Source organism: Vipera berus (genome assembly GCF_964194415.1).
Source record: "Vipera berus genome assembly, chromosome: 2".
In the NCBI taxonomy this organism is placed as follows: Eukaryota; Metazoa; Chordata; class Lepidosauria; order Squamata; family Viperidae; genus Vipera; species Vipera berus.
Window position 1 is genome coordinate 59,340,060 of NC_138203.1, and position 67,518 is coordinate 59,407,577.

The 67,518-nt window shown below is 38.5% G+C and overlaps 1 protein-coding gene across 2 annotated transcripts; it reads right to left on the minus strand.

Annotated features, from left to right (window-relative positions):
- Positions 1–2,907: 2,907 nt before the first annotated feature.
- SYK (spleen associated tyrosine kinase) lies at positions 2,908–51,879 on the minus strand. Of its 2 annotated transcripts, XM_081315737.1 has the most exons (14): positions 51,747–51,879; positions 35,745–36,202; positions 33,329–33,489; positions 27,566–27,704; positions 26,086–26,173; positions 25,064–25,104; positions 22,884–22,952; positions 13,640–13,724; positions 11,982–12,159; positions 8,985–9,194; positions 6,247–6,433; positions 4,672–4,812; positions 4,132–4,244; positions 2,908–3,555 (listed from the first exon to the last, which is right to left on the minus strand). In XM_081315737.1, the coding sequence occupies exons 2-14, from the start codon at positions 36,150–36,152 to the stop codon at positions 3,483–3,485; spliced, it is 1,893 nt and encodes a 630-aa protein (XP_081171863.1). In that variant the 5' UTR covers positions 36,153–36,202; positions 51,747–51,879; the 3' UTR covers positions 2,908–3,482. The 2 variants fall into 2 exon arrangements, with proteins under 2 accessions (XP_081171863.1, XP_081171864.1); XM_081315738.1 differs by lacking the exon at positions 8,985–9,194.
- Between the last annotated feature and the right edge of the window lie 15,639 nt (positions 51,880–67,518).

Below are 67,518 nucleotides of genomic sequence, written 5' to 3' on the forward strand. Positions count from 1 at the left end.
GAAAAAGATGGCCCTTCCCTACTACCTAATTCAAGTGGCTTTCTGTGTTTGAGTCAGCAGAAATCTATCTTGGCATAAAATGTATTGTCCCATCACCTTTCCTATTCCTGGATCTGGAGAACCCTCACAATTTGTTAAGCTCTTGATGAAATTGCTGGGTCTGGAGCAACTATGCCCAGTGGTTTCCAGGGCTTTTTTGTCATAGAACGCTCAGAACAGAGTTCCGGCACCTTTTTTGGATGGAACCTTGTAGAGTAGGCAAGGCGGGTTGTATGACATGTGTGAGTTCCGGCACCTTTTTCTTTTACAAAAAAGCACTTTCTGCCAAAGGCTAAGAAAAGAGAATGGTGACAGATCCCTGGGAACTGAAGGGAAAGGTGTGTAACTCCAGAACCTGAAGCTAATCCAACTCTTGAGAAGTCACCTGACTGTGCTGCTGACAGAATAGTCCATGAAGGATCTAAGATTATACAGACTTTGGGATGACTAGGGCAGAGGTCCCCAACCTTTTTGACACCTGAGACGGTTTCATGGGAGACAGGTTTTCCATGGACTGGGGGTGGGGTGGGGGCAAGGGAAGATTTCAGAATGATTCAAGTGCATTACATTTATTGTAAATTTTCTAAATAAATAATCCACTTTATTTCTAGTATTGTATTAGATTAGACCGCTTCTAAAAAAGTGGGAAGGAAAAGAGACAATCCTAAACTCAACCTTCCAGCAAAACAAACCAAAGACCCAGCACACTGAGGAAGTGCTGAAAAAAAGCATGAGAGCGAAAGAGAGAGAGTGAGAGTGAGAGCGAGAGCGAGAGCGAGAGCGAGAGCGAGAGAGAGAGAGAGAGAGAGAGAGAGAGAGAGAGAGAGAGCAAACCAACACAGCACCATGCAAGCCCAGCAGCCTTAGAAAAGATGCAAATGAGAGAGGGATTCCCTTGGAGACACAGTGCTTAAGGGGAAATGTAGCTTCTCCCTCCCCCATTGTAAGCTGGGTAGGAATGCGGTTGCCTTGCAAACTTTAAGAACTTCACGAAGAAAGGAGGGACACACCCACACCCACACCCACACAAATACACCAAATGAAACCTTGAAAAGCAGGCAGGATGTTGCCAAAACACGAGACACCTGGAGCATCAAAATAAAAGCAAAAAACTCCAGTTGAAGTGCAGCAGAGCCCAGCGGTCTTAGAAAAGGTACAGACAAGAGAGAGAATCCCTTGGAGATGCAGCGCTTAAGGTGAAAGGTGGCTTCTCCCTGCCCCTATTTGCACCCTGAGAAAGACACCCTCACACACACACACCTTGGGGAGGGCTCCCCCTCCAACGAGGCTTTGGGGGAGCCCCCAGTTGCAAGGTTGTCTGGCACACGTTTGTCTTGCAAACTTGGAGAGTTGCACAAAGGGAACGCGAGCCCAGCTGGGGTGCCGGGAGGGGGGAGGAGGAAAGTGAGAAAGAAGAGGAGGAGGAAGAAGTAGCAGAAGGAAGAGGGAGCAAGACCAGGAAGAGGAGGAGGAGGCAGAAGAAGAGGTAGCAGAAGAAACAGGAGGAGGGAGAGGAGGAAGGATACAGAGCTCAGATGTTACAAACCAGTTGCAAGTGCAGCCATCGGAGGATCTTGCACTGAGCAAGATGGCTTCCGCCCTGCCACTCTCCCACCCCTGCCCAGACCCCTGCAGACTTGCTGCATTCATGGAAGTGAAAGACGTGCTGTCAGCGCACCTCCAGCTGCGCGGCCCAGTTCCTAAGTGGCCGTGGCCCAATACCGGTCCATGGACCCAGGGTCGGGGACCCCTGGACTAGAGGGTTCCTCTCCCTGTAAGATACAAAACATAATGGATAAGAACAACCTAAGCCTGTCTCATCAATGGGCTGGGGACAAGACAAAGACATCACAGGAACACATATATAAAGAAGTTGCTAGAATATGTTTGTATTATGGTTAGATGCAAGTGGGTAAGGATATTTCAGAGGAGAACATTTGAGGACAACAATGATCAGAATAGTTAAAACAATGGTCCTTCCAATCATATACTGTATATTGATACTGAGAAAGAATGAGGGAATCAAGTTCAGATGATGGATCTAAAGACAGTAAGAATACCATGCAAAAAATGATTATTCAGTCCTGAGCCAAACAAAGGCTCACTGCCTTTTGAGCATAGAATAAAAAATATGACTTTGTTTGTCAAGATGGAGAAAAATAAGAAAGGGTTAAGACAGAGGAAAGACAGGTTAAAGCAGAAGGAGAGGATAAAAGAAAAATTTGCATGATTATCCCAGGAAGAGTTATGAGTTATTGTTGGAAATAAATGGAGATACTGAGCAGTACTCCAGGAGACAAGCCTGACTCATTAAACAATTAAGGTTTTAATATAAAGGTAAAGGTAAAGGTTCCCCCGCACATGCGTGCTAGTCGTTTCCGACTCTAGGGGCCGGTGCTCATCTCCGTTTCAAAGCCGAAGAGCCAGCGCTTGTCCGAGGACGTCTCCGTGGTCATGTGGCTGGCATGACTAGACGCCAAAGGCGCACGGAACGCTGTTACCTTCCCACTGGAGTGGTCCCTATTTTTCTACTTGCATTTTTACGTGCTTTCGAACTGCTAGGTTGGCAGAAGCTGGGACGAGTAACAGGCGCTCACTCTGCTACGCGGCACTCGGGATTCGACCCGCCAAACTGCCGACCTTCTGATCGACAAGCTCAGCGTCCTAACCCACTGAGCCACCGCGTCCCCCATAAGGTTTTAATATAGAGTAACCTAAATAAATGGTGTTCCCAGAGCCCATCAGAGTTTTGATTATATGATACCAAAGACTGAGGTTAAGCGCTGATGTTAATTCATCTATACTTTAATTTTTTTTTACTTTTATTATTTAATAAGTGAAACCTTAAAGATTAAAACAATAATAGGGATCTGTTGTTACTGTATGAAATAATTTGCCAATTTTGTTAATAGATGTTTATATTTTACAAAATAATAAATACTAATGGGGAATATTTGACAGAAGTGAGGATATAGCTTTTGTTTTGCATATATATATGTCATATGTTTTAAAGCTATGATCTGTTATTTCTAACTTTATTAGCTCATTTCTAATTTAAAAAACAGTCTCTGCTTTGAGTTTTCAAAAGTGAAAGTATCCGATTCTCTTAACAGCAATAATGATGAATACAAACATTCTTTTGATATCATAAAAGATGGTACATTTGAACAGCAAGACAGAAAGCAACCTAACAAAATCCATTTTTTAAAATAGACTAAGCATATATAACTAATTCCAGATCCTTGAACATCAAAATAGCTCAATTTGAAAATATTAGTGTAGCTACTAGCAACTTTTTTTTTAAAGTAGCAACGTAATTCTATAGCAATGGTCTTTTCACAATGATTCTTCTGGAGTGCATTTTGGTACTTCTGCAACGTATTTGAAGAATCAAATTTTGTATCTGCCTCTTGGGATGTCTTCATTGCAATTCCACAATAGATTTATTGAGCAATGTCATAGTAGTAGTTGCGCAGCTTTAATTCAACAGTAAAAAATGATGGCCGATCATCAACACTGGAAGAAGAAAGAAAAATATTTTTGTAGCCAAGCAGACTCTTTATTATTTGTCTGGCAATTTACAGTCAATATATTATCTCTTTAACAACAACATTTACCAGCACTTTCTCTTGCTTCAGGACAGCTTATTGTGTAACTGCTATCCTTATCAGATAACTTAATAGTGGTTTCTCAGCACTTAGCAAGAAACAGCCAGCAAAATACTGCATTACAAAATGACATTTTGGAAACACAGGAAAGGATCACAAATCTAGGCAAAGTCGTGATCTGTATTTTTCTTTCATCTTCTTACTTATCAATACTATCAGATAGTTCCAAAAGAAGGGTATCTCTTGGGTGAAGGTTGAAACAGAGAAGGAGTCAAAAAGTCAGGATGGTGGTCATAACCAAAAGATCAAATCTTGGTATTTATGTTGTGATCAATGAAAAATGGGGTGTATCCCTTCTCATCTGCTAAAGAATTCCAAACTCAGGTAGCAAGGAATGCCCGTATATGCTGGTTTTGATGGAACATTTAACTATGGTCAATGAGCTGGTTAAGCTTCAAGAAACTATTGATATGAGAATACTTACCTATATGTCCAACACAATTTCATTAATTCATAGATATCAGATGAGCAACCCACTGGACATTCCAGTCGTTCTCCTCTTTCAATCATCTGTGCAACATCAATTCCTTTCATACCCTACAACCAACGACACAGAAAACTGAGACGTTGGTTTCAACTGAAATAAGAATATCACAATTTCTGAAATATTTTCTCACAAAGAAGTATTGTAATGCAGGGCTTTTCAACCAGTGGTACCGGTACCACCTGTGGTACATTGGCACCTGGCAGGTGGTATGCGACCATCCTAGAAAAGTGGTAGCGGGGGAGGGGAGTGAGCTGAACCAGTGGCAGCACCGCACAAGCCTAAGCGAGAGATGGCTGGAGCTAGGCAATTGGTGGTACTCGGATGTTGCCATATCCTAAAAGTGGTACAATGGGTGAAAAGGTTGAAAAGCCCTGTTGTAATGGACATTTGAATAGCATCTACATCTTGGTTTATTTTTAAATCTATGATTTGGAATTAAAAAGGAAAGTTTAATAATGGCAAATAAAGTTTATTTACCTTATATGGCTTTTGCCCATAGGAAAATGTCTCCCACATTAACACACCAAAACTCCAAACATCACTCTTGCTAGAAAATTTGAAGAAGTTCATGCATTCTGGAGCATACCATTTAACTGGCCATTTGCCATGATGTTCTGCCTGTAATGACACCCAAAATTAAAGAAAACAGTAAAACACATTGGTGTATTATATCTATCAAGCACAATCTATAGAAGAATCAGAAAACATATTACATTTTAATTGTTCAATGAACCACAATTTGTTGTTGCAACCCAGAGGTTTTACAGAATTTATTTATAAAATAGATTTATTATGCAATAAAACAGTAACAGTAATTAATAAAGAAAAAAATAAATTATATAATATCAGGTTAATAAAAGGTAAAGGTAAAGGTTCCCCCGCACATGTGTGCTAGTCGTTTCCAACTCTAGGGGCCGGTGCTCATCTCCGTTTCAAAGCCGAAGAGCCAGCGCTTGTCCGAGGACATCTCCGTGGTCATGTGGCCGGCATGACTAGAAGCCAAAGGCGCACGGAACGCTGTTACCTTCCCACCGTAGTGGTCCCTATTTTTCTACTTGCATTTTTACGTGCTTTCGAACTGCTAGGTTGGCAGAAGCTGGGACGAGTAACAGGCGCTCACTCTGTTACGCGGCACTCGGGATTCGACCCGCCAAACTGCTGACCTTCAGATCGACAAGCTCAGCGTCCTAACCCACTGAGCCACCGCGTCCCTCTGAGCCACCGCGTCCCTATCAGGTTAATACTCATTAGCAAAATTGTTATAAGAACAAAACCATCATCAGTTAATGGTACTATAGAAGAAATGTTTATAATATTCAGTTGCTGTTCAAGCAAAACTTGCCAATCTCCACATCTTCTCTGTGTTCAATAAGAATTCAATCTTATCTGAATCTGGCTAGAATACTTTGCTTTTTAGAAGACGTTCTAATTATTTGGTATGGGTAGCTGAGGAAGTTGGGCAATACTGTATAGTAGATAGTAGGAATAGCCTATAAAATGCTTTTTTAAAAAGGGGTAGACTCGCTGGGAGTGTGAATGTTTTAGGCCAGGGGTCTTCAAACTTGGCCCTTTTATGACTTGTGGACTTCAACTCCCAGAATTCCTCAGCCAGGCATGCTCACTACCTGATATTTCTAGAATATATTTCTAGGACCATGAGTGAATGAGGTGGATTTCACAGGAAGCATCTGGCCCATCCCTAACTATAAAGAAACTGATGCCATTAGAAACAATACTAGAATTCGTCCAGTGAATTCTAGATCCTTGATTTACTCAGCTTATATAAATTTTAAGTAATGTTTAAGCAATGGCTTTTGTGATGTCCTGATAAATGTTTTCCCCAACAAGTCATATACATTTAACAAATAAGCATAATTTCACTGGGCTTTAAAAAACTTAAATACAGGAAGAAATGTTCTATTCAATTCTTTTCTCCCAACAAATTTGTGCAAGGCATAAAGTTGAACAAGAGCTGAATTATAGTGACATCACAGTTCACATTGACATTTGATGATAAAAATCTTAAAACATGTTAAAGGATGGAAAAATTACCTTGTAGTAATCATTAGAACCAAGAGCTTTTGAAAGTCCAAAGTCACTGATTTTGGCATAATGTTGTGTAACCAGAAGCACATTTCTTGCAGCTAAATCTCTGTGTACAAAATTATTTTCTTCCAAATATTTCATTCCCATGGAAACTTGATGCACCAGCTCTATTAGGTTCTTTTCTGTGACATCTCTGCAAAATCAAACCTGACTTTTAGAAACCTATTTCTTTTTACATTCTTCATTCCTTATCCCCACCCAGTAGAGAGCAGATACTAATGATACTGTCAAGATTAAAAACTTGGCAGCTACATGCCTGGACTTTATTTGGATACTCAAGCTGGAGGTTGACAGATACATTGAATAAATATTCCAACTTAATTGCTTAATAAGGACTAATTAATAGTCCTTATGCATTCATTCTTTTTCATACATTATTGCTAATTTTTTATTATATCCATGTAGCATCCACATAGTTTAGAACAGAGGTGGAATACTTTCCTCCCAGTCTTGTACTGTCTCAGAAACCTTCAGAAATTGTCAATGGATTGTAAATTCTAATGTGACAATTATGATTTGACAGGTGATTATTATTTATACAGGAAATAAATATACTAGTTGAATTAATCTTTTAAACAAATCTTTTAAATTCAAATAAAATTAGTATTTTCTTCTCTTTGGTCATTTCTTTGTCCTGATCTTAACAAATGTTTGGAATGTGCCCTGAAAAGCTTGACTTAGTTGGTTTACAAGCAAATGCCAACCATTAAATAGAGATTTTCTGGAAAGTAGACTTTGCAGAGATCAAAGGTTCACCTAAACCAGGAGTGGGGAACAAAGGCCCTTTTATGACTTGTGGATTTCAACTATACTGGCTTGTCCTAGCAAGAATATATACTCAATCAATATCACAATTAAAAGGTAAAGGTTCCCCCGCACATGCGTGCTAGTCGTTTCCAACTCTAGGGGCCGGTGCTCATCTCCGTTTCAAAGCCGAAGAGCCAGCGCTTGTCCAAGGACATCTCCGTGGTCATGTGGCCGGCATGACTGGATGCCAAAGGCGCACGGAACGCTGTTACCTTCCCACCGTAGTGGTCCCTATTTTTCTACTTGCATTTTTTACGTGCTTTCGAACTGCTAGGTTGGCAGAAGCTGGGACGAGTAACAGGCGCTCACTCTGTTACGCGGCACTCGGGATTTGACCTGCCAAACTGCCGACCATTTGATTGACAAACGCAGCGTCCTAACCCATGTTGATGATGTAGACTGGGGTGGGGAACTAGGCCCAATATTCTTCAATATTTTCATAAATGACTTAGATGAGGGAATTGAAGGGGAACTCATCAAATTTGCAGATGACACCAAACTGGCAGAAGTAGCCAACATCCCAGAAGATAAACTCAGAATCCAAAAAGATCTTAACAAACCTGAATAATGGGTTCTGTCCAACAAAATGAGTTTCAATGTGGAGAAATGCAAAGTTTTACATTTAGGCAAGAAAAATCAAAGGTACAAGTACAGACTGGGCAAGACCTGGCTTAAAAACAGTAACTGTGAAATGGACCTTGGAGTCCTAGTGGATGATTACTGAACCATGCAGCAGCAGCCAAAAAATACAATCCTGGGTTGTATAAACAGAGGCATAGAATCAAGATCATGCAAAGTATTAGTATCGCTTTATAAAACCCTAGTAAGACCACACCTGGAATATTGCAGTCAATTTTGTTCACCATATCACAAAAAAGATGTTGAGAGTTTGGAAAAAATTCAGAGAAGAGCAATTAAGATGATCAAAGGCCAGGAGACTAAAACATACCAAGAATGGCTGCAGGACTTGGCTTTGGCTAGTCTAAAGAAAAGAAGATACAGGGGACACATGATAGCAGTATTCCAGTATTTGAGGGGCTGCCACAAGGACAAGGGGGTCACGTTATTCTCCAAAGCACCAGAGGGCAGGACAAGAACAATGGTTGGAAACTGAAAAAAGAGAGAAGCAACCTAGAATTAAGGAGAAACTTCCTGACAGTGAGGACAATTAACCAATGGAACAGAAATTGTGGGTGCTCAATCACTGGAGATTTTTAAGAAGAGGCTAGACAGTCACTTGTCTAAGATGGTATAAGTTCTCCTGCTTAAGCAGGGAGCTGGACTTGAAGACTTCCAAGGTCCCTTCCAGCTCTATTCTATTCTATCTGTGGACTTCAACTCCCAGAATTCCTGAGTCAGCATGGCTGGCTCAGGAATTCTGGGAGTTGAAGTCCACAAGTCATAAAGGGGCCATCGTTCCCCACATCTGGCCTAAACAGACTAAATCATTTACATTTGTGACATTTCTATATTGCAGTGACTTCCATGCTTTGCAAATGTACTTGTGGAATACTAAATTCAGCAAAAATCGCAACCATGCACTCAGGTAAGCAGGGATGGCAAGCCAAAATATATATCCTTTATATGAATATATGTATATTTGTATTCAGTAAATTCACTTGTAGTAAAATTCAGTGGTCTGTCACAAAGCTGTATATATGCCTTCAATGTAAATTGAAGAATAAAATGTTAATTTTGAAAATGTCACTGTTATGGAAAAGTTTATTTCTGAAGTATTCAAAATTTCAATTTCCAGATATTACAAAAACTGTTATTTTCATATAACTTGCACTTTCCAATGAGCAGCGATCATTACAATTATCAATTTATATTCCATCCATTATTGGTCAAAACTTGCCAACTTACTGTCAACTCACCCGTGTTTTAACAAATATTTATTCAAGGGGCCAAGTTCAGCCATTTCCATTACCAACATCCAAGATTCAGCTTCACATATCCCAATCATTCGGACAATATATGGGTTATCAAGTTGTTGCATTACATTTGCTTCTCTTAGGAGTTCATCTTTTATTGCTGGATCATTACTTTCATTTTTGAGAATTTTCACAGCCACAGTTTTCTTTCCTCTATAACAGAAATTCCAAGAAAACAGAATTATGTTAAGTTTAGGAGAAGGGCAGATGGCTGGAAATGAGGTGGCCTATTTCTATCCTAAAATAAATTTTGCTGGCCAGCAGTAGTTCACTTGCTTTGCTCTGTTGACATTTTCCAAACAGAATCAGCCTTAATTTCAAATCTGTAGATACCATTTTAATATTTTAAGATCATAGGCCATTACTGTGGCTTTATCAGAAGTTCCCATTCTTTAATCTATGTTTGAAATATTCCAGAAGAGTCCACTTTCAAATTTTTCTTGTACTTTTGATAGAGATACAGTATGCTATAGGTGTTATTTCTATAATGGATTCCATCACACAAGAAAGCAACTCAGGTGCCTTTGAGGCAGCCAAAGCACCTCGTCCATACTGATCCCTCAAAACATGCTTAAATTGAAGACACATCCACTGTTGCAAACTGGGAAGCCAAAATTCAATTTGAAGTTGGAGAAAATCCTTAAACTAGCCATTATATCATGATCCATCTTGTATCTTAGCTTTCCAATTAAGTTATTTATCATCAATTTTCAAAATAGAATTTCCCCAAAGAGGTAGATGTTCATGAGTCCCTATCACAACTCAATTTACATCCTAAAATGGCTCATAGATTTCTCACCACTACTTTTCCTAGAAATCTTTTCTGCCACATGTTTCAAGAGCTTGCCATAGAAAATAGCACAAAGGGAATAGATAATAATTGCCAAACTTAACCCATGAAAGCTAATATTTGATTATATGTTCATTTAACGAAGACATGCTAATAAAAACCACAATAACAACAACTTTATTGTCACTTTGAATGTACACCAATCGGCATACATCAAAATGAATATGGTAATGTGATCATTTAGTATCTTTTGTGATAGTGTATTAATGTATATTAATAGATATATGGGTACATTTTCAAATGTTAAAAATATGTTAATATAATGTTGAAGTTTTGGAATTTATCAAGAATTGTGGTTGTATTGAGCATGGGGTGGTGGTGGGTTGCAAAACAATTACGTTTAAAAAAATGGAAGATATCAAGGGATGGTTGTCAGAAATGTATGACCAATCTTTTTTGAAAAAATGCAAAACAGATTATTTTCTAGCAATCAAAGGATGCAGTAATATATGTTACTATAGCACAGATTCTATGATATGTTACAATAACGTCTTGTAATATTCCTGTTATAGTAGTGAATTCATTCAATGTCTATTGATAAGTATAATATATTAGATTTTTCTTTTCTTTCTTAGTTTGTACTTTTGATTTTTTAAAATTAAAGATTGTTTTGTTACAAAAAATAAATAATAATAATAAAATATAAGTTGCACATATAACATTTTTCCCAACAGAAAGGGCAAAGAAAACATTTTTGTTAATTATATACTTTACCAGATTAAAATTAAAATGCTAATTTTCATATGAACAAATTATAACAAATACATTTAAATAAGAATACTGTTATGCTAAACTGTAATCCAAAGTATTCTTTCTAGGCTAATTAAATGAAACTTCTGTATAAACATATACAAAACTGAATTTTAAGGATACAATTATATCCATATTTATAAGGAAGATTCAGCCTGAAATTTGGTAAGCAAACTTAGTGGAACTTCTGACTGAGCTCAGAGATAGTAAACTGCCAAAGTCTTTGGTTTAAAGGTAACACACTAGATTTTTGTTATAGAACTGGAATCCAGTGCAAAGATCTGTGACTTAGTTTCATTACGTTAAAGTAATAAACTATTGTTTATGGGAACAACTCTATATTCACTTCAAATTACCAAGTGTTTTGGAAAGTTATAACAAATGAACAATATTCATTCGATTGAACTACTTAATTTAGATTGCTGGAAGAAATATCAACAACCTAAGATACGCAGATGATACCACTCTAATGGCAGAAAGTGAAGAAGAACTAAAGAGCCTCTTGTTGCGGGTGAAGAAGGAGAGTGCAAAATTTGGGTTGAAACTTAACATTAAGAAAACCAAGATCATGGCATCTGGCCCTCTCAATTCCTGGCAAATAGATGGGGAAGAAATGGAGGTAGTGACAGATTTTGTTTTCCTGGGCTCCAAGATCACTGCAGATGGGGACTGTAGCCAAGAAATTAAAAGACGCTTGCTCCTGGGAAGGAAAGCCATGGCAAATCTAGACAGCACTCTAAAAAGCAGAGACATCACCCTGTCAACAAAAGTGCGTATAGTCAAGGCTATGGTCTTCCCAGTTGCAATGTATGGCTGTGAAAGTTGGACCATAAGAAAGGCTGAGCGCCAAAGAATTGAGGCCTTTGAACTGTGGTGCTGGAGAAGACTCCTGCGAGTCCCTTGGACTACAAGGCGATCAAACCGGTCAGTCCTAGAGGAGATCAATCCTGACTGCTCTTTAGAAGGCCAGATCCTGAAGCTAAAACTCAAATACTTTGGCCACCTAATGAGAAGGAAGGACTCACTGGAGAAGAGCCTAATGCTGGGAAAGATCGAGGGCAATAGAAGAAAGGGACGACAGAGAATGAGGTGGCTGGATGGAGTCACTGAAGCAGTAGGCGTGAGCTTAAATGGACTCCAGAAGATGGTGGAAGACAGGAAGGCCTGGAGGAACGTTGTCCATAAGGTCGCGATGAGTCGGACAGGACTTCGCAGCTAACAACAACAACAAAGATAAAGGGTTTCATACAAACTTTTTGTAATAATTACTGTAAGAACAGTATCAAAATCCAATAAAGAAGAGGATACTAGACAAATAAAGATGGGGAACAATAACCTACTTTTTCATTTCGTAAGTGCCTTTTTTTACTGTACCAAAATTACCAGAACCAAGTTCTTTTTCTTCCAAAGTCAGTAAATTTCGGTCAAGAGTGACATTTTTAGCTTTCACTTCTTCTGGATCTGCATATGGACTTTCATAAACTTCTGTATCCATAGGCAAAGGTTCCCTCTCTTCACCTGTTAAATGAACAGAAATTACTTTATTACAATAGTCATTTGTAATCTGTCTTTATTAAATTTAAAATATGAACGTCAAAATATTAGCTCAAAATGAGGCACTTTTTTTCAAATAATCATAATTATATTTTAGTTTGAACTTTGGCATTGCACTATAATGCTTTTATTGCTATGCTATTTCATGCATATGGTTTTCATTTGCTTTTGTACATCTTAATGAATCACGTATAGTTTCAAACTTTGTGAAATCAGACGGAATTAGAAGAAAGAAAATGTATTTTCATGAGGAACACCCAAATGCTGGACTAATCCAATTTCTGACAAATAGGCAAAGGATTTCTTGGATAAATTTTATAAAAATACATTTGTGTTATAAATTATCCCAATTAGTCAGTCTTTCTGTTGCTATTGCTGATTTTATTTCCACATATAAGCTATTTTATTACAAAGGAAGAAAAAAAATATTCATCAATGTGAATGTGATTTAAAGACAACTACTAGAGTCTTGGGTGTGGTTTCCAACCAGTATTACAAAATAATTTGGAATGGAAAGAAAGATAGGCAAAACAAAGCCTTTTCCTTGGATTCCATGTTAAAGAGCAAATGTCTTTTTTGACGTTGACCAAATAAATTTATAGCCATAGAAAATTATTTGGAGTATTTATTGAGGCTAGAGTCCCTTTTAGACTCTACTGGGAAGGGTCATGTTAGATACAAAATGTAAAGAAGCTTTTATACCAGTTAGCAAAAAGTAACAACAAAAGATCGAAAAGGCTAGCTACGCTGGCTAAGACAGCCCCTATTTACTGCCCTTTCGTAAGGTCGTGTAGACCTGGTTCTTTTCCTAGGCACTGGAGTTGGGTTATCAGCACTGGAGCTTTGGCATGGATATATGAAGTAACAATAGCAATAGCACCTAGACTTATCTACCACTTCACAGTGCTTTACAGCCCTCTCTAAGTGGTTTACAGAGTCAGCCTATTGCCCCCAACAATCTGGGTCCTCATTTTACTGACCTCAGAAGGATGTAAGGCTGAGTCAACCTTGAGCTGGTGAGGATCAAACCCCTGGCAGTCAGCAGAATTAGCCTGCAATACGACATTCTAACCACTGTGCCACCACAGCATAGTTTATATACAGTTTTATAGGTTTTTGGACTTTAATGGAATCTTTGCTTTTATCTGGTTTGCTGCCCAGAGTTTATTGGATAGATGGATGGCTATATAAACTGGATAAATAAATAAACTGAAGTCCAGCATTTTTCCAGGCACTAAGTAAGAGAAAAATTGGAGAAGTCTGGTCCACAGTTATACAAAGCACCAATATATCTCAATCAGTGTGTAGAAATCTTAGGCCAATGTGAGACCTGAACAATTGATTTCACTTGTTTGCAGTGAAATAAGTATTTTAACTTGTAAATAGTTACCTTCACTGCCTGTATTTTAGACATTATCAGAAATTATACAAAATCATTACATACCTGGTTTTGCCCACGAGGGTGCATAATTGTTAAACATTGCAAGTAGTGCAGAATCATCTCTCTGGGCAGGAATAGAGAAAGATGGCTGTGACAGAAACAGATTTTTTTATTTCAATCATTTGGGGTCAAAGAGAAAGACAACATTAAAAAGAAAATTACATGACAAACATTAAGCAAAAACAAAATGCAAGCGGAGTTAAAGAAAGAGAGCAAATCTTACTTAAATTTTTGAAAAGTTATTTGCTGCTTACATTTGGCAGTAAAGCAAGGCTTACAATGAAAAAACATAAAGATTTCTACAAATATTTTAAATAATTTCCTAAAGAAGGAATTAAATAACACTTTTATATTTCAATTGTACACAACCACAGATCTTATTTTGGAATCCCATGTCCACTGAAACAAGAACTGCTCAGTGTTTTTCTTCCAATATATATTTATATTTTCACTGCTATTTTTCATTTTATAAACCATTCTTCAAAAGTGCATGGACTTTGAAGCAGTAATTTGGGAAATAAATGTAATTTACTGGTCTAGCATTATTTGAAACAAACTTATCCCTAAATATCTCTTATTGTTTTTCCCAACCATTGATCTATGCTTTTTTTATACAAATGAATAAAAATGAAAAGCTGATTAACATATTAACATGAAACATATTAAGCTTGCTTAGAACACTAGAAAACTGACAAATACAAATGTACCAGGATAAACATGTGATGCAATAGACAATTGTGGTGGCCATAAAATCCTTCCTTCCTTCCTTCCTTCCTTCCTTCCTTCCTTCCTTCCTTCCTTCCTTCCTTCCTTCCTTCCTTCCTTCCCTCCCTCCTTCCTTCCTTCCTTCCTTCCTGTTATGTCATGGGCTCGGGTGAGCAGGAATGAATACAGACAGTTGTTCAGAAAGCAACACATCCTTTATTAGTTATGACAGAGATTAACCCTATACAGTCAAACCCCACAGCAGCAGCCAATAGAATGGAACCCATGCTTCCCGCCAAGGTTGACCAATTACAGGGCCGGAGATGGTCTGTCTAGGTTTCAGGAGAGACGTTGACTCATGTGGTGTGATACCACAAGCTCAGTACATAACACTCCTTCCCCCTAAGACCAAACTAAATTCCTCCAACAACTTGACAACAGTCAAGGCTTATTGATCACTCCCAATAACCAACATACAAAATAACACAAAATACAAATAATAAGTAACGGTGCCTTTACATACCGTGTGATTATAACGCGACCTTTACAGACGTGACTTCAATAAGATTAAAAAATGTCTCAGTAAAAATGTGTGTCCCCAGGCGGTTCAAATCACCCTTATTTCTGTAGGTAATGGTAGGGAGGCTTGTCAAACACTTACAATACTCCTTTAACAACATAGTCAGTTAGATATAAAAGGGACGCGGTGGCTCAGTGGGTTAGGACGCTGAGCTTGTCGATCGGAAGGTCGGCAGTTTGGCGGGTCGAATCCCGAGTGCCGCGTAGCAGAGTGAGCGCCTGTTACTCGTCCCAGCTTCTGCCCACCTAGCAGTTCGAAAGCATGTAAAAATGCAAGTAGAAAAATAGGGACCACTACGGTGGGAAGGTAACAGCGTTCCGTGCGCCTTTGGCGTCTAGTCATGCCGGCCACATGACCACGGAGATGTCCTCGGACAAGCGCTGGCTCTTCGGCTATGAAACGGAGATGAGCACCGGCCCCTAGAGTCGGAAACGACTAGCACACATGTGCGGGGGAACCTTTACCTTTACCTTTACAGTTAGATATGCCGGAGGTTTGTGTATCTGGGATGAACGCCTTGGGGTTCCCCCCACTTTGTGGTCTACCAGTTTACCTGGTGGGCTGGATAGACCCAAGTCCCCTTGTGCTCTGTTGTCTAGGGGAAGTGACATGATCTGGCTGGCCTCAGCAGATTGGCCCACCCCAGAGTCAGCCTGTTCTGTAGCATAAGCGCAGCGATTTCTGAGATTTAGCTGGTCTGCCAGATCAGGGGGTCCATGTTGCACCTCCAAGCTCCCTGGTACATCCCCAGAATCCATTTCTATTGAGGGGGGGGGAAAACCCTGGTGGTCTTGGTGTGGGCTGGTCTGGGTGTCTGTGTGAGGGCCTCTGGAGGGACTTATGCTACGGTCCTTACTTAATGACCATTCTGGAAACCTTTTCCTTAATTAGTCAATATGTCTTCTTATTTGACGATCCCCCTCCAACCCCACTACATAAGATAGGGGCCCTGACACCTTGGTTACCTTACCAGGAACCCACAATTGCCCAGGCCCATAGTTTCTGGCCCAAACCAGATCACCCATATGCAACCCCCTCAGGGGCTACGGCCTGGAGGCTTCTGCTGCCACGCGGTCCGGATGCAATCTGTCTCCCCCAACGAAGCTCAGCAGGACTTTTACCTATAGCAGTGCAGGGAGTGGAGTGCTGGCAGAACAGAAAATCAGCCAGTCTGTGATGCCAGTCACCTGTGATAATACGCCTGAGTGCGTCCTTTGTAGTCCTTACCATCTGTTTGGCTTGTCTGTTTGACGAAGGGTGGAATGGTGCAGATATAGCATGTCTGATGAGGTTAGCCCTGAGAAAAGCTTGAAACTCAGCAGCAGTATATTGAGACCCATTATCAGAAACCAGAACGTCAGGCAACCCATGTGTTGCAAAGAGTTTTCTCAGCACCTGGATGGTCCTAGCAGTAGTCATATTAGGAACTGGGGTGACCTCCAGCCATTTGGAATGGCTGTCTACAACTATCAGGAAAAGTTGTCCCTGAAAAGGCCCAGCGTAATCAATGTGAACTCTGGACCAGGGCGTATGTGTTTCTTCCCACCTGTGAACTGGGGCCTGAGACATTTCAGGCCGAGATTGCTGACAAGTATAGCAACCATGAACTTGATCCTCTACAGCCTTATCCAGACCCAGCCACCAAAGGTAGCTTCTAGCTAAGGCCTTCAGCCTTACAATGCCAGGGTGGCCTTCATGAAGAGATTGTAAGACTCTATCCCTCAATGAGGTGGGAATTACGACTCTGTTGCCCCATAAAATGCAGCCCTTGTGAGCAGATAACTCATGCCTCCTGACAAAATAACTTTGGAATTCTGATCCTGGACTTTTATCCAGCCACCCCGTGTATACCCAAGACAATACCCTGCTCAGAATTTTATCTGAGGCAGTTTCAGCAGCAATGTCCCCAGTGTGAAGAGGAAATTCAGGTAAATCCTGAATAGACAATATTTTAGCAGCAGGTGCAGGGTCAGGCTCCATTAGTGGCAGTGGCAGTCTGCTTAGGCCATCTGCATGGCCCATTTCCTTCCCTGGTTTATGAAGTAACTTAAAAGTGTATGCAGACAAAAATATGGACCACCTTAACATTCTGGGTGAAGGTATGTGAGGAGTTGGTTTGTCTGTTCTAAACAACCCCAAAAGAGGTTTGTGATCTGTGTAGACAGTGAATTCCCTTCCATATAAATAATCATGAAATTTTTTAACACCTGCCACTATGGCCAATGCTTCCTTATCAATCTGGGCATAATTACGTTCAGCAGATGATAAGGTTCTGGAATAAAAGGCAATGGGAACTTATTTCCCATTTCTCTCAACGTGGCTCAAAACTGCCTCACCCTGTAGGGAGGTGCATCACATGCAAGACAAACTTTTTTAGACTCAATGTAATGAGTGACAGTAGACTTTTCAGATAAGAGACTTTGCAAGGTTTGGAAGCTTTTTTCATGCGAGGGCAACCACTTCCATGGGGCTTTTTTTTTATCAAACAGCCTGTGTAGGGGCTCTGCTATGGCAGCCTTATGAGGTAGAAATGTGTGATAAAAATTGAGGAGGCCCCAAAACGCCTGCAGCTCCCCTTTTGACTTTGGCCTTGGAGCCATTTTAATGGCCTTCATTTTTGAATCTGCGGGGTGTATTCCATTAGCATCAATACGGAACCCCAAAAACTCCATAGATGAAACCCCAATACTACATTTGGTTTTCTTTAATTTGAGGCCTGCATCGCGAAGCCTCTGTAAAACAGCCCTGAGCCTATTGGCCAATACTTCAGTGGATTCTCCAGCAATGAGAACTCATCAAAAGAGGGGCAAAATCCCTGAATACCTTTAAGTGTGTGTTCCATAACCCCTTGGAAAATACCTGGTGCCACACTGACTCCAAACTGTAAATGCTTGACTTTGAATACTCCCTTGTGAGTTACGATTGTTTGAGCTGCGGCTGTGGCGTCATCAATAGGCAATTGCTGATACGCTTGCACTAGGTCGAGTTTACCAAAAATAGTTCCCCCTTGCAACGAAGCCAAAATATGGCTGACTACAGGAACTGCGTAAGCATGTTGACTAAGAGCCTTATTCAATGTACATTTATAGTCTGCGCATATACAAACCTCCCCGTTAGGCTTCAGAGAGCTGATGATAGGAGTTTCCCACTCCTCCCCCATCAACAGGCTCTAGAACATCTTGTTCCATGAGCTTATCGATTTCTGAATCGATTTTGTGCCTCAGGGCAAACAGAACCCTCCTTGGTTTAATTCTGATGGGTACAACTAGAGGATTTAATTTGAACGAAATTGGCGGCCCCTTATAAGTTCCCAGATTTGACTCAAAAACATCTGCAAATTCCTCGCAAACGGTCATGAGGTCTGTTGTCTGAGTTCAGTTAATGCCTGTAATTTGAATGCCCAGGGCATCAAACCAATCGAGTCCTATAAGACAGTGTTTTTCAACCACTGTTCCGCGGCACACTAGTGTGCCGCGAGATGTTGCCTGGTGTGCCGTGGGAAAAATTGAAAAGTAATTATAAAATACTTACTTTGTGTTTATTTGATTCCTATTCAAGAGAATTACTTTATATATAGTCAATATAGGCACAGAGTTAATTTTTTAACATTTTCTAATGGTGGAGTGCCTCGTGATTTTTTTCATGAAACAAGTGTGCCTTTGCCCAAAAAAGGTTGAAAAACACTGCTATAAGACTCGTTCTTTGTCCCTCTACTACAGGGGTGTCAAACTCAATTTCATTGAGGGCCACATCAGCATTGCGGTTGCCCTCAGGGGCCGGGTGGGCGTGGCCTACTGGGTGGGTGTGGCTAGAGTGCGTATGGCCTACTGGGTGGGCATGGCCAGCTCTACATCAAGGGTGCCTATGGGGGCCTGGGCAGGAGTGGGACAGATCTGAGGGTCTCTGGCAGAAGGAGCGTCTCTGGGCCAGGGCCAAGGCAGTGGGGGCCATTCCCTCACTGTTTCCAGGATGGTTTTGCAGGCCACATGAAACCACTTCACAGGCTGGATCTGGCCCCCGGGCCTTGTGTTTGACATGTCTGCTCTACTACTATGACATCCAGGTGCCCCAGAAACCCTTTAAATTTTACCAGTACAAAGGCTTCCCCTTTAACCTTAACATTAGCGTTCTGAAAGTCAGTTAACACAATATCAGAGGGCTTTAGTTTAACCCACTTGTTGCTGTGCCTGCAAACACAGTTGAATGTGTCTTGAGAAATGATGGATACAGCCAAGCCGGAGTCCAACTCCATTTTACAAGGAACGCCTTGTAGCTCTACTGTGAGATTGAGTTTGGGCTTGAGTGGGCGACGAGCCCCAGTGCGGCAAATGCTTCTCTGACTATTGAAGAATCCCACACTAAATGGACCCTGGGCCCCAGTACCTCTCCTAGCCGGCTCCTCCGACTGTTGCTTGGGTGGCCTGTCTCTCTGGTGGGCCCTGCAGACCATGGCAATATGGCCGGTCCTTCCACACACTCTACACATGGCCGAGTGGAATCTGCATCTGGCGCAAAGATGGCTGCCTCTGCACCCCTTACATCTAGGTAAGAGAATTGCCTTGTAATCGTTCTCTTTTTGCTGGCTTCTCCGGTGTTGTGCACTCGGTTGTTGTTGGAGCTTGTTTACTTCGGGTTCTTCGTCTCCTGATGATTCTTCGGCATGTTTGGCGACCTCAGAATGAACTGAATCTTCAACCCTCGGGTTTTTGGTTGGCTGTACGGTCTGCACAGCTCCTCCGGCGGCTTTGTCGGCCATGATCTCGTCCTGAGCTTCTGAGAAGGTGGGGTTGGGTCTCGCAAACAGTCTTTGCTGTAATGTTCTGTCTCTGAGACCGCAGACAAGCCGGTCTCTCAGGCGTTCCTCTAAGTTCAAAAACTTGCAGAGGCGTGCGGCCTGCTTTAGGCCCACAATAAATTCTGACGCTGTCTCTCCGGGTAGCTGTACTCTCTAATCAAACTTAAAACGCCATGCCATCTCTGACATTTTCGGCTGAAAATGTCCAGTCAACTTCCTTTTGAGATCTGCAAATGATACGGCTTCGATGGGCATTGGCGCGAAGAGATTTTCAGCTAAGTCAAACATTGCTGGTCCACAAACGTACAGCAATGTGGCAGCTTTTAGGCCTTCCTCTGCAATCTGGTTAGCATGTAAATAGTTTTCTACCTGCGAGAGGTAAGACGGCCAATCTTCTGGATGCTTGATGTCTAACTCTCTGAATTTGCCGACCTTCGGCAGCTCTTTTGATTCTGGTGCTCACGGAACCTGATTTGAAGGCTCAGGAATGCCTCACTGAGCATGTGGCCGCTAGTGTAGTGTTACTAGCCGGCCTGGAGAGGGGGGGGAAATGCCTCTTCCCACCAGCGCATCTTGCCGACCCCTCGCTGACTTCAGCCCTTTTCAGGCGGTGAAGCAGGATCCCACCTTTGTCACCACTGTTATGTCATGGGCTCGGGTGAGCAGGAATGAATACAGACAGTTGTTCAGAAAGCAACACATCTTTTATTAGTTATGACAGAGCTTAACCCGGGCCGAGCCCAGCCACTATATATAAGTCTAAAAAAAATCTACAATCTAAAAAAAAATTACACACACACACACACACACACACACACACACACACTATGTAAGTACCTATATCTGTTAGGAATATGTAAAAAATCTACTTTGAATGAAGCAGAGAAAAACAGAGATACGTAAGATGACTGATCCGTTAATGTTCCTGTCTTCTCCAAACCATTTGATTTTCTCTTTAGCAATAGGGAACTGAGAGTGTTGAAACTGACAGAACTGAATTGATTGGAGAATTACTTTTAAATATGAAATTCATTCGTATGAGACTTTAACACAATTAAGGAGAGAGGAAAAATAAATTAAGTTTTCCCTATTTAGTTATGAAGACGTGAGTATGATCCATTTGATGGGGAAAGAAACAAGCATTTGTAAATCTGTTTTGGAAATTAGGCATCTCCTTTACAACTAACATTTATGTAAAGTGCATAAAACTCATTTCTCATAATAGGCTGTGAATAAATACAATACTTATGTTTGTTTTAGACTTATCAACATAGTTAACGTTCTAATAAAATCGTTCTAATATTTTTCTATTAGAAGAGTTTCCACAGCAAATGAGGTCCATGAACTATTTCATTTAATGTATATCATATACATAGGAAGCTGGAAGGCCTTGAAAGAGATTACAAAGTGGCAATCAAAATCACCCATACAGTTATTACAGTTTGAGAGGTAAGTAGCAGAAATAAGTCTAATGCTTTGAATTATATAGGCAAGGGATTCATAAACTGATGATACCCAACTTTTTTTCTCCACCCCAAACCAACCCAGTGATGCCCTCGCCGTGATGTCCCGCTGCCTGGAGGCGGTCCAGGTCTGGATGGGGAGAAACAGGCTTCGTCTCAATCCTGCCAAGACTGAGTGGCTGTGCATACCGGCATCTCGGACTAACCAGTCCATTCCATCTCTAATGATGGGGGGTGAGGTGTTACCCCCTGTCGATAGGGCTCGCAACTTGGGCGTCCTCCTGGATTCGCGGCTCAGTTTTGAAGACCATATAGGAGCCGTGACCAGGGGTTTTTTGCCCAGGTTCGCCTGGTGTGTCAGTTGCGGCCCTACCTGGACCAAGATGCCCTGCGCACAGTCACTCATGCACTCGTGACCTCCCGATTGGACTACTGCAACGCTCTCTACATGGGGCTGCCCTTGAGGACTACTCGGAGGCTCCAGCTGGTGCAGAATGCAGCTGCACAGGTTGTGATGGGGGTTTCCCGATACTCCCATGTAACACCTCTACTCCGCGAGCTGCATTGGCTTCCGGTTGCCCTCCGGGTGAGATTCAAGGTGCTGGTGATGACCTATAAAGCCCTTAATGGCTTGGGTCCGGGATATCTGAGGGAACACCTGCTGCCGGCATCAAGCTCCCTTCGTCCTGTGCGCTCCCACAGGGAGGGTCTTCTCAGGGTACCACCGGTAAAAGATTGCTGGTGGACAATACCCAGGGGGAGGGCCTTCTCTGTGGGTTCACTGGCCCTTTGGAACCAGCTGCCTGTAGAGCTTAGGACTGCCCCTGACCTTTGCTCATTCTGCCGGGACCTGAAGACCTGGCTCTTCGAGCTTTCTGGCCTGGACTGAGAGTATTAACTGGGGTTTTAATTGTATTTTAATTGTAATTGGGGTTTTTAGTTCAAGGTTAGTGTAATCATTTTAATTGTTTTTAATTTTTGTAACTTGTTGTATTGTTTTTAAAAAAAACCTTGTGAACTGCCCTGAGTCCTACGGGAGAAGGGCGGTATATAAGTCTAATAAAATAATAAATAAATAAATAAAATAAAATAAACTCTGGGTCATGATCTCCTGGTGAAGTCTTAAGTAGCTTTGAAGGAAATTGCATTTCTGCTACTACATCTGGAGGGCGCAGCCTATCTGACTGCTAGCTTAGGACTCAACGCTTATTCAATGACCTTTTCTGCAACTCTTTTTACTCCAAGCAACCCAGCCAAGATCACGGTGCTCTTATCTAATCTCCTCTTTGTCTTCTTCTTTGGTATCTCTACAGGGTTGGGAAGGGAGTTGGTCTATTAAGCCCTGCAGTCACGCTAACTCCAGTCTAGCTAACATTACTTCACAGAAGAGGACAGTAAACTTAGGCTGCTTCATGTCTCAGAAATTAGACCTGCTTGTAAAATATTTATTTTCATTCTAACCACCATAATTATTCTAAAACAAATCACTGTTGTATTTCAAAACAAATAAAATGCAAGCCCAAGGATAAAATAGCCATGGATTAATTATATAAATTAAGAAGTCAAAGCTGAAGGAAGTTGCTAGATGCTCACAGAAGATTAGCAACAAGAGGCAACGTAAACTACAAAAAGGTTGTAAGTCAGCAAAGTGAAGGTAATTTTTAAATGTATGGAAAGACTTAACAAAGTCATGTTTAATTGCACCTTGTGGCTTCCTGGCTTTGGGAAAGTGTATGATTTGATTCTGGTGATAATTCCACCTGTTGTCCAAGTCTAGAAACCATAAAGGATATCAAATGAATAAATAAATGTATGAAGAAAATATGAAAAAAATCCATATTTATTTTTTTCAGCCATTCACAATAGATCCGTTCTAAGTATAGCATATTTTGCGAAGTACATTGTAATAACTGATTTTTAAAGTTAAGTGAATGTTTGCTTCCATTAAAACTCTGGCTAAATTCAAACTTTAAATTATTTTAAAAGAGATCCACTAAAATCAATAGATTTTAAATTATTCATCTGCAGGTTTATTGATTACAATGGCATATTATAAGTATTCTGGATTTTATGACAACGGGTGCATTTTTAATTAGAACTTTTAGCTTTGTAGTCAGCTTGTTATATTGCTAGTTTTAAAGATTATAACTGGGAAATACAGCTTTAGGCCTATATATATTTAGCAATAATATGAAAGATGTTAAGAAATTTTCTGGGTTGAAACTTTTTAATTTCTTTTCCCCAATGGTTCAATTTGTTTTCTGTATATTTGAATACTGCAAATGGAATTTAATTTATTCGTAACATACACCATCCTCATGTAATCAATTAAGAAAAAGTTTGATCAGTTTGGTCTAATTAATACATCTATGGAAATATTCATTTAAATAGCTTTTGTGAAACCAAGGTTTTTGGAGATTCTTCCTAGAGGAATTTATGATACATATTCATTCCTTCCAGGCATGGATACTTGGGCAACTGCTTCACAAATCTATCACAAATAGCCATCTGTACACAAATTTAAGGCCTAGTTTGCTTAAACATGTTTGCAGATAAGCATAAATGGTTAGTATCATATTAAACTATAAAGCAGAGGTCCCCAACCTTTTGGGCACCAGGAACCTGTTCTGTGGAGAAAGGTTTTTCTGCGGAACAGAGGGTGTGTAGTTTTGTGTACTGCCTGCACCTTGTGGATGGGTCTTTGCTTGTTTGTGAGGCCCAGTTACTGGCATGCTGCAGCCCAGTACTAGTCCATGGAACAGGGGTTGGGGACCCCTGCTATAAAGCACCAATTTATAAGGCACAATGATCAGATTTACCAACCAGTCATATGATGACATATCACAATTAATAGATTATGTCTAAGATAAGAAGATAAAAGATTATTTTAACTAGTGCAAACAAGGTTAAAACAATCATTTTCACTTACATGCGTGTTCTAGCACTGAAGTGAATGGAAAAGATAAAATCCAGTCTTACAAACTAGGACAGGAATTTCCAATGGTGTTTAATGCTTGAGACTAAAAGCTTTATTGAACTGGGTTCATTATTTTCTCTGCTTCTTCAAACTGAGCCTTGGTGGAGCAGTGGGCTAATGCCTCCTTAAGTAACACCAGCTGCCTGCAATTAGTGCAGGTTCGCATCCCACCAGGCTCAAGGTTGACTCAGCCTTCCATCCTTCCGAGGTAGGTAAAATGAGGACCCAGATTGTTGGGGGTAATAAGCTGACTTTGTAATAATGCCGCTTGGGGTGTGTGTGAAAGCCCTAATAAGCAGGCATATACATAGAATGAAGGCTACTGCTAAGCTTGTAAGCCGCCCTGAGTCTTTGGAGAAGGGCGGGATATAAATGGAATTAAAATAAAAATAAATAAAAAATAAAAATAAATATCTTATATGAATCTATGTAAGTTTATCACATGCATTATTTTTAAAAAATATAATACCATCATGGTCTCCAATTATATTTTCTGCTTCTAATGCATTCAAATCCTATATGCACTTGCTTACAGAGCAAACTAATATATCTAAAACTACTTCTTTCATTAGTTATTCTGAAAACAGAATTGATGTTTCAAAATTTAAAATATGATAGCTATTATTTTATTTTTATCAGATAAAACCCCATATATGAATATTCAGTAATCATGGGTGCTATAGTTGCCTTCTAACAAATTAATATTATATAACATTTAAAAAACAAAACATATTGAAGAAAATGCATAAAATGTAAATTGCAACCTTATTTGTAATTTGGAATTAAATGTAATTTGAAACTTATTTAACCAGCAAGAGTAAATACATAAACCATGCTAAACACTTAAATATTGTCATACTTTATATTATTTAAAATATTACTGGTTTTCACCAATGCATTTTCTTACCGTGGAGTTGCGAGGCTTAGAAATTTTGGGGGGTAATGTCCCTAAGGTAAAAAGATATATCAATTACTATAAAAATATCAGTTGTGACTTATTGTTAAGATCAGCATCAAGGAGCAAAGACAGGTAGAAACTTTATCTCCATGCAAAGACAAACCAAGTTCCCTTTTTAAAAAAATGAAACAGTAAACAAATGAGCACATGTGAATTGATCCTGGAACAGATTTTTCTGGAACAGAAAAGGTTATGTACAAATTTTTGTCTGCTTTTCAAGAGGATCTTGTACTTCCGCAATTTACTGGAGAGTTTTTCAACAGGCTGAAAAGTAGAAGAACCTCATTATTAGTTCATCATTAGCAAATTATCAAATTGGGAACAAAATGTAATAACTCTCCCTAAAATTGGCTCCAAGTGGAGAGAAATCTTATCATGTCAGGTTTTCCTGATGTGTAAACTAACAGTTTATTATAAATGAAGAAGAAGTTGGTTTTGTATGATAGTGAAAACATGGGCACTTTGTTTTACTAGCACTCCTAGTGGAAGTTTGGTTTTAGTGACATGGATCTACAACCTGAAAGCAGCCAAGTTATCTAGAAGTCACTTTAATGTCAATATTTATGAGAGTCACACTTCATTTGTGCAATGTGCTAGGAAAAAAATTCTTTCAAATATTTGCACGCTTTTCATTTAAAAGAATATGCCATTCATATCTGATACAATTTCATGCTGAAGATGGAATGGATCACATATTGGTACATAAAAGTTCCTCTGCCCTCATACACCCCCACACCATGTCTCACCACTCCAAACTGAGAGAAAATGATGTTTTTTTCTAACTGATGCGATAAATATTTGTTATATTTTTAAGCAACTGTATTTCAGAAAAATTAATTATGCCAGCAATGACACATTAGAGTACTTTTAATTTTATTACTAGGAATTTGCCTCATCTTGACACAATCAGAAGTTAGTAATTCACACTGTATGGATTTGACTTCAATATTTTAATAATATAAGCTACTTACTACTTCTTGATTGAAAATCTGGATCACAAACTGGCTCTGTTATTATCCTTAGAAGTCCATCTGCTTTGTAGGAATAATGTTCCACTAGCTGTCATGCAGATGAAATAAAATAGCAGCAATTAAGCCAAAATAAATGCATGCACAAGGTATTAAATCTTTAGTTGCAGCCCAAAAATATAATTTTGGATTATAATTTCTACTTAATACTCCACTTAAATATCAGGTTTCAATGAATAAGCAGGAAAAGTTCTTGGAAATTGGAAAATTCATAAGAATATGAGAACTTCTGATAAGCAATTTTATTAAGATTAAAAAGCTATCATGAAAGAATTTGTAGCATTTCAAGTACAAGCGTCATTTCTAGAATAAATATTCAAACCTTTTGTATCATATTATATTGTTCATCCTTTTTAATGGACTTCTTGGCTGCTCCTTGGGGCAGAAGGTTCAATATCTGTTTTGATAACAGATGTGATATCAGACTGTTTTCCTCTAAAACATGTGAGATTTAATTCTCATAATAAAATGAGCTGTGAGCTGTGCACAAATTTCTCTTTTTCACTAACCATTGACTAATTAGGTTTCTGCAGATATTAAACTTGAACACCCCAAGATTAAAAAAACAATGAGGCAACTGCATGTATGCAAACTATCTCATAAGTGAAAAGTATATAAATATAAAAGCAGTAGAAAATTTTATGGTATGGAACAAATTCCTGTAAATTTTGCATGTTTGTGTTGTGATGTTACAATGCATAATTTATTTAACAAATTTATATGGCTGTCCATCTCACTGAATGTGAATCTAGGTGAAGTACAACCAACAATTAAAATAATGTCACAACCATTAAAAAAACTTAAAAAATAGAAAAAGTAAGTTGCTATCTTTCAAATATATTAATCAGTTTCAGCTTGGGGAGGGGGACAATATATATATATATATATTCTTTTATATACATGTTTCTTTGCATGTAGCCTTGTCTCACATTTCAAATATTTTTTTCTCAAAAAAACTTGATTTTGTTTGTTGCAATGATTTGCCTCCTTTGCAAGATTACAATTTTCCAAGGTAGTCTTTCGAGAGATTTTATAATTGAAATTCACTCAAGATACAGAAAACATCTGAAATATTCTGAAATGGAATCCTAGATTTTTTTCAGTAGCTATTTTCATTTAGATCTAAATAGATCTGAATATAATAGATCTATAATAGACATATTATAATAAATGTTTTCAAATTTGCTGTGCCACAAAATATGCTGGGTTATCTTAATTGGATAGGTTAATTTAATCAATATTAAACATGGCATATTTTATACACACAACCACACACAATACACATACATAAGGCTTCAATAAATGTGACCAAGAAAATAATTACAGCAATTGTTAAAAAATGTGGATACTTACAGCAACATAAATATGTATACAATTAGCATGCAAGTTCAATAGATAGTTAAGTGAATAGCATTCAACAAACCTGGCATAAAGTATCAAATTTCTTTCCAGCTGGTATTGAAAGTTTTCCTTTCTTGTCTTTATCAATGCGATAATGTAGTACCTTGCCTTCATTGAATAAGCAAAGAGCATAGGATCCATTGTTATCTCTTTCCCTTATCCTAAAAATTAAAAGAATAATAAAGTAAATTATAGTCTAAATAAAGACAAGGGGCATGAAAATCTAACTTAATATTCATGACAAAACATGTTGGGATACATTGTCCAAACTACAATCATTAACTGCTCCTGCAAACAGTAGGTAAACAAAATTGATTATTATGTGGTTCAAACTGAGATTTTTTTAAAAAAAGAATGAATAATTTATTTTAAAAGGAAAAGGAGAAAAAAGAAACAGATTGCAAATTGCAAATTATATGGAAAAGTTTGCAGAATAATGTTAAGATGAAATTAAAATGAAAGTAGAACTTATTCCACTGGAAGAAGCATCTCAAATTTTATCTTTATATAACCAATTATATTTGGATCAAAACAATTATACAGAGTAAGAGAGTTGGAAGGGACCTTGGAGGTCTTCTAGTCTGACCTCCTGCTTGTCAGAAGGTTGCAAAGTGTGGTCACATGACCCCAGGACACTGCAGCCATCATAAATGTGAGTTAGCCGTCAAGCATCTGAATGTAAATCACATGACCACGGGGATGCTGCAACAGTCATAGGTGTGAAAAATTGTCATAATTCACTTTTTTCAGTGCCATTGTAACTGTGAACAGTCACTAAACAAAGTGTTGTAAGGACTATCTGTAGAGCAACCTTCCTCAATCTGATGCCTTCCAAATGCTTTTGGGCTAAAATTGCAGTTTAATACACCTGAATGACACCAGATAAAGAGGACTACCATACAAATTGGTTTCATTTACTTACCATCTCCCTTCTCCCTTAATCATGTTCTTAAAAGGTTATATTTTTTAAAAGTATAAACTAAGGAAAAATGAAGGCCAGTTTAAAAAAAAACCCTGTCATGATTTATACTCATTCTGTGACACATTCTGTAAAAAAAGATATAACTGATATGATCTTAATATATTATTTCCAAGCCTCCGTGAATGATTATTATATTCCAGTTCCTGATTCACTATCATTCTGTGTATTTTTTGTTTGACCTATAAATAGTTTAGTTCTAATAAAAAGGCAGGAACTACAAATAGTTCAGAATATTTTTATCTGCAAATTACAGCATTTTTCTGCATTTACAGAATTTAGACTTTCACACAATCTAATTCAGGTTTTCAGGATACAAGAAAAGAGTTTCATAATATAATCACATATGACTTCTGGTTTGCCATCGTGGCGCGTGTGGGCACATGAAGGCGAGCTCCGTCTTTCGTGTCCACTTTCATCCCACTGGGGGACCCTGGAAAGGGTCAAAAGTCACCCTGTAGGGGTGACGAGCAAGGAGGGGATCTCTGCTTGATCGCAGGAGGGCGACAGCCCTTCTGCTTTATCCAGGACAGCACTCCAAACCGGTCCGGCCATAGCAATATGGCTCATCATTAAGCTGCTGACAGCCGAAGTCAAAATTACTACCAAGCACCTTTAAAGCAATGTGGATGAAACTGGGTGAGATCGGATCTTCTCTTTAAATATCTTTTCCTGCAAAAGCTGCCCAAAGTACTTTTTCCCCTGTGAGGAGAGAGGGAAGGAAATCTCTACCCCACACTCTAAGAACAGTGGTGACTGACTACCTAAGGGAAACAGAGCAATTATAAGAACTTTAATCTAATTAGATGCATAAACTTTTGAAATTTGGGGGCTAAATGTTTTCCTATTTTTACTGGAGACGTTTTTTATCTAAAAGGAAAAGAAATAAACCTTGAAAAACTATTATAAAAACTAGGGACTTTAAAAGTTTTAAATGGCATCAGTGCCATCTTGTGGCAAAGTATGGTATTACAACTTGTTATTGACTAAAAGAGACTTGGCTTGAAGCCCAGAATCTAGAAAAAACTCTCTTGACCTTAACAGACACCACCTATGAAAAACTTAGCTATAAAGAAGGAACTTCAGCGCGGCATATCTGGCCTGTTGGAACTATGAAGATAAACCTTTACTGATTTTCAGCATTATATGTGGAAAATTGTTTTCCTATTTCTTTACATGAGAAATATCTGCTATTACACGAGATGATGGAATACTTTGGACTATAAATTCTTACTTGGCAAACAATTTCCACTATAAAGACTACCTACAACACATGAAATAGATGTCCCATACCTAACTATAAAAACAAAAAAAAACTATTTTTAATGTTTGATTTTAAAATCTTCAACTTAATACATTATCAAGAGAATATGGATGAAGATCAGGAAAAAAATCCTTTTTATGTTGAAATCAATACACAAAACCATTCTTTCAGTGTGTAACAAAATAAGAGGCAACATAAAGGAACAAGATGCCAGCTTAGATATGAAAACCCACATGCTGACTACAACCAAAGAAGTAACAATGCAGAAAGTAACAGAAGTAGAACAACTAAATACTAAGACAGAGGACCCAATTGATCAACAGATCCAGCCAATGGGAAAATTAGAAAAAGAGAGTGACAACACTGAAAATGGAAAAGACATTTTACATAAATCAGAAGAAATTTGAGGAAAAGGAAGAACAGATTGAGTGGAAGATAAACCTATCAGGACAATTGTGGGAAATTGGAGTAATAGGGAGGCGATTAAATGAATACAAATGGGCTATTTCTTCCAAAAAAACCTGTAATTAAATGTTTTTTCTTATTCAAATAATACATATAATAATAGAGGAAGAACTGTTTGAAGATTCAAAAGTACGAACATGGAAGGTTAGTTGGCAAGGAAAAAAAGCCAGAGTAAGGCTGAAAGAAACTAGGGTTTTGATTTATTAGACGGGATTTCATACTACTGATTAGAGGGTTGAATATGGTGGAAAATAGATAATTTTTAGAAAATAAAGTAACATTATAATTGAATAGGTAAGATGTGTAATAAGATTAATAGACTTTTGGTTTAATATGGTGGAAAATAGATAACTTTTAGAAAATAGCATAAGATTATTTGCAAATAGATATGATGTGTAGTTAGAAAATTACATTTTGTTATAAAAAGGGAAAAATGTAGAAGTTGAGGTAAGGAAAACTCTGGTCACCTAAAGCTTGCAAATTATAATATACCAAATGTTAATTTGAATATTAATGGGAAATAAAAGCCTGGGGGAAAAAGCAACAACAGGACATTGATTGTATATAAGGATTGAATGCAAACACAATTAAGATATGTATAAGCTAAAAATTATTGATAAATGTAACAAAGATGGCTTTACTTAGTTGATAATAAGAACTATAGTAGCCTAATATGAGATAGTAGATATTAAGGGAAAAAGAGAGGAAATATCTGATGTTGTAACTTGAGATTTGTGCTAAGGATTTATTTATGTTACTGAATTATTGATTACCCAGTCACCACATTGCTTTTTAAATGTTTAATTGTAAAATTAGAAAACTAATAAAATATACTATAAAAAAATAAAATCACATATTATGCAGCTTATCTGATTTATTATATTGATCTGTTACTTATTTAATAAATTATTAGAGATCTATTATTAAGATCACAGTAGGTATAGTTGCCTATCACTTGGGGATATTGCAATCTGCCTTCTAAATGGTAGACGAAACCTATAAATTGTAACTTTTCACTTGATTATCCTCAACAAGTAAGAATTGCTTCACGGTTATTAGGTAGTTTGTTATTTTTCCTTTCAAGACAGAATACTGTTAATAATTTATAAAAGGAATAGTGCTGTAGCAATTTGGGTCAAGTTTTCTTTTCCTGAAGACTGCTCTACTGCTGTTTTCCTCAACCTGGGTAGCTTCTATGTCTGTGGACTTCAAGAGTGTTCAATGAAGTCAGGCTAGCTATAGAATTCTAGGCACAGAAGAACCTATCTTAGCGCAAGCTTAGAAGTAACTTTGAAAACAAAAAGAAAGGCAATGCTGTAATTGTCTAGATCTGAGTTCAAAGTATGTACCGGTAATGCTAATCTAAAAATAATACTGAAGAATGAAAGAAGATTAAAGAGTACATGATGAAGTATAGGACAATACCTATTTTGAAAAACTGTATAAATAGTATAAACATGGTCAGAAAGCATAGCAAACTAATTATAGTTTTAGAGCAAGGAATATGGAAATATCTCTCAATTTCAGTATCTTTCAATGTAAAATGAGCGTCAATGGGAGAAATAAACAAAATGTTTCTTAATATTGTTGTTACGGTTTTGAACCCACAATAGTTTCTTCCATTGGGCACAATGAAGAATGCATAATTTTCATCCAAAAATTACGCTAGTTTACTTATTTCAGGATCTATTTTTTCAAACCACTGTTCTGGATGCACAAAAGGAGATCATGAAGACAACATAGTTTTCTAGTTATTCATTCAGGTTCTGACATTCAATGATTAAATGAACTATGAACTAATTGAAATATTGACCTATTTAGCTACAGAGATTGTAACGACTACCTACTATTAATTTGTTCATTTTATTTATTGTAGTATTTTATTAATTTTCTAATTTTACATTTAAGTATTAAAAGAGCAACGTGGTGGCTGGGTTAATTGATAATTCAATAGCATACACAAATCTTTAGTACAAACCTCAAGATACCACATCAAATATTTCCTCTCCTTTCCCTTAATATCTACTGTCTCATATTTGAACTAATACAGTTCTTATTATATCAATTGAGTAAAAATAGCATTATTACATTTATCAATAATTTTTTAGCTTATATATATCCTAGTTACTTTTACATTCAATCTTTATAGACAATCAATGTCCTGTTATTAGTTTTTCCCAATTTTTAGTTTCCCATCAATATTTAAATTTAACATTTGATATTTATAATTTCCAAGTTTTACGTAACCAAAGTTTCCTTTATCTTAATCTTTAGTCTATTAGTCTTTCATCTGCCAGTTTGGAGGGTTGCTCCGGATCGAGCGGAAGGGCTACCGCCCTCCTGCGATCAAGCGGGGGTCCCCTCCTTGCTTGTCGCTCCTAGTGGGTGACTCTCAACCCTTTCCAGGGTTCCCCAGGGGAGCGAAACCGAACGCGGAAGACGGAGCTCGCCTTCCAGCGTCCACAACGGCAAACCAGAAATCTTGTTCATTTTATTTTGACTAGAAGGTGATAGCGTATGAAAAAGTTTTTCCCAGCTCCCCAATCAGTGGACATAATTCTTTATTCTGTAAACCACTGATTATAAACAAATCACGAATGCTGTTTTAAGTTAATGAAAGTGCAATGATCAGCATCAAAAAGAAATTTTGGAATTGTTAAAAACATTGCTTTGTTTAACCTTTCCTACTCTTCTTCTGGCGATCAAACCTGTCAGTCCTAGAGGAGATCAACCCTGACTGCTCTTTAGAAGGCCAGATCCTGAAGTTGAAACTCAAATACTTTGGCCACCTAATGAGAAGGAAGAACTCACTGGAGAAGAGCCTAATGCTGGGAAAGGTTGAGGGCAAGAGAAGAAGGGGACGACAGAGAATGAGGTGGCTGGATGGAGTTACTGAAGCAGTAGGCATGAGCTTAAATGGACTCCAGAAGATGGTAGAGGACAGGAAGGCCTGGAGGAAGGTTGTCCATGGGGTCGTGATGGGTTGGACATGACTTCGCAACTAACAACAACAACAACTCTTCTTCTGTTTTTTAGCATTAAGTTATGGAACCTGTAAGGAAAAAATGTATACTTACAAAAATTTCCCATTAGTCTTTGTACCCAGAAGTAGGCGCTGCTCTGAGTCGCCCCGAGATATCATCCCATGGAACCAGGGCATTTTCAAGTGTGCAGTTGTAGCAATTAGTTTCTCCAGTTGTGGTTTCTGACTGATAACTGCTTGCTCGAGGGCATGTCCCTGTATGATTGACACGAGGGCAAAGTGTAAGAATATAATATAGTTAATTATGGAAGTTGGCATATGAATGGTTCTGACATAAACAGAGCAGTTTACTAAGATTTTAAACTATAAACATTCAGAGTGCACAACTTTTTAGCATAATGTTTAGAGATCATTTGAATGTTCGGCTTGCCCTGAGAGAAATTTACCACACTGACCCTTTTTTGAAGAGTTAAAAATATCATCAATGGCTCACTCCAAGGGCAGTTTGTCCATTTTTTCTTGTCCAATATCAAAAGTGGTGTTTTCTAACTTCTTCCAGTACAAGCAGTACTGTGAAATTTTGTGATATAAACCCCCGGCAGAGACATTGTAAGATCACAATAAATAATCCAAATAAATTTAAAATAACATGAGAAATGAATTATAAAATCATTCAACAAGAATTTTGAAATACATATATAAAGTTGGATATTAGCCAAAGTAACGGTTAGCTGATTAGATGACAAAGCAGTGAAAAGAATGTTTATTTTTTTATTTATTCATATATATATTTATACATTTATTCATATATTCAAGAGCCTTGGTGGAGCTAATGCCTCCTTAAGTAACACCAGCCGCCTGCAATTAGTGCAGGTTCGCATCCCACCAGGCTCAAGGTTGACTCAGCCTTCCATCCTTCCGAGGTAGGTAAAATGAAGACCCAGATTGTTGGGGACAATTAAGCTGACTTTGTAATAATGCCGCTTGGGGTGTGTGTGAAAGCCCTAACAAGCAGGCATATACATAGAATGAAGGCTACTGCTAAGCTTGTAAGCCGCCCTGAGTCTTCGGAGAAGGGCGGGATATAAATGGAATTAAAATAAAAATAAAAATAAAAATAAAAAATATATATGAATAAATGTTGCCTAGAGATAACATGGTCAATGTTTACAAAATAACAAACTTAATTACGCACATATTTAACTGGAAAATTCCAGGTATTCTGAAATCCATTCTCATATTAAGAGAAAAAATGTTGCACCCAGCAACAGTAGTATGTTAATTAGGGAGTATGATAAGCGTGCCATTACAGGTTGTGGTTTTGGTTCATCTCTTTGTTTCTTACTCTTTTACATTCAGTGGTGATTTAATGTTTGTAAACCTTTTAAATTTTTAATATTTCTCCACAAGTTATGCCCTAAAATATATGTGCGCCACACAAGTTCCAAAATTAGGTTCAGCTACTTTTACGACACTTAAATATGTAGATTTGGATGATTTTCTTCAATAAATAAATGAATAAATACAGTGTTTTTAACTCATTTGTTTCACTGGGTTCTCTTTATCTAGTTTTAGGATTTGTGTGGAAATCAGATCACATTTTAGGTCATACTTATGCAGAAATACTGAAAACCCAAAAGGGTTCACAAACTTTTAAGCATTACTGTACTTATTATTTGTTAAACAAGGACATCAGCATGTCAGGAAGGTATGTGGCAAGCTGATCTATTTTTGCAGTTCACAGAAAATGCTAAGAACAAAATTGGTTAAAAACATGCCAGAGTTTCCCATCCTTTTAAAGTGATAAATACATGTATCACTTTAAAATGGTGGGGAACTATGCCTTGTAGCTTATGGTGGGAATTAAAATGGTATGTAGTTAAAATAGTAGGAAAATATGTCAAATGTAGTTTAAGACCTAAAATAGGGTTCAAGTAAAGTTAGTCCTTGACTTAAAACCACACTGAGACTGGAATTTCCATTGATAAGCAAGGTGGTTGTTAAGTGAGGCATGGCTGATTTTATGACCTTTTTGCCATGTTGTTAAGTGAATTGCTGCAATTGTTAAGCAAATCGTGCAGTCATTAAGAGACTCCAGTTTCCTTCATTGACTTGCTTGTCAGAAATTGTGGAAAAGTCGCAAATGATGATCACATGACCCAATTGTCATAAATATAACGTGCCGGTTGTCAAGTGCCTGAATTTTGATCATGTGACTGTATGATACTGTGACAGTCATTAGTGTGAGGACTGGTCATAAGTCACCTTTTTCAGTGCTGTTGTAAATTCGAAAGGTTGCTAAATGAATGGTTTTAAGTTGTGGATGTCTATACTGAACAAATGCAGTATAGAAACCAACTCCAATTCCATCCTAAAAATCCAGAAAAACTGGAAATCCTGGCTTTGTCTACATATATGACATGATCTTGGCTACTTGGCCAACTTATAGCCACTACCTTCCCAAAAGCAAAAGAGGAAAAACTACAGAAAAGGGGAAAAAAGAACCTTACATATAAATTCCAGGTTTCTTTAACGTATTCTTTGATTAGATTTTCCTTTAAGTCCTCAAACTGACTTGTTTTGGGTTCCACTCCTGGTGGCCGATTAAATGGTTTCCTGAGTAAACACATGAGACCATCAATTTCATCTGAGTGGTAGTCAATGAGTTCTACAGGACTCCGGTGGGATTTTCCTCCAGTAATAGCATAAGTGCCATTAATTTCCCTCTCAATGGTGTAATGATAAACCTTTCCATTATATGCCAGAGACAAAGCAAAACCACCCAGATAGTTTCGGCTCTGTCGCAGTAAATACAGTCCGTTGTTTAGTCCTCCTTGCAGCAGGTAATCTTCAGCTTCTTCACGTGTGATGTTGCCAAAAAAATAGGACAGGTGGCTAATAGAATCAGAACCTGCCATTTCCCCCCAATACTTCTCTTTGCTTGTTTGCTTTTGAGCCTATATTACACCTAGAAAGAATTAAAAAAAAAACCAAGTTAGTGACACTTTTGTATGAATGTATGCTATTTGTGTGCTACCTCGATGATCTTATTGAAATCAGGAGATGGAAATATACACAATGAGATCATGAGCTAAGAGATAATCAATGAATCATAATCATAAACCAAAGGGAAACAATATTTTTGCTGCCAACAATATCCGCATAATGCATTTGTACAGGAGTACGCAATGTAATGCCAGAAAATAAACACAAAAGAGAAAGCATTCTGTGGCTTCTGAAATGCCTTCTAACCCTTTAATAATATCTTTATTCTTGGTCAAAAGAGGGAAGTGACTTAGAATAGAGCAAGTACCCACACAAGAGCAAAAACAAATTCCAGCAGCTTAAGGATAACCTGCCAAGAGGTTAGGAGATCCTTTTCCATTCTTAAGCGTCCCAGCTGAATTCCATGTTTACCGTATTTTCTGGCGTATAAGACGACTGGGCGTATAAGACGACCCCCTACATTTCCTGTTAAATTATAGGGTTTGGGCTATACTCGCCGTATAAGACTACCCCTCTTCCAACGCACACTAAATAAAAATTAAAAAACATCAGATTTGATTTTAATATGGTAATTTTAATTCAAATGCTTATGACATGCAGGTACTTAGTAGGAAAACTGTCACTTATAAACATAAGGCTGTTTGTCATCAAACATGTAAACATAAAACAGTGCAAGTGGATTAAACTTTAATAATAATAATAATAACAATAATAATAACAATAATAATAACAACAATAATAATAATAATAATAATGATGATGATGATGATGATGATAATAATAATAATAATAATAATAATAATAATAATAATAATAATAATAATAATAAGAAGAAGAAGAAGAAGAAGAAGAAGAAGTTGGAAGGGACCTTGGAGGTCATCTAGTCCAACCCCCTGCTAAGGCTTATACCATTTCAGACAAATGGCTGTCCAGTCTCTTCTTAAAAACTTCCAGTGTTGGAGCATTCACCACTTCTGGAGGCAGGTTGTTCCACTGGTTAATTGTTCTAACTGTCAGGAAGTTTCTCCTTAGTTCTAGGTTGCTTCTCTCCTTGACTAGTTTCCATCCATTGCTTCTTGTCCTGCTTTCAGGTGCTTTGGAGAATAGCTTGGCTCCCTCTTCTTTGTGGCAGCCCCTGAGATATTGGATCACTGCTATCATGTCACCCCTCACCCTTCTCTTTGTTAAACTACACATACCCAATTCCAGCAACCATTTCCTATTTTCCTAATTCACTTTTTCACTTTTCCTAATTCACTCTAAAGCTTTCCCTGTGCAGAGCCTTAAGTAACACCAGCTGCCTGCAATTAGTGCAGGTTCTCATCCCACCAGGCTCAAGGTTGAGTCAGCCTTCCATCCTTCCGAGGTAGGTAAAATTAGGACTCAGATTGTTGGGAGCAATAAGCTGACTTTGTAATAATGCTGCTTGTTGGGGGGGGGGTGAAAGCTCTAATAAGCAGGCATATACATAGAATGAAGGCTATTGCTAAGCACATTGATTTGTGCTTTAAATTGTAAGCTGCCCTGAGTCTTCAGAGAAGGGCGGGATATAAATGGGATAAAAAAAAAGACCAAATGGGAGATCCACTCCAGGTTTTCCAGCCAGCCCTGTCCCTAAAGTTTCAGCACCCGGCGTATAAGACGAACCCTGACTTTTGAGAAGTTTTTCATGGGTTAAAAAGTCGTCTTATACGCCGGAAGCTACGGTGTCTGTCTGTCTGTCTGTCCGTCCGTCCGTCCGTCCATCCATCCATCCATCCATCCATCCATCCATCCATCCATCTATCTATCTATCTATCTATCTATCTATCTATCTATCTATCTATCTATCTATCTATCTATCTATCTATCTAACGTGAATCTCTTCAGCTCTTTTATCTCCTCAGGAAAAGCATTTGGGAAAATATTACTAAATTTCTTTTTTAACCAAAACTACTGGCTAGATCTGACCCACTTCTTATCTCAATGTTTTGTTTTTCCAACTTCTTTGCCCATGTAAATTTGCTTCAGTTTTTCAATATTTATTTAGCTGAAAGTTTCCTAAAGTCCTTTGTTTTTTCTTTTCAACATTCCATTGAACTGGAAATAATTTTTAAATTTTGTTGACATGTTTTGGATCATAAAATTAATTCCCAATAAAGTAAAAATTCAAAAATAATTTTGCCTTAATAACTTTGGTCTTACCCTAAATTAACTCAGGGAAAAGAAGCATTTGAACTAAAATTATTATCTATGTAGAATTATGTCAATAATTTATATATTTCACCATCCTTCTGTTGCATATGGGCTGAAAGAGTGCACTTTCCTTAAAAGTTTATAAGTACATGTTCAAAACTGCACATCAGTTCTGAATCAGGAACTTCCTAGCTTAACTTTATTCATCGAAGTATGAATTGCTTGCATATAAATACAAGCAAAGAGTTTGTCTATACTGCTGATACATATAAGTCAGACATGTATACATTGATGTACTAAGAATTCTAAAAATCAATTGCTCTTTCATTCTAAGAGCTGCTGAATGATAGGAAAACTGTGTTTGTTTAGAATTCTGCATTTACGACTATCTTTGGACTATTCCTTAGAAACTGTTGCTTATTTCTACCCCATCCACCGTGCTATTGATTTAGGTTTTTATTTTATTTTTTTTATTTTATCAAACTTGTATGATAAGGGCTCTTGGAATATCCTTTTAAAAATTATTTTAGCCTTACACAGAAAACCTCAGTTTAATTTCATTTAAATTAAAAATTCTGAATTAACTTGTGATCTGACAATATTAATAACCGATGAGCATTATTTGAAATGATTCTTAGAGATTTGCAGTGGGGGGGAGGTAAAAATAAGATAAAAATGTATACATGGATAGGAGGAGGTAGGATGAAATGGGAGGAATTATACAAATATGTACACTTAATATACACTTATACATGTATTTTATAAATGTATTTACTGTATAAAAATGCAAAAAATATGAGCAGACAAGACTTCTTACAAACTGAGGTTGAAGTGGGACAGAATGAATATGTGCTTTTAAAAAATGTGAACATCAGAGAACAGATTTATCCTAAATTAGACAATTAGTAAAAAGCTTTTCCACTGTTCTTATTATAATTTTCAACCCGTTAAACTAATACCATACATCAATCCTTACAACAGAAATATTGAAAGCTATATGCAATCTCTTCAAGTAGAATAGATGACCAGTTAGCAATTTTCTACTAAAGTCCAGCTGGATGTATTTCACCCTCCTCAAAAAATTTACCTGTAGATTTTGAAAGTATATATAGGTATATATATAGAGAAAGAAAATATGCAATGTGACAATATTCTTCAGCAAATAATTGCATTTCAATTGCAAGTAAATATGATTAAATTAAATATTCTTGCATTAAATAATATCCTAGCTTGCACAAGCTAAAATAATAAATAATTGTTAATAAAAAATAATAGATTTTTTTAATTATTGGGAGTCTTAAGCATAATTATTATAAGTTTGTACCGATTAGATGGGCCAAATTACCAAATTAAGAAAGTCTGTTAGATTTTTTTTCTGACAAAGAAACCTCTAATTTTCGGGGGGGGGGGAATAAAATAAAAACTTAGAAAGAAAAAAGTGTCTTCTGTAATTATTTTAGTGTCCTCTGTATTATTTTAGTGACTGAAGAGTTAGGATTATTGTTACAGTTAGCAAAATATGTCAACTGGTAAAATAAGAGAAAAATCCTCGGAGAATTTTAATAGCCCATCTGCCTACATCTATTTTTATAAGTAATTTGTTAACGCTAGCAAACCAGCACTACATGAAAAAACCAACACTTTTCCAAACGTGTTAGCTACATTTCATTCTCCTGAAGATAATATTTAATAGTAAAAATAAGATGATTTATGAAGTTTACAATACAGTAGAGGAGAGGGAGAAATGGCTCTGAACTTAGCGTACCAAACATCTAAATGTATAAAGCAGAATGCAGAGAGAGAGGGTGGGGAGAGAGAATCACTCCATAACAGATGGCTGTCCAGGCTTTGCTTGAACACATCCTGTGAAAAACAGCTGACTTTGTGTCTAAGATGGAACTAAAACTCATGGTTTCCTGGTTTCTAGCTGGGTCCCTTAATTGGTTCTCATAGAATGATCACAAAGGTCATCAAATGACAGACCTGTCATATTCATATCATATCATATCATATGATGGTTGGGCAGGGACAGGGACCTCCGATCTAAATCCAATAAGAGATCCCTGGTTTATTTTTTAGCTAAATTTTTTGTGGGTTTAGGGAGAGGGGAGGGATTACAGGTTCGGCTGGATACTGGGGGGTGTCCACCAACCGCTATTCAGGCCAGGCCTGAGATTGATCACGCTGAAATGGAGCTTGGACTATCTACCCCCGGGGCCCCGAAGCGGGGAGTGGGATTACCTATTCCCACGACGTTAGGGAATGGCAGTAGGTGTACGAACAGAGGGCTGCATCAACGTCTGGGAGGGCGTCCCCGCTATCTTCAAGTGGTGATGCGCTCTGACCCTCTGGTTTCGGCCCGTGGTTCCGGGAGCAAAGATAAGCAACCACCTGAGCTCAGGCTTGTATATCTTAACACCAGATCCATAGTTAATAAAGCTCCTCTCATCCGGGATTTGGTTGAGGGAGAATATGCGGATCTGGCTTGCATTACAGTGACCTGGTTAGGATCAGAGGGTGGTGTCCCTTTGGTGGATCTTTGCCCACCAGGTTTCCGGGTGCTACACAGGCCTCGGGCTCAGGGAAGAGGCGGGGGAGTGGCGGTAGCGGTGAGGGAGAACCTATATGCGCGGGAGGCCACTGTTGTCCAAAAAGCCGGGTGTGAGTCTCTCCTCCTAAGATGTGGCCCTAAGGCTCAGTTGGGCTTGCTGCTAGTGTACCTTTCACCTAGTCGCGTAGCAGCAGCCCTGCCCGAGCTTCTTGTCATCCTCTCGGGACTGGTGGTTCAGTTCCCCAAATTTATGATCTTGGGTGACTTCAACCTACCATCCCTGGGGGGATCATCTGAGTTGGCTCGGGAGTTCATGGCTTCCATGACGGCCATGGACCTGACGCAGGTAATCCAGGGCCCGACTCATGTAGGAGGTCACACGCTCGATTTGATTTTCCTATCTGGACAGTGGTTAGATGATCTGGGTGGGGGTTCCCCAATTGTTACACCCCTGTCATGGACAGATCATCATCTCCTGCGGCTGACCTTCCGTTTTACCACTCCCCGTCATGGGGTTACTGAACCAACGAAATGGTACCTACGTCCTACCTTAACATCTATATGAAGCCGGTAGGTGAGATCGTCCGTGGTTTTGGAGTGGGATATCATCAGTATGCTGATGATACCCAGCTTTTCATCTCGACCCCAAACCACCCCAGTGATGCCCTCGATGTGATGTCCCGTTGCCTGGAAGCGGTGCGGGTCTGGATGGGGAGGAACAGGCTTCAACTCAACCCGGACAAGACTGAATGGCTGTACATACCGGCATCTCAGGAAATTCAGATTATTCCATCTCTTACTATTGGGGGTGAGTTATTACCCCCCGTAGATAAGGCTCGCAATTTGGGTGTCCTCTTAGATTCACAGCTCTCCTTAGAAGATCATATAGAAGTTGTGACTAGAGGGGCCTTCGCCCAGGTTCGTCTGGTGCGCCAGTTGCGACCCTATCTGGACCTGGATGCCTTGCGTACAGTCACTCATGCACTTGTGACCTCTCATCTAGACTACTGCAATGCTCTTTACATGGGGCTGCCCTTGAGAACCACTCAGAAGCTTCAGCTGGTACAGAATGCAGCTGCACGAGTTCTTTTGGGGGTCTCCCAATACTCCCATATTACACCTCTGCTCCGTGAGCTGCATTGGCTTCCAGTTGCCTTCCGGGTGAAATTCAAGGTGCTGGTGATGACATACAAAGCCCTACATGGTATGGGTCCGGATTACCTACGGGAGCACCTACTGCCGGCATCAACTTCCCTCCGTCCTGTACATTCCCACAGAGAGGGCCTCCTCAGGGTACCACCGGTCAGAGAATGTCAGCTGGTGACCCCCAGGGGGAGAGCATTCTCGGTGGGTGCACCAATCCTTTGGAACCGCTTACCGGCTGAACTCCGGATGGCCCCCGACCTTCGCTCCTTCCGGCGTGATCTAAAAACTTATCTATTCGAACAAGCCGGCCTGGCCTGATGGGTTTGGGTTTTAACATTATTTTAACTAACCTACTACATTGGGCACAATCATTTAACTTTAAATCTTGTATCCCATATTCTTATTTTATTGACCTGTACACTGCCCTGAGTCCTTCGGGAGAAGGGCGGTATATAAATCAAATAAATAAATAAATAAATAAATAAATAAATAAATAAATAAACAAATATCATATCATATCATATCATATCATATCATAGAGCCATAGAGCCTTGGTGGAGCAGTGGGCTAATGCCTCCCTAAGTAACACCAGCTGCCTGCAATTAGTGCAGGTTCGCATCCCACCAGGCTCAAGGTTGACTCAGCCTTCCATCCTTCTGAGGTAGGTAAAATGAGGACCCAGATTGTTGGGGGCAGTTAAGCTGACTTTGTAATAATGCCGCTTGGGGGTGTGTGAAAGCCCTAATAAGCAGGCATATACATAGAATGAAGGCTACTGCTAAGCTTGTAAGCTGCCCTGAGTCTTCGGAGAAGGGCGGGATATAAATGGAATTAAAATAAAATAAAAATAAATCATATCATATCATATCATATCATATCATATCATATCATATCATATCATATCATATCATATCATATCATAACAGATTATAACCAGAATGTATACAGACATACATTCAAGGTGCTGGTAATGACCTATAAAGCTCTAAATGGCTTGGGTCCGGATTATCTAAGGGAACACCTGCTGCTGGCATCAACTTCCCATCGTCCTGTGCGCTCCCACAGGGAGGGCCTTCTTAGGGTACCGCCGGTCAAGGAATGCCGGCGGGTTATCCCCAGGGGAAGGGCGTTCTCTGTAGGCGCGCCGGCCCTTTGGAACCAACTTCCCACGGAGCTTAGGACTGCCTCCGACCTTCGCTCATTTCGCAGGGAATTGAAAACTTGGTTTTTTGAGCTGTCTGGCCCAGACTGAGGGGTTTTAATTATTTATTAATGGGGTTTTAGTTTAAATTCAGGGACTTAATTTAATCTTAGTTTTAATCGATTTTAACTTTGTATGTTATGTATTTTTAATTTTTCCCTGTAAACCGCCCTGAGTCCTATGGGAATAGGGCGGTATACAAGTTTAAATAATAAATAAATAAATATAAATTAATAAATGTGATTATGGATGATTGGTCCCTGACTGAGTTTATTTTTTTGTGAAGGCTTACATACTTAACCTTATCATAACCTTAAAACCTGGACCTTTTTATTTTACTATATATACAAGTATCAATTATCAGCCAATTCCAGGGCTTTTTTTGTCATAGAACGCTCAGAATGGAGTTCCGGCACCTTTTTTGGATGGAACCTTGTAGGGTAGGCAAGGTGGGTTGTATGACATGTGTGAGTTCCGGCACCTTTTTCTTTTACAAAAAAAGCACTGGCCAATTCTATGAATAAACTGATAAAAAGCCACAAATCTCATCAAGCATAGCACAACATATATGTAATAATTTGCATATATGTGAAAATGTAGAGCCAACATCTTGATTCCCTGATGAAATGCATGACCATTAAAAGCCATACCTAATGTCAGAATTAATAGAGCAATAAGCAAAAATAAAATTTTACTCATGAAAGTAAACAAAATCAATTGGAACAAAGTGATATAATGACCTTAATATTCTTTAATTTAAGTGAAAATATTCCTATTAGCATGTCAGTGTAGCACAATAGCTAATGTCCACCTACCTCAACTTCCACAATTATGGATTGTTATATATAGCAGTAACACATGATGAGCTTACTTTAATGTTGCAAAGTTGCAGACGATTTGCTTTAGTCTTGTTATGCATTGCTTTATGGCTCTGAAATCTCCTGCATTTTTTGGTCTGAAAAACCCATGTTTCCTTCAGAAATATTCCCATGGGATTGATGAAACATAAAAATCAAAGAGGACACAGGAGAAATCTACAAATACTTCTGCCCCATAATTACTTGCAAAACCCTGGCATTCCACCAATATGAATGTCACCAAAAAATTACTACACTGATTAAAAAAAGCTAAGCAAATCAATCAAATTGAAAGACAATGTAAAAAAAAATAGAAAAGATGTTGACACATAATCACTATGCAGCATATATATATCTATGCAGATGCATAACAACAACAATAATCCAGAAATACTTTGCAACTTTAAATTAAAAACTGTTCATTACTTGGATGACTTTTCTATCTATTTTTGCTGACACACGAACTGAAGACAAGAACCACCTACACCCCTAGAAACTGAGGTTACGCATAAATTGCACACATAAATAATTCTCAAGCACACCATTTCTAACTATCTGTATGGTGGAAAATTAAAATTACTGAATTTAAAGATTAGAGAGTCTCCAGATGGCAGGGTAAATTGAGGAAGGAGCAATGTTTATTTCTTTTTTAACTGTGTCTAAACAAATATCTTCTGAACACTTCCCTTTTGGCTGGTTTCATTTTAGGTTAATACCTTAACTGGAATAGATTAGAAACTAGTTTGGGGAAGGTTCTTCAGTGCTTCTTAGGCCTCTCTCAACGTAATGTCCAACGCCCCTTCCTACTGGTCCCAGCAAGTTTCACATGGGCAGCTGGGGGAATTTCCAAGATTGAATTTCTTTGCAATGGGGTACTCTCTTTCCATCCCTGAAGGCAAAAATCTGAAAAAACCTCTATGCTTCAGTGACATCTTCAGAAGTTTTTAACATAAACCTTCTTAAACATAACTAAAGGTATTATGACTGTTGAAAACCTTGAGGAAAGGTAGCACAGTCTAAAATTTGCCTTACAGTATTGTCTTGCTTGCAGATTCCAGTTACATGATACAGTACTTCTATTTAAAGCTCAGCCACAATGGAGCAGAGATACTGTGTATGTGGTTCAGGCCTATGCTGCTGGCTTAGTCTAGTGAAGGACACAAATGTTTTATTGTCTTGTCTAGCAACCTACTGGCCTTTGGACCCCCTCAAAACAGTGGCATCAGGTACCTAATTACAAATTGGTATCACTCAGCAGAAATAGAGAGGTCTGTTAGTTTTGATTTCTTCTTCACTAGTCTTTTTATCTCAGATTTGGTCCCTCTCATATGTAAATAAAAGGGACGCGGTGGCTCAGTGGGTTAAGACGCTGAGCTTGTCGATCAGAAGGTCGGCAGTTTGGCAGGTCGAATCCCGAGTGCCGCGTAACAGAGTGAGCGCCTGTTAATCGTCCCAGCTTCTGCCAACCTAGCAGTTTGAAAGCACGTAAAAACACAAGTAGAAAAATAGGGACCACTACGGTGGGAAGGTAACAGCGTTCCGTGAGCCTTTGGCGTCTAGTCATGCTGGCCACATGACCACGGAGACGTCCTTGGACAAGCGCTGGCTCTTCGGCTTTGAAACAGAGATGAGCACCGGCCCCTAGAGTTGGAAACGACTAGCACGCATGTGCGGGGGAACCTTTACCTTTACCTTTATATGTAAATAAATCTGTAATTTTTGCTAACTTTTTACTGAAAGATCTACACTAAACAAAATTTTCTCTCATCCCTATGTATTCTTATATTTGTCTGGAAAACAGCCAGACACAAAATGAGTGAATATTCATGGGGTAATTTGGAATTGGCTAGATAAGGAGGCTTGTCACATAACCCTGAAAAACATTGATTGGGGTCTGAAACTCAGACCTCATAGAAAAATGGAGGGTGTCTCTTATATCCCATTAGCAAAATTAGGAGTTAGGTCTGCAGCATAAAGAGTTTTAAATTGTCTGTCTACACCAGGGGTGAGGAACTATGGTCCCTTTATGACTTGAAGATTTTAACTCCTAGAATTCCTGAGTTAAGCCATGCTGGCTCAGGAATTCTGGGAGCTGAAGTCCACAGGTCATAAAAGGGCCATAGTTCCCCGCCCCTGGTCTATACCATCATCATGCTTCTTAATCATCTCATATTAATTGTGATATTGAACCAGTATATATTCTTGCTAAGAGAAGCCACTGTAGTTCATAAACTATATGTTAAACATGTTCCTAATGAATGGGGAAAGTTAAACAAAGATGGTTACTGTAGTATTATTTAACCTGCTTTGATCTATGATACAAAAAAAGCTAGCTCAAAATCCCATTAACATTATTTATGATCTGTATAATTGAAGATAGTTCAAATGTCAGAAACTATTACAAACAATAATAAAATATGATAATTCAATAGGTAAAATTAAAGTCTTCATGATTTTTACTTTTTACACTTTAACAATATTTCTCTGAATACAAATAATTGGATATTCAAGATTGATATATTTTTTGCTAATGTATCACAATAAACATTGTAACAGTTATATTTCTCCTTGTAGCATATAGTAATAAGAAAAAATAATAGGCAAAAATACATAAAGTAAATAGGACATTAGTTTTACAATAGATAAAAGCATGAGATTTGGAATAGAATGTTATACTAATTTATTCTATGCTTATTTAGTTAATATGATTATTTTAAAGACTGCTTTTGCTAGATTTTGATTTTATTATCTCTATGAATATAGAGATAATACTCCCTCATTATAACTGTATATATTTTTAATCAGTCAGCTTGACTTATTCCCAGAATTATTGGATTCAAATGTTGTTATATTTAGAAAGATTACCTAATATCAATAAGACTAAATAATAATTCAAAAGTGTCATCTCATTTATTTCAGTAGGTTTATTCTGTGCATAACTAAATTTGGATTCTCCCAATTGAAAAAGATATAATTATGACAATTATTTTCTTTTAATCTTTTCTTAAGAAATATATGCTCTGCTAAGATAATAATTTGAATTTGAGGTAAACCTTTATAAAGTTTAAGTTTTATAGAGAAGAATTACTATTCAAGAGCTGTCTCTAGAATGTAAAAACAATTACTATGGTAAAACCAACTTTTTCTCACCTTTTACTGAAAAAGTTGTAGATACCTGTTTTGAGTTCCATTATTGGGTCTCAATATACCTGCATACAGTATTGGTTATCAAGCAGAAAGCCAGTTGGTTGACTTTAGGCCAGTTACTCTTTCTCTCTCTCTCTCTCTCTCTGTCTTGCAACCACTTGCAAAGATGGTAGCAAGAAAACCGCAGGGACTTGTCCAGGCAATTGCCAGGAGCCAAAACTGACAGAAAAGCAGGCAGCTGCACACACACCCAATGTTTTCATGTACTAAGATTAGATAGTCTTACAAAATTCAGTAAAATTAGTTTGAGGGGGAAAATGTACATATTTGCAGTTTTGCAGCAAAAAATTATGTGTCAACAGGGTTAATTGAATTTAAATACATAATGTTTAAAGGATATATTAAGGGATGGAAAAGAATTGGCCATAACATTTATATTATGCGGGTTGAAGTAATCCAAATCTTTGCATGTAATCAAAAGCCCTGGTTATTTATGGTCTGCATTCATGTTGTCTGCTTACCTATGGTACGGCAGGGATATTTTTTTTTAATTACATTTATATCCCGCCCTTCTCCGAAGACTCAGGGTGGCTTACAAGCTTAGCAGTATTTTGAATTTCTTTCTCACACTTCCCATTTTCTGAGGACTATTGTAATTTTTTTCCCCTTAATGGTTCAATCAGTCTTTCCCCAAGATAAATTCTACAATACCAGGAGTGTCAAACTGCCAGCCCATGGGCCGGATGCATCATCCAGAAGCAACGCCCACTCCATTGCCAGCAATGGCAAAATAGTCCCAATACATCTCGCAACGTCATGTGACATCACAAGTTTGACATGTCTGCATTACACTAAGAAAGGTCAGCAACCTGGGGTGTTACAACTAAATCAGATTAATGGACGAACCACCTCTTCCTATTTGTGCTGTATCTATCTATCCCATTCTGCCCAGGAGAGACATGCTCCAGGTCTCATCTACTAATGTGTGTCATCTCTTCAGGCCCAGGAAGAGAACTTCTTTATTGTGGCACCTGCCCTTTGGAATATCATCCGCACCAGAGATTAGATTGCAAGGGTTTGAAGATATGGCTTTGCTTCTGGACTTGGGGATCTAGACATGTGGCAGAACCTGCCAATGGCTATACTGAATTTTGCTGAAGTGTTTCTGGAACCCTACTGTTGATTTTATTTAATAATTTTAATTCATAAAATGTGCTTTTTATATGCTTTTATACTGTATTTTTATTCCTTTTAGTTCTGTTTTTTTCACTGTTTTCAGCTCCCAAGACTTATATATTTGAGATGGGCAACCCTATGAATCGATAAATGGCCCACCACAGAGCTAGTGCCTCCATCCAGCCATGGAGCTCTGAATTTCTATTTCCCCTTCATCTATTCAAGAGGTCAGAAAACCAGTTTTTTCCCCCTTGGACAAAAGATACTGCATTGACTTGAAATGTATTGCACAAGGTTACTACTATTAGTAACATCCACAAAACCAGCCACCACATCCCACCCTAATGTTCTTCCTCCTATCCTCCCTTACCATATCTGTTTCACTCTTCTCCTTAGCTGCCTGCCCTTCTTCCATCCTGACCAAATACAGATCCTTTGCTTTTTCTGCTTCTCTTATTGTGTCTTTGAAAGGACCATTACTGCTCTCAACTGCAGCAGCTAAACTGAAAAAATTGCAACCTTTGTTTAGGTCCAGTGGTGACATGCTGTCCACCAATTGCAGAGGAAAGGGAACAGCTTACACAGGAAAGAATTGAATTTGTTGGGGGGGGGGCAGACAGAAAGAGAATCTCTCTTTACTCACTCCTCACAGGGAAGTACTGTCCCAAGTGTGAAGATGGCAACTCTATCTTGAATCCTACTTTAATAGGGCCTACAGATCTCTGAGATATTCAAAAGTGAAATTAACCTCCAACTTAGCCTACCAGTTTCACACATTCAGAATTTGTCAGCAGCACCCATTGGATGTCATCAGGGTGTTTCTAAGGGGATAGAACAAGGGGGAAAAACAGACTCCCAAGACACTATTCTTAAGTTAACAGCCATATACAGACACTGCAATAGAAATGGAAAGTTTGTCTTAAGATAATACCAGAGCCAGTCTGGTCTAGTGGTTAAGGCATCAGGCTGGGAACCGGGAATTCTAGTCCTGCTTTGGGTCCTAGGAAGGAGGCAATGGCAAAGAAAAATGCAGGGACTGGTCCAAGCAGTTGCCAGGAGTCAACAATGGCTCACAGGCATAACACATCCAACACACATCCTAAGAAGTTAAATCTACAACCCTTAAAAAAATTAAGTTAAAAACCCCTAAGTTAAAAATTAAAAATTTTTTTAAAAAAAGTACTAATCAAGCATGACGCAGAAAGCAAATGAAACCTGAGAATCTTGCTCATGAAGTATCAATCTTAACTTCCAATCCCATTTCATTTTTATCCTCCTGTAGGCAGAAAGCCATGGCAAATCTAGACAGCACACTAAAAAGCAGAGACATCACCCTGTCAACAAAAGTGCATACAGTCAAGGCTATGGTCTTCCCAGTTGCAATGTATGGCAGTGAAAGTTGGACCATAAAAAAGGCTGAGCGCCAAAGAATTGAGTCCTTTGAACTCTGGTGCTGGAGAAGACTCCTGCGAGGCCCTTGGACTGCAAGGCGATCAAACCGGTCAGTCCTAGAGGAGATCAACCCTGACTGCTCTTTAGAAGGCAAGATCCTGAAGCTAAAACTCAAATACTTTGGCCACCTAATGAGAAGGAAGGACTCACTGGAGAAGAGCCTAATGCTGGGAAAGATTGAGGGCAATAGAAGAAGGGGACGACAGAGAATGAGGTGGCTGGATGGAGTTACTGAAGCAGTAGGCGTGAGCTTAAATGGACTCCAGAAGATGGTAGAGGACAGGAAAGCCTGGAGGCACGTTGTCCATAGGGTCGCGATGGGTCAGACACGACTTCGCAACTAACAGCAACAACAACAGGCAGATGGTCTATTATCAATGCCTCTGTACATAGTATTCTGATTCCTAGTTTCCAGTCATCTGCATCAAGCCACCCTATTTCTGCACTTATTGTCAAGCAGCTTCTTTTACTTCCCTATCTTGTGTGGCCTGTAACATTTTTTTCTTTTCTTTTTGAAGCACAACTTCAAAAATATTCATTCACCAGACAGATAAAATCATGCCTATAAGGCAACTTTTGTCAGATTGATCTGTGTGCTAATATAACGAGACAGGATAAAAAGCACAAGACGAAATTGTGCTTGATTTAAAAAAAAAACTACTTCCACTTGTAGTCTGTATATTATGAAATCCTTCACAAAGAAAAGCAATCTGAAGTCAACTTCAGGAGCAACGCAGCTTTCACTTCGGCTTTGTCAATGCTTGTAATTCTTCATTAAAAACTACTATGTTTCTAGGTGCATCCATGTAACTATTATCCATAACTGTTCCACAGACATACATCCGCCTGTCACAACCTAGTGAACCTCCAGTTGTGTTGGACCACAGCTACCAACCATTTTGAGAGAGAAGGCGAGAACTGTAATCTAAGGCAGGGGTCTCCAACCTTGGCAACTTTTAAGACTTGTGGACTTCAACTCCCAAAATCCCTCAGCCAGCTTCGCTGGCTGAGGGATTCTGGGAGTTGAAGTCCACAAGTCTTAAAAGTTGCCAAGGTTGAGGAGGAGCCCTGATATAAGGCACCCGCGATTTTTCAACGACTTCCCACCGACGAACCTGCTTTCTTTTCATCCTCCTCTTCCACACAGGACACGCCTCTTTCCCCCGAAACGACTCACCCGCCGCCTCGTTTCGGCAAAGCTCGACCTCGCATCCCCACCTCCCGCCTTCCAAAACCACCTTTTGTTATTGCTCGGTTTGGAGGGTATTGTTCTCCAGTCACTCTCGTCTCCTCAAACTTAAAAAAAAGTATGGAAGCCTTAACTCGAACCTCGGATTTCCTCCTCCTCCTCCTCCTCCTCCCGCAGTTACCCAACTCCAAATCCGGGCTGACAGAAACCTCGAAGAGGGGAAATCCCGAAGCCCCCCTTTTGTCACCCCTCCCGCTCTTGAAATCCGGGAAGGAACGCCTCTTACTGGAGAAACCAATAGGACAGGTGGAGGGAACCTCCGATTAAGGCAGGGGTCTTCAAACTTGGCCCTTTTATGACTTGTGGACTTCAACTCCCAGAATTCCTCAGCCAGCGTGCCTGGCTGAGGAATTCTGGGAGTTGAAGTCCACAAGTCATAAAAGGGCCAAGTTTGAAGACCCCTGGATTAAGGGGCCTCTCCTCTCCAGCCCCTGCCTTTTGCAGCGGCGGGAGGGAATTTGCGGAGAGACGCGCTTCCCAGGGGAAATCCTGGTCAGTTTGCGTGTTCAGGATAATCGGCGGCAAGGCTTCGCCTTCCCCACTAACCGGTACCTCGGTGCCAGCTCCCGAATCGGCGCCCTTCTCCCAGACGCCTCGGTTCTTTTCTGCCCGCGCCAGCTGGGCGACTCAGCCGAAAGCCCCGGTCGGTTCAGGATGAGTGGAGCGCTCGCTTCCTCATTTTCTCCTTTCGCAGCCCCAACTATTTCCTCAGCTCGGAGGCTCAGCTGAGTAACACTTCCTCGTCGGACGAAGAAGCATCTGGCTTCGTTTGGTTAAGAGCCTCACAGGCCGATTAGGGAAGGAGCAAAAAAAGAAAAAGAAAAAAAAAAGCCCGGTTTGGGCGAGTAACCTGTTCAAATCGGGCAACGGGCGCTTCCAAAGACTTCCGCGGGAACGGGGCACCTTTCAGACGTCCAGCTTTACCAGCAAGTCCGGCAAAAAAAAAAGTTTGAGGAATTAACATTGGCTGTCACAGTCCACCGCCTGCTTCTAAAGTCTTGTGACCCGCAAGACCTTGGCTTATGTTTAAAATTTTCCAGAGGGATAGCTGCGTTAATCTGCAGCTGCAAAAAAAAAAGCAAAAAAAAAGCAGATTGACTGTGGGCATGTTTAACACCAATGTGATTTGGCATGGACTTTGTGGAATTGCTTCCACTTGTTTTATTACGTTTATTAACTCGATAATAAACTTGAGCATTTTCTATTCAGTAGACCCTTAAACTGAAAACAAGATGCCTAAAACCACAAATAGGGGATACTTGATAAGATTTGTTTTATTTCATTCCTAAGATTGCCCGCTATGTTGACTCTGAAGGGAAAAAAAAATCTGATGTGAGAAGTGATCTAAGGGGAAAAGCTAACTCTCCTTTCTTCTCTTCTTCAATATAGCTTGGAAGCTGGAAGAAGGTATCTAGGGGAGGCTTCCCGGATAGGCAGCTGCTAGGGTCCCTTTTGCTTCTGTCCCGATTTGCAGGATGTAAGAAAGCAAGAATAAGCACCATCTTGCTTATTCTCTGAGAGCAGATTGTCAGATCTTAGGGCCCACATTGGTAACCTGAGACTTGAGCACAAACAGTTCATCTGACTCCATGGGGGTTAGAAAATCGGTCAACTGGGGTTTTATTTATGCAGGGACAAATATAATTTTTTTAAAATTTGTTTTTAACTTTTGTATCTTGGTTTTTTAATCACCCTGCAAACCGCCCTGAGTCCTTCGGGAAAGGGCGGTATATAAATGTAATAAAATAAATAAAATAAATAAATAAACAGATGAGGAACCAACTCATTCTCTCACTTGCTGTTCTCCCCTCTCCATCGCATCCTGATGAGAACTGAGCCAAAATAGCCCATATTTACATATCAACCAATGAGAGAATTGAAATAGGAAGTGCAAGAAAACAGACTTTTCTAAAGGAGAAAACAGGTGAACAACAGCCATTACTTCTTGGAGGGAAGAAAAAGTACAACATGGAGGCAGCTACCGCTTCCTTTCACTTTCTTTGGGAGTATGGATGGAGTGGATAAGTGTGCTAAAGAAGAGAGAACAATTGTTGCCCTTAGTTCTTATTGAGCCTTTGCATTTTTCAAAGACCTGAGGAAGAATGTAATAATGACTCTTTTGCTACTCATAATTTTTCCTTTGATTATTCAGCAGGCAAGTTCAGCATGGAACAGCCTTCTTATCTGCAGACCTGAATTTTTCCTCCAGGCAATACACTGGTATACCAAATTTTGCCATTCAGAAAAATGGGAGGAACAAGAGAAACATCTTCTATTTCTGTGCTTTTGTTAATCCTCTCCAAAAATCAGGCAACAGGTACAGTCTGTCTGCTAAACATCACTATTGGGTAGAGGAGATCACAGATCAGTGGACTTTGTATATTTATTTATATATAGTAACGCATTTCTTAGACATATTTAGCTATTATCTTGAAAGAGAACCATCTATATCAGGTTGCTTATGTTTATGTTAAATGAGCCCAGGGAGGGGAAGAAATATCAGTGCTTTTGAAAAAGAAAAGTCCTTAGCCTTTACAGGTGGTCCTCAACTTACAACCATTCATTTAGTGACTATTGAAAGTTACAACAACAGTGAAAAAAGTGACTTATAGTCATTTTTCACTCTTATGACCATTGCAGTATCCCCATGATCATGTGATCAAAATTTTTGAATGCTTGGCAATTGGTCTGGATTTGATGGTTGCAGTGTCCCAGAGTCATGTAATCCCTTTTTCTGACAAGCAAAGTTAATGGAGAAGCCAGATTCACTTAACAATTGTGTTACTAATTTAACAACCACATTTATTCACTTGACACCTGTGCAAGAAAGGTTGTAAAATGGGGCAAAACTCACTTTACAATTGTCCTGCTTAGTGGAAATGTTATCATAAGTCAAGGACTATTTGTATCGTCTCTATCTGACACTCAATTCCATATATTCTAATTAACAAATACAGCAGCATCATAGTACATTGAAAGCTTTATACTGTACTACTTTTGAAATTGTGTTTAGGAACATTTTTTTAAAAAAATTGCCTGCTGTGAATTCCCAGAATGCTGTGACATTCGCAGCTACTCCTATGCAAAGGTGTGAGTGGGGAAAAAGTTAAGAGTAAGTTATGCAACATCTGGATGTCTGTCATTTTGAAATTTCCCAACCAGCTGGTTAAGTCAGTTTCTTTCAGATATTATATAGTATTAATAGTAATAGTAGAAATAATGATAATAAATGTGTTGGAAATAGGTACAAGAACAAACTGCTTTTATTGTTTCATGTCTCTGGAGTGAAAAAAGTTCTAGATATTAATATTAAACAGTTAAGTTAAATTCAGTAAAGGTATTAGCCTTTATGTAGAATAAATCATCATAAAACAAGTATTTAGATTCTTCTGTGTTACTGAGAGATTTCATTGATAGTACATTGATGATTCCTCTCTGTAGTTCTCTGTAGATGAAATCTCATGCTGTTGAAATGATTTCTTTCGATATGCATAGACTAGAGTATTGCCTTTATTAACATTTGGATCCCATTTGCTATTATACCATTTAGCTCTGTGTTTCTTCAAGTATTTCAAAATAAGCTTAAAGATACAATTCTGCTAAACATGAATTTCCTTAGGTAGAATTCAATAGTCACAGTACTAAAATAGATCAGTTGGATCTTTTCCAGCAGATTTTGCCAATTTTCTGTTACAAGGGATTCTAGAATGTCTTTGTCAAATATGTCCTTTATCTCCTTGTAACTTGAAAGAGAGCACTACTCTAGTAGTAAAGATGCCTGTATATTTTGTAATGAATAATCAGGGATGAGTATGTAAGGGACAAAATTTAATTTGAATTAAGATGTATAATTTTTCCTCCGTGGGTATTTTTGTGATTTTCTATACTTACCGTAAGTGTTTGCTTTAATTAGGGATAGTTTAATCTTAATCTCACTCGGTTGTCAAGAGGGCAACCTTTTATTGGAATTGGAAGGCAGCAATTGCCTCAATACTCACAGACAGAGAAAACACTTATCAACATACAAACATCTTGGTGAGAAATGATGGTATTTTTTAAAAAAGTGGATGCCTGTCCTGCATCCCTTCCTCCCACAAAGATGAAGGTGCTTTTTTTAAAAAAAAAAAATCTGTTCTCTGCTTAATATGCATTTCTTTCATTGAACTCTTCATCTTGCTTCTTATATGTCTTGCTTCCTCCTCTTTCCAAAATTAGCCTTTGCTATTCCTGTATTTTCAGATTAATATTAATAATTACTTCTCCCAAAGTTCCTAAGCTGTAAACCATTTGAGACTTAAATTGAAATGGACATTTCTTCCCTCAGTTCTGTCAGCCTGATCACGCCTCCAGTGCAGAATATTAAGTCCTTTATTAGAGAGAGAGAAAGGGGGAGAAATCCCAGGGAAGCCTTTACTTGCAGGCCTCAGTATTTGTGCTAGGGCATGTCACCGAGGTCCAATCATTCAGAAGTATAGCCTCCTTCAGGTCCAGTCTCAAATTTGCAATTTTTGTCTAAAAGTGCTCTCTCTTTCACTCACTCACTCACTCACTCACTCACTTCCTCATTTCTTTTTGCAGCCCTAATTGTTTCTTCTGTGCCAGGGTTCAGTTGAACAACACTTCAGCCTTTTCTGCATTGCAGCCTTAAACTGCTCGACCTTTCACATATACATTGGTTGGAAATTAAACTGGTTTAAGACATTCTTTTCTGAGTTCTAACCCTTTTCTTTTCTTTGGCCATGGTGATGCATGGCATGTTGAAGTATAATAATAATAATAATAATAATAATAATAATAATAATAATAATAATAATAATAATAATAATAATAATAATAATAATAATAATAATAATAACATAATAATAATAATAATAATAATAATAATAATAATAATAATAATAATAATAATAATAAGAAGAAGAAGAAGAAGAAGAAGAAGAAGAAGAAGAAGAAGTTGGAAGGGACCTTGGAGGTCATCTAGTCCAACCCCCTGCTCAGGCAGGAAACCCTATACCATTTCAGGCAAATGGCTGTCCAGTCTCTTCTTAAAAACCTCCAGTGTTGGAGCATTCACCACCTCTGGAGGCAGGTTGTTCCACTGGTTAGTTGTTCTAACTGTCAGGAAGTTTCTCCTTAGTTCTAGGTTGCTTCTCTCCTTGACTAGTTTCCATCCGTTGCTTCTTGTCCTGCTTTCAGGTGCTTTGGAGAATAGCTTGACTCCCTCTTCTTTGTGGTAGCCCCTGAGATATTGGAACATTGCTATCATGTCACCCCTCACCCTTCTGTTCGTTAAACTACACATACCCAATTCCAGCAACCGTTCCGTATATGTTTTAGCCTCCAGTCCCCCAATCATCTTTGTTGCTCTTCTCTGTACCCTTTCTAGAGTCTCGACATCTTTTTTACATTGTGGTGTCTGAATCAAGACAATTTTCTAAAATGGTCTCAAGGATAATTGTTTTTCTGCTTACCAAAGACATGCAAAGTGTCACATAGAAACTAAGAAAGACTCTTCTTGCCTAAACTTGTATGAACAGGCCCTCTGCCTTTTAGTGCAAATATATAAAGGACAGCAGACTTCACAGGCAACATATATTTATTCTGTGGGGACTGGAAGATGTTGCATGAGCACAAATGGAGAAGGAATCTGCAGCAGAGCAACCAACAAGGGCAGGCGGAATCAGAACAGATGGGTCTGGTGGCAAAAAAAAAAATCCACAGCTGGGAGGGACAGATCAGACGTCAGCGAGGCTAGATAATAATGGAATTCCTAAACAGTTCGGAAAAGAATTATTTTTCCCTCTTTCAACTTTCTGTGCTAAAAGTAAGTGAAGAAGTATAAGTACAAAAGCTGCTAACAAAATGAGCATATCAGCTTGTGATTAAGGTGCAGGGTGATCAGGAACTGAAGGAACAAGATAGTGAAGGGACAGCTAAAGAGTTTTATATATAAAAGAATGTATAGTATAGTTTGCTAAGCTAAGACCACTCTATCTTAATAATAATAATAATAATAATAATAATAATAATAATAATAATAATAATAATAATAATAATAATAATAATAATAATAATAATTGTTCTGTACCAGCCTGCTACCGGCCCTGCAGAAAAGGCGGGGACAACCCCTTTTATACAGTTTAGGGCGTGGCTTCTCTCTGCCTCCTTCCGAGGTGCCCCATTGCCTTCCTGTGTTTACTCCTGATTGACTGCCTCCTGCGTCAGGCGTCCTTGAACAGGGCCAGCTGTGGGTCATCTTCATCCACGCTGTCAGGCTCACACAGCTGGGTCTCCGTCGTGACCAGGTGGGAGGGGCCTGGCTGAGGGCTCTCATCAGCAAGCTCTTCAACACCCCCCTCCTCCTCCTCTGAGTCTTCCGACCCAACTGCCGAACCCACAGGCTGACCCTGAATCACAACAATAACAACAACAACAACAACAACAGGACCTTGGAGGTCATCTAGTCCAACCCTCTGCTCAGGCAGGAAACCCTATACTATTTCAGACAAATGGCTGTCCAGTCTCTTCTTAAAAACTTCCAGTGTTGGAGCATTCACCGCTTCTGGAGGCAGGTTGTTCCAGCTGTCAGGAAGTTTCTCCTTAGTTCTAGGTTGCTTCTCTCCTTGGTTAGTTTCCATCCGTTGCTTCTTGTCCTGCCTTTGGGCGCTTTGGAGAATAGCTTGACTCCCTCTTCTTTCTGGCAGCTATCATGTCCCCCCTCGTCCTTCTCTTCATTAAACTAGACATACCCAATTCCAGCAGCCATTCCTTATATGTTTTAGCCTCCAGTCCCCTAATCATCTTTGTTCTTCATTGGCCACAAGCAGAGTTTATCTATCTAAAACACTTTAACAGTAAATATCCCTTTAATTTAAATAAAAACAGCGTGTGTGTGTGTGTATCTGGAGAGCTCCCATTCCTTTCCCAGCTTCCAGTATAATGTTTACCACAGGCTCCTGAGTGTGGATTCTGCTGTTGATTTATGTATTCCATCTGTAATGGGAAAGTAAGCACCCATCACTTTTTTTTCATGGGGATGCAGTGGACAGTATGTGGTTTCTACTGATTTCGTTTTTGTGTGAGCCCCCTCCTCATACTTGAATTCATCCTACCTGGTGCATCCAGAGGAAACATTTAAAAAAAAGAAAAGGAAAGGAAAATGAACCTAACATTTTGCTGTTCTACCAATGAATCTGACAAAGAGGAAAAAAACTATTACGGTAGTCAAGGTCCCTTCAAAAGCAGGCAGCAACTCAACTGTCCAGGACAGCCTGGCTATGGCGAGCAGTACCACTGAACTGAAGGGGAGAAAATATTTCTTCCCCAATTCTCAGTGGCCAAATAGAAGGGGGGGCGGGCGTGGCATTGTCTACAGTGAAAATGGCTTCATTGTAAGAAATGCATACCAGGGAAAGATGTATGTAGGTCTCATGAGTCCCATGAGCTGAGGTGTGTGGAGACATTTATTTAAACATTTATATACCACCCATCTTGTACTAAACTCTGTGCAACTCACAACTAAAAATAAAACAAATCTATTTACCAATAAATGTATTAAAACCAAAAGACCTGGCACCCTAGAGTAACAGTGGCGGAATGTGGTTCAGTCATAGGAGGACTATGCCAAGGAGTTAAAAAGCAGATTAGCCTGGAATCTTTGGTATGCAGGCAGAGAGCCAGGTGGATCCTCCCTAACCTTTCACGGGATATATCGAATAGGCAGAACTGTGCCTTTGTCTGGAAAGATTCCCATTTATAGACAAAAAAAACAAAGAAACTACTGTGGTAACTTTTTGTATCACACTTGGTTCCCTTGTGCCTGATATAAATTTTCCCATGCAGCCCACAACGGGTTCATCTCACCAATCCCCCTGTTCCAGAACTTGAGGGAAATGCTGAGTCTTGAGAACTTTTTGGAAGCTTAAAAGGGTGGGGCCCTGCCAAACATCCAGGTTATCCTGTAAATAAAATGGGCAGGGCAATATAGAAACTTTTATCAGGTGAACAACCAGCTCATTCTTTAATTGCTTACGCTCTCCCTTCTCTGTGGTATCCTGATGAGAACTGAGCCAAAATAGCCCAATTTACTTATGAACCAGAGAGAGGAAGAATTGAGATAGGAAATGCAAGCAGGTAGCCTGTGGTATGAAGAGTATTGACATTACTTTCACTTCTTAGGACATCAGTTATAAGACTGATGGGTAACTATATATACTGGATATATGAAAAGTTGAACTAGTCTTATTTAAAATAAGTAAGATTAGGAGGAACAGGGTGTAAGGTTAGGAGGAACAGGGTGCTTTGGAAAATTATATTCTACACGACAGAGAATGAGGTGGCTGGATGGAGTCACTGAAGCAGTAGGAGTGAGCCTAAATAGACTCCAGAAGATGGTAGAGGACAGGAAGGCCTGGAGGAACATTGTCCATGGGGTTGCGATGGGTCAGACACGACTTTGCAACTAACAACAACAATAACATTCTACATTTCTGTTAGTTTTAGAATGTCACTATATGAGCATTATGTGTTAGTTGAGTATGTTTTTCAATAAAAAACAGGATATAAATTGTCTGTGTGTGTCTAAAATGGGCACACACCCTCCAACTTTTTGATCTATTAAACTCATACCATGTAGTTCTCTGGATGCATTTCTTTAACCAAAGGACTGAACTGTAAAAATGTGACTGTTACTCAAAGGTAGGTGTGCCAGCAATAGCCATGCCTAAAGTGAATGGAAGTGGAAGTATGGAAGTGGAAGTATGTTAAGTGGTTAATTTAGATTCTAAAAGTTCATAACTAAGCATAAATTTGTAAGGTTTAAGGTAATGTTGCAAATGATGTCACTTTGGATGGTATTCAGTGATGCCTGCATATTTTAATTTTTAGACAAACCAGTTGCTGATGGTATTTAACACTATCCAAACAAAAGTAGATTAATGAAACAGCTGATAAAAGCTGTGGGTAAAAACTGTAGAGCAAAACTATGAGAAAGAGAGATGTTAACAGTGAAATAGCTGCTGTGAATCTGAACAATATTTTAAATCAATGTTACACATTCTCATTACTTAGGCATTTAACTCATTTCAAAAAGATTGGCAGGGCTGAATTCCATTAGTCCTTAGCAAGAAATCCCAGTGCTGTAGTGTAGATTGGGAATCTGAAAAAAACACCATAATGAAAGAACTTCCCTTGTCAAGAAAACTACTGAATAAGCCCATGAAATCATTTAGCATTAGGTTTGATTTGAAAGTGATGTCACTTTCATCTTAAATGTAAAGCTAGCTTCTCTCTAGAATCAAATGGATGCATTCCACTTATTATGTTGAAGATTTGATTATTGAGGAATGTCTCCCAAAGTCAATTTTTATTTAATAAATATGGTTAGTATTGCAGTCAAAAGAACTGTAGAATTGCCCCTTTCAATGGCACCATGCCAAAAATTCCCCCATGAAGCAAGATCTAATGAATATGATCATATTGACTTCCATATTACTTATTGCCAATGTGTAACGCACTCACCATTTTATTGAAATTGCAGTGAATGTGTCAATGGATAACAATTGCTAAAAACATCTTTTTAAAATGTAAGACGTGTCAATTTAAAATGCTAAAATATAAAATATAAGAAGGACATCACTCAATAGTAGTGTTAAAGCACTTGCAGAGAGGACCAAAAGTATTTGCAAATTTTCAAATGCATTTGGAACTTACTTTTGTTGGTAAAAAAATAATGACTTGGTTTGCAAATGTTACCAGCTTTGATTATTATCCTGCATATCACACTGCTATTAAAAATCACAAGAGCATTTTTTTCTGGTCAGGTATCAGTTCAGATTCCTTGTCACAGGATGGATTGGAGTCTGAACCTGCATTTTTATAGGGCCTTCCTTCAAAAACTTAAATGAAGTGCAAATCGTACTTGCCTTCCTAAAGCAAAATGAAGTTTTGTCCTTAATTATCACCTTGTATTTCATGAATAATCCACCAGTATTATAAGAACTACATGCAATTAGTATAGGATCATTATATTTTCTCCGTGAATAGTGAATGGCATATTATTCTGTAGAAGTGTTACACTATGTAGGCATCATCTTAGCAAAAGCTGTTTGATGCCAGATCTACAATAGTACTATTCAGCATCATATATCTATGAAAATTATAATTAGCTTGGATAAAAAGGTCATAAGCCAATAACGACTCACACAGATATTTTTAGTGTGGGTTTTGCACAACAGAAACACTCATTTTTCTATAGCTAGCAAATATAAAATTAACATTATTAGTAGGCATTTATGTTCCAATGTATTTTTTGGATTCCTGTAGTGATTACAGAAATTCTGTGTTGGCTTTGTTCTTGTTTCCAGCAGATGGCACAATACATTGCAGGAATTTGGAACAATAATATGGCTACATTTTTTATTATTATTGAATGGTTTTAAGAGGAATAACTCAGCTTTTTTATTAGCATTGGCATTAAAAATATTCTCTTTTTTGACAGCACTAGGAAAATGCTGCAAATGCTGTTTTTTTAGTTGTTTGTTTCCCACAAAAGTATTTTATATTACTTTAGTGAATATTTATACTTTTATCTTTGCAGTCGAAGTTTAGAATCATTAACAAGCAAGTCTGTGTGACTTTGGATAAAATCCAGGTAATTCAGAACTGATTTAAATAGGATATTATATTATTTAAAACTCTAAATCTGCTTATAGACATACTATAGGAAGTGGAGTACACACATACAGAAGAAAGATTCACTTTCCCACATTGTTGCTAATAGACTAAGAAACAATTTTTAATTCCTACTGGAGCAGTAACATTTACTGGTTTGGGTACTGAATTGGTATACTGTAGCTTAAGAAAAGAAACTCCACTCAGCTTTTCCCAAGTTTAGCAATGCAAGGTCTAAATTCTATTCTCATGTATAACCTATAAATAAAGGCTGATGTTTTTTAACTGTTGAATTACATAAATGAGTCTCAAGCTAACTTGGCTACTGAAATGATTATTGAGCTTCTTGTCTAATCCAAATTCTGTTATTGATGAAAAAACCAGAGATGTTAATACAGACTATTCAGTATCAGCTGAGCAGATTGGGAATTATTCCAATCTTTGCAAGCTCTAACTTTGGGGAATCACTCTAACTTTAGGGACAAAAGGCAAGACTTATGACACATCCAGCTTTATTCACTTTGTTCTTTTCAGCACCTTCTGCCTAAAATAGCTGCTCACTCTATTTTCAGAGTAGGGGTCTCAAAAGGGATAACTGTGTCATCAGCATAAATAATCTAGGTTTTTATGCAAACTTGGAGTCCAAAGTCCAAATTATTCAAATAGATCACCAGATCATTTATATAAAAAATAAAATTGTCTGAAAAGATGATATAGTATAGAACAGGGGTAGGCAACCTTGGCTCTTTTATGTCTCCTGGACTTCAACTCCCAGAATTCCTGAGCCAGTTTTGGGACTTGAAGTCCACGAGTCATAAAAGAGGCAAGGTTGCCTACCCTTGGTATAGAATAACAGAAAGAAGTGTAAAATACAGTGACTTAACAGTGGTAATATCTTTATTACATCCTAACAATAATAGCGAAGTTCTAAGACAGGTATGTCAAACTGCTGGCCTGCGGACCGGATGCATCATGCCAAAACCGTGCCCACCCCATTGCCAGCAATGGGGAAAAAGTCACAATATGTCACGTGACGTCACAAGTTTGACACCTGTGTTCTAAGAAAACTTCATTAAAGCCCTGATGGCACAGTGGTTAGAATGTAGTATTGCAGGCAAACTGTGGCCATAATCTGGAGTTGGATCCTGACAGGCTCAAGGTTGACTCAGCCTTCCGTCCTACCGAGGTCAGTAAAATGAGGATCCAGATTGTTGGGGGCAACATGCTGACTTTGTAAACTGCTCACAGTGCTGTAAAGCACTAAGGAGCAGTATATATGTCTGAGTGCTATTGCTAAGTGCTATCTTTTATGTTGAAAGTGAAATATAATTAAGAGAAAAACAACTGATTTTGATGTTGGAACCAACCTTATCCCCATATCTCACTATCTGTTAATGATGATTAATTATTATTGATCTCTAAGGACCAAGTCTGATAAAATAGTAGCTACTGTATTCTGGATTAAGGATCAAAAGCTGTGTCTTGGTTCATAAACACCTGGCTCTTCTAATTCTAGGATACTTTTATGTGTCCCCATCGTCTCAAAATACATAAATATAATTGCTTTTGAACAAATCTGTTAAGTAGTAGTGCAAAGGAAGATGCTTCCAATTCAAAATAAAAACATTTAAAAATTTAGATGGTCATGATGTGGATAATAACAACCCTAAAACTAAATGGGGTAGCTGATGCTAGGCATATATAGGAGGATAGATGAAAAGGACTAGAGAATTCAACACACTGGGAACTGAATGCGCACTTTCCTTAAAGCACCCAGTGACATTGAGCAGCATCACCAATGACTTTTCAAGCAGATTCCACATACTAATGGCAATGCTAATACATTTATTTTGCGCTGCACAATAAAGAAAGGTGTTATGTATGGGGTTTAAGCAACAGCTCAGCAAATACCACCAGGTGGTGCTATACCATTACCGTATTGGCTGGTTAGCTTTCGGCGGGAGATTCAGATGAACGGATTGGCCGAGAGCATACCTGTATAAGGGGTACAGGTAACACCCTTTGTTCAGGACAGTCCTACCCACAATAAAGAGCTGTTGTTGTACTCATCTGCCTGCTGTCTGCCATGCGGTCCAGAACCCACTATACAATAAAAGGAAATTAGATTCATATATAATACCTATTTAAATACAGGTAGTCCTTGAATTAGAACAGTTTATTTAGTGACTGTTCAAAGTTACACCGGCATTGAAGAAAGTGACTTATGACCATTTTTCACACTTATAATAACCACTGCAGCATCCCCATGGTCGTGTGATCGAAATTCTGACACTTGGCAACCGATTTATATTATGACAGTTGCAGTGTCCCGGGGTCATGTGATCACCTTTTGTGACTTTCTGACAAGCAAAGTCAATAGGAAAGTCAGATTCACTTAACAACTGTGTTACTAACTGTGTTACTAACTAAGGTGCTGGTAATGACCTATACAGCCCTACATGGCATGGGTCCGGATTACCTACGGCAGCACCTGCTGCCGGCGTCAACCTCCCTCCGTCCAGTGTACTCCTACAGAGTGGGCCTCCTCAGGGTGCCTCTGATCAGAGAATGTCGATTGGTGGCCCCCAGGGGGAGGGCGTTCTCTGTGGGCGCGCCAGACCTGTGGAACCGCTTGCTGGTTGAGCTCCGGATGGCCCCTGACCTTTGCTCCTTCCGATGCGATCTAAAAACCTATCTATTTGAACAATCCGGCCTGGTCTGATGGGTTTGGGGTTTGGATTTGATTTTAACATAGTTTTAATTGTTGTATTATATTGGGCATAATTATTTAATCTTTTTTAACTTTTGTATTTATATTTCGATATTTATTGCCCTGTACACCGCCCTGAGTCCTTTGGGAGAAGGGCGGTATAAAAATTTAATAAATAAATAAATAAATAAATAAACTTAACAACTGCATGTGTTCACTTAACAACTGTGGCAAGAAAGGTCATAAAATGGGGCACTTAACAATTTCTCACTTAGCAACAGAAATTTTGGCCTCAATTGTAGTCGTAAGTTGAGGATTTCCTGTAACTGTTAACTGTTTCTTTTCTTTGACATTTAATCATCAGTGATTTATCACCCAGTTCCCAGTGAATTGGTTGAACTCTTTAGTTCTCCAGCCTGTCATTCATGATAATGGAAGTTGTCCAATCACATATAAATTGCAAACATTATTTTCATTGCTTCTAAGAAGGGAAAACCGATTGCCTTTTTCTTCCACTCAAACATATGACAATTGATTTTTTTTTGTAAAAATAGAGCCCAAAGTAGTTTGTGAAGGAAAGACTTAGAATGGTTGTTATTAATATATTTGTGTGTGACTTCTCAACAGCCAGAAGCTCTACATTGTCCACATCTATGCATTTTCAAAAAAGCATTCTTTATAAAAGTGCTAATTTTTCATGTCCCAAATTTAGCATTCAGCACTTTGTCATTCTATTCAAGGATGGCACTTTGCCCATCAGATCCAGTATTTGGGAGATAATTTAACTGACAAAAACAGTAATTGCAATTTTCACATTTTTGTTTTCTCTCTGTTGGTAATGCAGTTGCTAAATCCACAATAAATATATCATTTGATGTAAATCCACCTTTGCACACAAGGACTGGCCATGACAAATTGATCTTACTGAACTACTGTTAGCCCATATCAGTTAGTTGATTTTAAAGAAGATGAAGAGTATATGATTACTTATCTGAGATTGTTTTTCAATGTTTAGTCTGCTGCCGATATATTACAATTCATTAATTTATAAAAAATATAAAAGTTATGACTCACTGATGTCACATTATAGACACATGCCTACCATTCACAATGGATCAGCATGGTAGATTATGGTCCATAATGTTTAATGAAAAGTTATTTTTTCCTGCACTGGAGTTATTTGGGGAAATAATAATAGCAGTAATAATAATACAGGTTCTACAAAGCATTTGAGTTTATTCTGAAGACATCAAATTCAATTAATCTGACAACAACAATTTTATTTAAGAGGGTTTCAGCAATAAGCAATTTTGTGATTGATAAAAAGATACCGTATATCTTTGGGATGATATAGTGGTTATTACAATTCTTGGCAAGTAAAATTTATTCCACTCTGCTTTGTATAAAAAGGTACTACTAGGGATTGTGATGCCAAAAGTGGGACAAAGTGTCCTAGTGCCACACACCTGCTTTGAATTAATATATGTCACCACAATTATTGTTTTGTGTTTTCTAATATGTGACCCTCAACCTTTTGCTAATCATATTGTCCCAATAATTATCTTAGAGATACCTCTCCTTCGTATGCTGATTTTTTTCTTTTCCATCCAAACTTATTGTTAGAAGATATGTCCAAGGAATAATTCAAATTCATATATTTTGTGGATGTACCCAAACCCGCCTTTCTTATTTTTACTGCTTTTTTCCACTTCAGTTAAAGAAATGAAGAATACTTACATCCAATGACTTAATTGCTGTTTTTGAAGTGGCAGAAAAGGTAAAGGAGAGTCCCTGAAGATTTTACTCTGCTAGTCATAGCCAACTATAGGGGGCGGTGCTTATCTCCATTTTGAAGTGGTGCTTGTTTTTAATTGGTTGCTGTAACCTGAGCAACCATTTCACAGCTATTGTAGAATGGGCAAAACATTTCCAAAGATTTGGAACATTTCTGGGCTGTTCAGTCAGCCTTGAAGGTTTGTTGGTCAATGTGATTAACTTTTGAATAGTAAAGTTTAAGAAATTGTATAGTCAATTATTATTTCAAGCTATGGAGTTAAGAAAGAAGGCATACAAAAATTATGTGTATTATGTAATTCTGGTGATTAATTTTAATGATCTAAATAAATTAGAATTTTGTTCAGCAAAAATATTTCAAAAAAGGTATCAAACCAGATGAGCCTATCAACTGGGAAAAGAACAAGAGAGAGAAAAAACTTCCATTGGGGACAGTAGAAGTATATTTCAACTTCAAAAAAAAAAGAGAAATCAGTTTTTTATTAATTCTCAAATATATATGTAAACAACCATTTCATAATGAAATGTACAGATCTGCAAAAATAATTATTTAACAAGCCCATTACTAAAGATGAATTAAATGAAGCATATAGAAACTAAAATTGAATAACTCTCTAGGCCCAGGTGTTTTTTCTGCAATATAATAGTTTCAAAGAGATTTTGATGAAACAATTTTTGATGGCCAGTATCTAATACTTCCTTCTTTGTGACAGGAGTCTTTCATATCTTTGATGTATAAGGGCCCTGGTGGCACAGCGATTAGAATGCAATACTGGCCACTACTTCTGCTGACTCCTGGCTGCCAGCAGTTTGTCAGATCTAGTCTCACTGGCTCAAGGTTAACAGCCTTCCATCCTTCCGAGGCGGTAAAATGAGGACCCAGATTGTTGGGGGCAATATGTTGACTCTGTAAACTGCTTAGAGAGGGCTGTAAAGCACTGTGAAGCGGTATATAAGTCTGAGTGCTATTGCTATAAGGCGGGAAATGACCCCACACATCCAGTCTATCTTCAGTTAATGTATTCTACATTTATTACTGTTCTTGCAAAGAGGTTGAACTGTCTTTTAGTTGGCATAATTTACCTTGATCAGAATTCATTTGTCCTTAAGAGATGTTTGAGACAGATAGATTTTGATTCCCATTGGCAA

Excerpts from the sequence above, each read along its gene's own strand:
- SYK (XM_081315737.1), bottom strand. The coding sequence starts at position 36,152 with ATGGCAGGTTCTGATTCTATTAGCCACCTGTCCTATTTTTTTGGCAAC. Across the intron at positions 25,105-26,085 it reads AGATTTTCAATCAAGAAGTA|GGACATTACCCCCCAAAATT; the intron begins GTAAGTAGCTTA and ends TTTTTACCTTAG. Across the intron at positions 6,434-8,984 it reads AAATATTTGTTAAAACACGG|AGATGTCACAGAAAAGAACC; the intron begins GTGAGTTGACAG and ends TTGATTTTGCAG.